The sequence below is a fragment of the Solanum pennellii genome, chromosome 2, assembly GCF_001406875.1.
Source record: "Solanum pennellii chromosome 2, SPENNV200".
Taxonomy (NCBI): domain Eukaryota; kingdom Viridiplantae; phylum Streptophyta; class Magnoliopsida; order Solanales; family Solanaceae; genus Solanum; species Solanum pennellii.
In genome coordinates, this window is record NC_028638.1 from 44,346,774 (window position 1) to 44,417,809 (window position 71,036).

A 71,036-nucleotide genomic window follows, 5' to 3' on the forward strand; every position below is an offset into this window, starting at 1 on the left:
ATTTTAAACTCACATCTTCTTTGTGTCTTCTTCTGCAATTCCACAAGTCTACATAATAATGTCCACATATAAGCAGGGGTGGAGCTAGGGTCATGTGAGTTCGTTTGAATTCAGTAACTTTGTTTCAAATCTTATATTTGTCTTTAAAATTCATTGAATATGTACAAATTATTAATTTAGAACTCAATAACTTGAAAAGATTAGAAATTAAGAAATTATAAATTTCAAATTCTGACTCCGCCTCTGTATATAGTTTTGGCAATTCAATTTCAACGCTCTATAGAGAATGTCACAACAACATTTTTTTCTCAATGTGAAGATATGCAACTCTAGGAAAAAGATGTCTTTCATATTTTTATAGCATCCAATTGCACTACTTTTGTTCTTAACTAGTTTGGCGTTTTATTAAGAAGGAGAAAGTCCACCTTTTCTTTTTCTTTTTTAAGGTTTTGCCTATTTGACTTTACAATTAAAGTTTTCCCTCTAAAACTAGAATGATTTGAGTTGGATTTTTGAAAGTGATATATGCATCGATTTCAGAGAAGTCAGAGGTATATACGAGAAATAGAGACGGATCTAGAATTTAAATTTTTAGTGTTGTAATTAGTTATTGTTGCCTATAATTTGTTGCAATTTTTAGGAGATTTTATACATAAATTCATTTCCATCCACCTTTGATATAATGTGAATTTTGATTTTAAAAATTTAGAAACAATAATCTTTTATTATTATTATTATGAAAAGATCATGACATAATTACTAAAGCACATCAGTTTGAAGCTGAATGATATAATAGCTTCTCATATTATTATTTTTTACTAGATCATGACATAATCTTCTTTTATTATCTTATTTGATTTGACACAGCATGTTCTAGTTGAATAGTCAAGGATTCAAGTGATCAATTTTGTTCCATGTAATCCTCATTTATCTTGCATCTCGACTAATTTCATGTACCCACTACCACTTCCAACCAGCACAAATATCAAATAATCGTATCTACCAAGGCTTAAACATATAGCAAGAAATCACCTAATATTTTTACGTCTCCACCGAAAATTGTACTTGTGTAGTATTATAGTTCTCAACCGTCATACTTTGTGCATAAACCAAGACTAACACAAGGGAGAATGCTAACATGAAATTAGGATCCAATGCTTTTTGTCATCTCAAGTCAAGACAGAAGGCTTCACATTGTAATTAACCAAGTACAAGAACCTAGCTAGTCCAGTAATTATTCTTCAAAAAAGTCACTTACATGGTAAACAAACATCACTATAATGTATAATCACTTCACCAACTTATATAGTAATAATGCATTTTATGCTTCCAGAGTTTATGACAAGATCTCTATGAAAATAAGTCAGTCAGATGCACTGTGCACAAAAACCAATTCTGGAAAGAACAATTACCTTGAAGGAAACACACTACCATAAGGGAATTAAAAAGCGAGGCATATGGTTCTTATTAAACAACTAAAAGGAAAGCGTTTACAAGCAAATCCGACGAAACCTAGGACATTTATTCTACTAAAGTTACTACAAGAACATTTCGGTTTATTAATATGCTACTCTTTGCAAGTACAAACATGGTCCATCAGTTGTGAAATGAAGGCACTAGTACTATATCCCTCCCTGTGTCTATTTGCACGTAGATGTGAAGCAGCATCAGCAGTCACCCTAGCCACGGCTTGAAAGCCTACAGAGTTTTAGCATATCAGATGAGCTAAGATCAAAAAGAGCAGATACATAGTTGTAGATAGTACCATCCACGTTTCAATACTTTATTGACAAACCATAAGCTTAACTCAGCAAGCAAGCTCTCAAAAACATTGTAGCGCATTATTAATTTGGTTGGTATCAACAGCTCAGATGTGGTCACATTTGTTCTATGTCAAATACTCAAGTTTAAGGCTGAACTGTATCGTATTACAACACATTGGAGATCTTTCTTTATTCAGAAAACAAATTCTCAAATTAGTCAACCTAGTGTAGCTAGAATGCAGGTTTCTTGAATGTACTTTCATATATCAATATGATCGATATATTGTTTTAACTACAATGATATACTAAATAAGCCCAAGATATTTAATAGTCACGAGGTAATCAGTAACTGAAATGAGTAAAGTATGAATGTACCTCAAAATAGTAGACTTCTACTTGTACAAAGAACAAGCTCAGCAAGATGAATTATAGGCCATATCTTTCAATAGAGACACAACATCAGCTGATGAACCAAGAAGGTATCTGGCAAGAGAGCAGCTTCTACCAACTGCGCAAGAGAAGTAGTTATCAGCTTTGAGGTCAAGAACTGATGACCCTTCATGGACTGTCATTCTATCACGAAACAAGGACCACCAATTTGCATTTTCATTACTGCCAGCTTTCTTGTCTATGGTTGAAGACTGCTGGCCAACTTTGCAACTAGCTGGCCGGTGCCCACTTTTACCAGCTGGATGATTAGCAGTACTTCTATTAAGATGGCTAGCTATCTTGGTTCTCATAGTTGGTGCTTGTACTTGAGAAAGGTCTGGGTCGAAAAATGAATAAATATCTTCATCCTGAGAGACAACAGTTTATTGCAAGCTAAGTGTCCATGAAGAAATTAACTACATAAGAGAGAAGACAAGAACCACCAGTGTACCTAAATGAATGAGTGATATATAACATTTTTTTCATTAGCAACATTCAAAGATGGAGCAAAATGAAGCTACTAGCGGTGAGTTCTGGTGAGGCCCTAGAAAAAGCTTCTAGAGAAGCGGATGGAAATAATAAAAGCTAACCTGCAAAGTTGCCTAGAGTCTCAGGGAGAGGAAGGTTCAGGACTATAAGATGGTGTTATTAAAACCATCACTCCGTCACTTAAATTGATGGGGCAACGCAAAGCAGTGGATTATCGCTTCATGGTGAAGCCGTGGGCTTCATAGAAGTTTGCGCCTCAAACAATGACGCCCAAATGATCCCAACAAGTGTTCGATTCTTTGAATCTCAAATTCAGCAAGACTTGAGCAAGTGACCACCTCTCCCTCTGAAATAGAGGTATGACTTATCTAGTATTAACTGGGCTACTGATGAAACAATGCTTGGAACCTTATACAGAACCAAACTAATGATTTGACCTTTACCAAGTATCACCAATCACCTAACCTTAAGAAAATTGTTTTTTATTTCAATGGAAGTACCAGGTGGCAGTGATGCAGAATTTCCCTTGAAAGAACGCTAAGCCAGAGCTAGGAAAGACCATCAAGGAGGAGCTAAGGGAAGAATATTTTGCCTAATTTTATTGTAGATATCTCCATCTTTGAAACCTCAGATTTGAGAATCTATAATTTTTTCCATCACTAAGATTTTTCTTTTTCCTTTAACTTCCTTCATCTTTCTGTTGCATCAACCAGTAACAGTATTTCCATTTTGGAGCATCACTTCAGCTTTAAGCTTTAGTTTAGCTATCCCTTCTTTTATATTCCTTAATTGTTCAAAAGATCCATCAAGGAAGATATTTAAGAGAAGACTAATTTCATAATAGTGTCTGAGACTTCTACAAACATCCGGACACTGTGATGGTTGTAATGTGAATATGCAAGCAAAAATTTCCTCGGTTATTTGAAGCAGTATTTGAGATGAGCTTCAGAATTTCTTGCAAGTTTGAATACAGCAAAGGACCTCATGAAACTATTGGGAAGCACTAAGCCTTTAGACCAAAACCAGGCCTCAGTAAGAAGGAGCGAGTTTCCTCTACCAAACAACTTGAATAACCAAACTAGTACTCACTCCATCCTATTTTCTACGACCTGCCCTGACTTTTAAGCAGTTTAAGAGAAACATTTGAATGAGAGTTACTACAAGGGAGTTCAGTATATATGTCAAATGCTAATTGGAAGATGTGAGAAGATATCAAGATGTTGCATCAAATACAAAGTAATAGTGAAGTAGAACTATAAAAAGAATACTCAGTATTACTATGGTGGAAGCCAACATTTAAGAGGTTGTATATTTGTTGAATGAGCTAAAATAGAACATAAGTAAAACAAAATAGGATCAAGTAATAATTAAACTGAATAACTACTACAATGTCCAGGTAGCTGTATAGAACTGAAGAAAACACATAAGCATGTTCATATTATTTTCTCGTTCTCAATTAGCAAAGCTCTGACCAAGCCATATAAAAGCAAGCACATTTATGTAAGAACATCTTCTTAAGATGGAATTTGGACATAGTCCAACCATATAAACCATGCCAAATTATATGATGCACAAAATTTTAGGTCAAAGTGGATTTCCTATATTGCAATTTAACAGCTCAAGTATTCAGGCCGCTAAAGCATATGCAGTTGGCCAAAAATTTCATCCATGTGGATGTTCTAACCGTAAATTCAGGATTAGTCCAAGATAAAATGAAAAACACACCTTTGTTAGAAAGTGCCCTATGCATAAAACATAATCAATTGGTGTCTTCACATCATTGTTGTGCACTATTTCTCCCAAAATACGATCAATTGCTGCCCCCTGTACAAAAACAAGCTGCTTAAGAAAATAATAAACATACCGCAAAATGACATTCTAATTTCTAGGAACACCAGAACAGACCTTCGTAACACCAACTGCTCGAACCTCAACAGATCGACTACCCTGGACTACCTCTACTGAAGCATTTGAAATTGGGCCTGTCCACAGATGTTGCAAAAGATCTTTCGATTGAAGTTTTCCAAACTCAATATCTGCATGCTCAGAACCCACCAACAGAATTAGGAAACTGAAACCACAGATAAACATAAGGCTATTTAGTTGCTAATTGAAGATGGACCTAAATTGGGTATGGAATTAATGACCTGTATATTTATAGTTCCAAACAAGTGAGGTCTCACGAAGCTCAAAATGAGAACGGGGTGTCCTCTCAGTGAAATACTCAAATACATGCTGAAACAAAGAAGATAGACTTAGATTTCACAAGACTTTACAAACTTCAGACAATTTTCCAAGCTTAAAAATTCAGTGCTTCACCTTTACGCTGTCAACCCAATCCATACTTAGATTTTCAGGCATCGTAGTCATCCAATTCCCCCCTGTTTGTCGCAAAAACATTCCATGTTCAGCAGCCAACCACATCCTATATTCTCCAAAATTCTGTGGAAGAAGTCAGTAAACGAACAAAAATGCTGATAGAAAGATAGTAACTTATGAAAGTAGAACACCTCATCAAGAACGTTTCGGTCACTTCCACTGAGGACAACTATTGTTGTCTTTGGGTCACTACAAAGTGTTCTTAGAGGTTCTTTTAAATTTGGATGCAACTTAAGCTCCATTTCTTTTAGTTGATCAATCCTTCTTCCCTGGGCATCCACTGGCTCTGTTAATGTGGCATTGAAACCCTAAATTACAGAAAATGACTGTCAAAACTAAGTTTTTCCTATTAGGAAAACTGCAAGTAGCTTATCACCTGTCTGCATTATATAGATATTCAATGTTTTTGGAACTATAACAAGGATATCCAAAGCACACAGTAAATGAGATAAATAGCTTAGACCAAACAAAATACAGTAAGTTGGACATTTGCTTGATTACTCATCTCTGATACAGTCCTCCTCTTTCAACAGGCTCAAATAGACTATCTATAAATTAATAAGGGATATTACACATCACGCTAAAGTAGTGCATTTATTCCACTTTTAAATCGAAGGAACAGTAGAGATTCAGTGGATGCACTGAAGGAAAAATAACTTCTTTACTAAAAAATTCATGGCAAAAGCTGGTAGGTAGAACTTTTCGTGTGTGACGAAGGCCAAAAGCTATTTTTGAAAGCAAAAGTGTCACTTTCAGAAAACAGAAACAACAGTACTACCTTGTACTCAGTTAATTGCATAGGTATGTGAGATATGGTAACAGAGAAAGAAAATATAACATCCTAGTGCAAAAACTCTTCAAATTCATAATTTTATGGAACAGCATCTTGTATACCCTTTCAGGAATAGTTTCCAAAGACCACATAATCATTTTGATATTACAAACATTTGATGAATATATAACAGCATAACAAACATTTGATGGACATAATAACAGTATAATTTTATCAAAAGACATATTTTGACAAAAGCCAGCTCAGCACCTTATGTTAAAATATAGCACACACTCCATTCTCGGTTGGTTGGGATGCCATAGTAGTAAGGAGATATAAGATGAACGTGTGCAACAGTAATGAATAAATGACAGGATACAGAGACATCAGTTTCTAGTTAAAATATCTATCTGTTTAATCGTTCCATTTACTCCTTTGAAATTTATGAACTGAAAGCCAAACAAATGGTGTAAAAATGCAATTGAAATTACATCCAAGCAAAGTGAACCCTAGAAATTGGCAGAGGAGCAGCTACAATAGCTTCAGCATGAGCTGCTGCCCGTATATGGAAATATTTAATGGCAAAACGCATCGTTCTCAACCATTTTCTGATTTTATGAATTTTCTTTCGATAGAATGTAGAATTTAGCAGCAGTGTCATACTGCAAATTTTCCTGGTTGTTAATCCTTTTGAGTTGACACCAAAATACTAAGACCATAATTAAAAAAAACAAAAAGATAATTTAATTACGGTTGAAATTACGATTTTACAGTAGTAAAGTGCAAATATGCATTTTTATAATTTTGGTGAAGGCAAAAAGGATACCAATATAAGCAATCGATTGTTAGATTGCAAGTAGCGCTCAATAGCCACTTCGGAGGGAAGTTGAGGTGGAATATGTCTAGTCCTCAGTTGAGCTTCAACAACTGTATCATTGAGTTCGCTACATGGAAAAAAATAATAGCATAAGATTGCACTAAAATTGAAGTTGGGTAAAAGTAGTTAAAAGAACGTCTGAGCAAACTGTTGTCTTGTGATCGCTTCTTGATATCCTTATTGATTAGACTTCCAAAAAAAAGTGTGTTGAAAAAACATAATTTAGTAAATAAAAGAGAGCTCTCTCAATAGCTTAAGTTTTTAGATGAGATGGAGACACACTTCAACATGGTATCAAAGCAGGCAAATATCTTAGGTTTGAACACCATCTATTATCAAAAAAATTCATGTGCTTGGCTCATAACAAAAGATCAAGCCTACACATTAGGAGGTCGTGTTGATTTAGTAAACAAAAGTGTGCTCCAACTTAAGCTTTTAGATGAGATGGTTACCTGCTTCAACACCGTGATAAGAACATAATATGGAACCTAAACAGGGATCCTTTGTTATCAAGAATATAAAGGTAAGGAGTCTAAATTATAGAAAGACCTACTTCCGTACTTCGATTCATTAAGGACATACCTTACAAAAGTTTCAGCCCATTCCTGGGATGTGTGAGTGGTAACATGCAAGAAGTTATGCTGATGTCGTTTTTCTCTTTCATTTGCAGACATTGTTAGAGCATAACCAATTGAAGACGCAAGTTCAGTAATGTTCCATGGGTTCACCAAAATAGCTCCAGCACCAAGAGACTGTGCTGCACCTGCAAACTGTAATTAAGAAAATATTATGAAAGAATGTGCCGCTCAAATCATTTGCATAGCACGTCTACTGGTCCAGTAACAATCTGATAGTTAGAAAACAATACTTAGAAGGAGAAGAGTTTATCTAAGGAATATGATGCAAGTCCCCTTCCTGAATCAAATTCCAACGGACTTCTGAATTCTAGCATTTAATATAAACTTGCATAAATAAGTTGAAGTAGATATAAAAGCAACAAAATAGACTATCATATTTGCCTTTTAGCATGTTGAGGTATACATATTATCAACACTAGATGGGCCTTTTGCTTACTATCCCGTATCTTCTTAGGCATAACATTAAGATTTCCATTGGAGCTACTTGGCTATTAAGACCATTGTTGGGAAGATGGGCATAGTGACCAACTTAATCCAACACGAGACAAACCTTTTGCTACTATCTCTGTATCTTCTTAGGCATAACATTAAGATTTTCGTTGGAGCTACTTTACTCCTAAGACCATTGTTGGGAAGATGGGCATAGTGACCAACTTAACCCCAAAACAAGCAAAATCAAATAAAGAGACTACACCATCATGCACTTCACCAAAGTGGGATTTTACCAACCACTGTACCTTCCGCTCACTCAAAGCTGGGCATAAATATGCCCTTTAACTTGGCCTCATTTCACATTTTTGCCCTCCAACTTTGTGCCTGCACAAGTAGGCACAAAAATAACATTTGATTTCTCATCATATTCCCTGTGAGATTCGATACTCAACCCCGTTGGGTTTTATATGTGACGATGACCACCTATGCTATTTCAGTTGGTGTAATTTGGGTGTATCAACATGTCTGACCGCAAATTAAGTAACCCAAGATCAAGGATGGGTTTTGCTTAGATTTGTGAGTTGAAAAAATAAACCTAAGACCTAACTTAATTCGAAAAGCTAGCTCAAGTGGTGTAATTAGGTCACATGCTTAACCGATATAGGATTCTGAAAAACGTTACTAGTGAAATCATATTGCAAAGAAGAAGAGAGAATTGTGTACCTCACTTAGAATTAAGACTCCTTTCTTGGATGCTTGGCAGGCCACAAATTCGTAGCTGACAAGATTCATCCCGTCTCTTAAAGATGTAACTAAAGCAACATCTAAAAATTTCCAAAACAAAGAAAAAGTGAGAAAAGGACTGAGAAGTAAATTGAGGAACAAAAAGCAATTAAAACTTACAAATACAATCAAAACATCATAAAATTGGTAGTATTAATTAAAATAGAATTAAAATGTTACAAAAAAAGCAATTATTATGTGCCACACGCAAAAGATATACCAACTTGTCCTTTCTAGTTTATAAAGATAATTCTTCTTGGTGAGCCATGTAGTTTCTCTTTTGTCCTCTACATATGTGTTAGTGCAAGTAGTATCACTCATGGACATAGTTTGTTCAAATTTTGAGAAGGAAAATCCGTGAGGATGTATTGATGTTTTCCTTTTTGCCCTTCTTAGGTCTGCCCTTACTCTATCACTATCAGAAGAGCTCAAATATGTTTTTCACCCTCTAACCATATTAAACTTATTTCCAGTATAATGTATAGGGAGATAAGAGACAATATACTTGTAAAGGAATAAGAATAAGTACCAGTGACGGCATAAAGTGCGCATAGTGCAGGAAAATCAAGAGAACGATCCTGTAAGTATAGAGTTGAAAGGATTAGAATCTTCACAGGGTTACAACAATCACTCGTAAAGCACCACGGGAATGATGAGAATGAGTAACTTAATAGGCAGAAATTAGAACAAGAAACAGCAAACACCACTAGCTGGGATGGAGATGAAGGGATAGGAGAATCTTTGAAGGATTCACAAACTGGTTCTGAAACTCAAAAATTCACCATTCAGTTTATTTTAGTGTAAAGAGGAAGATCCTTGTTTCATAGATAGTTGGCTTGATTCTTGAGGCCATAGCATCACATGTAGTCAATGCTTCAGCAGCCTAACACCATCTTGGTGTACATCAATAAATTTTAGTTTACTTGACCCCAAAAAATATTTTAAAAATAAACAAAATATCCTCTAGAAGAAAACAAAATTTCTCATAGAAATCAACCATTACCCTTTCATTTTCAAAATCGCTTTACTTGTTATCCACCACTTCATCTAAACACCTCATGAGCTAGCATTTGGAGTAGAGTAAGGCCCAAGATCCATCTCTCAAAGGATTCAAGCAACAACAGTGAAATTAAAACTTAATGTTGATATTGTCAGTTGACCCAATTCCCTGACCACCAATCTCAGGCACTAGGCTATTAATTTATACACTTGGAGAAAAGTAATTGACAGACTCCGTCAACACAAAAAAGCTCTCTTAGGAAAATGACGCACTGAAAATCTATTCAGAAGCTTTCTACTTCTAGCAGAATAAATTAAGAAAGACAAACATAGTCCCGGTTCAAGAGCAATATATTTTCTAACTATAGTACTATTGAAACCAAAGAAAACACAGAAGAACCAAACCTTCAGTATAATGGGCAATCATTTTGATTAAGATGTAACGAGTATTGAAAGAAAGCAAATGAGAACGCCATTCAAAGAAGATATGATTGATGGATCCCTTCAGGCAGAATGCTGCAACAGCAAAATAATTCAGCCTACTTTAATCTTTTTGATAAGTAAAGCAATGTCAAATGTGGGGCTTTCCTTTGAATGCAGTAGTAAAAGTTAGGAGTAATATTTTCTTCTTTGTTGCATCCATTTCAGAAATCAAGTAGGCAGTAACAACCTGATGCCTCAATGCAGCGGCTGATCTAGGGTTGCAGAAGGAGGTTCATCTGAACCCCCTTCGCCGGAAAATTACCCAGTATACATAGGATCAAATTTGATTTTCTTTGAGTATATATACCGAAATGACCCCCCTTGATACAACTCAAATGCTTGGCTCAGTGGTCAAGGGGGTTCAAAATTCCCCCAAGGTCGCGGGATCAATTCTCGATCTGCACTATATTTCCCATCTTCTTGGTCACTGTAGTATAGTGATTGCCTACCAATTATTTACTTTTTCTTTTTATTTACTGTAAATTATAATTCAACTCAAAATCATAATATTTACTGCCTATCCTGACCTTAATTCCATTATCAATCAGGCACTATCAACAATGTCAATATGTTACACAAGTTAGATGACATTTGTCACAAAAGGGACATTGTCTTAGAAAGAACCTCTCACTCACATTTAACTTTTGAAAAGGAACATGTAATTCAAATAAATTGATCTGTGAGTTCTAATTTGTTGTTATTATATAGACTACTAATATTATCCTAAAACTGTAATGTCTCTTTTCTTAGCTTCTCACTTACGTAATTAACCAACTTTAAATAGACATCACCTTTCGATTCAGCAAAATACTTTGGACATCCCAAACGTAGATATGAATTTCAAGTATATCACTTCATAACCTGCAGTTAGTTTTAGACTAGGTTTCGAAAGAGAGGACAAAATTGTGAACTTTTTCTTCCTTATTTTGGGCGTTCCGCACAAATTTGACGAACTTTGGGTGAAGGCCATAGATATTGCTATAGATATTTATGGAAAGATCTAAGATTTCTAATGAAAATTTTGTGCTTTCATGCCTATGATAAGAAAATTTCATTTTCTGAAGATGCAATCGTTACTCCCTCCTTTCCTTTTTAAGTGATTTTCTAGCATTTTAAATGTGTTTCAAAATAAGTAATCTTCAAGAAATCAAGGTATTCTTTTATTCCCAAATGTACTCTTGTTTAAAGAACACAAGAAATTTTAAACAGGGTTGATAAAGCAGGACTTAAGTGGGAAGAAATTTTAAAAGAGACATGACAAGGCGAATTAAAATTGGGTGGGTAAAGGTTAGTCTTGTCATTCGCCACCCCGCCCCATTTATCATCCTGCAATCTGTTTTGTATTAGCTTTATGTTTTGAACCCACATGATAAAAATCTTGTCTCCAACACTGCCTCAATGTAGCTAGTATGTGAAGCACGGAAACTATACTTAGAGGATTTGAAAAATGTAGCATTATTGGATAGAGCTTGTGAGTGTATTTATCAAGCAGAAAGCTGTAGCATTACAAGCTTTGCAAAACAAGCTTCTTAACCTTAACATACCAAACATTGGGTGCAATAATTTAGTTTAGTCCAATAAAGATTGCACGCAGAAGAGTTAACCAAGAGTTAAGTCTTAAAGATAAGGAAATTCTTAGTTTTGTCCTTTACTTTATATGCAAATTAACTACTCCTACAATTTAGAAGAAGACAAATGAGTGTACTCGTAGCTACTCCTATATGCCAATAAATCTTTATAAATTATTTATCCTAAACTACTTGAATGACTTATCACGAGTTAAACAGTATCCTTTTGCATCTGCTGCAAGAATGTTTTTATTTTCCATCAGAATGTCAGGTACCCGTTTAGGATCCAACAAATCAGGATTTCATACCAGTGGACTAAGTCACTTTATTCTCATTACTCGAACCCGAAACCTCAGATTAAACATAAAAGAGTATTACCTTTGGTAAAGAATGGGGTCTTTCTAACTGTTAGAGTGGGTTAGAGAGTCCCATATTGGTTGGAGAATCGACGAATGGTCTACTTATATGGACTTAGACAATCCTCTCCTCATGAGCTAACTTTTGGGGTTGAGTTAGACTCAAGTTCCATATCTTTACATAGTATTAGAGTCAGGCCCGTCCCTGTTTGGGCTCCCAGTCCAAGCTCGAGAAAGGGGTGTCAGAGTCCCACATTGGTTGAGAAGGACCAGTGATCTGCTACTATGGACTTGGGCAATCTTTTGATTGAGTTAGGCCCATGTATCATATTTTACACAAACCAACTCAAATATCATGTAGATCGTTTCTTCTAAGTTATATGATTTATGAGTTATAAATGATGAAGATCTTCAGTATGTGTAGCTATATTTCGGTTATTACAATTTCCGCAGAGTAAAATTGTCATGGTGTTTCCCACCTTAACATTCAAAATTCCCATCTCTCATGTCCAACTCTACATTTTTATAACAGTGGCATCCATGTAACTAACCACTGGCTATCAGCTATTTCCACTAACACAAGCACTTGTTAACTTCATCGAGGCTTAAATAATTGCGAAGAAATCACCTAGCGTCTTTTGTCTAGTCACCGTGATTTCCATCCACTTCATTAGCACCCATAGGTGCTGCACGATTGTACATATTACCCTAGACAGACGTAAATATTCATGCTAATTAGGTGAGTATTGATGCCAATAACATCTGGAAAATTCTTATAAGTTTCCGGAATTGTAAGGGTATGGCAGTCCAAATTCACTGTGAGTAACCTGGTGCAGAGAGTAAGTGGCAAGGGATGAAGGAAAGAGATTTGCTTCAAGGAAATCAATCTCCCACTTTAACCTTATTAAGCAAATACTCGACGTTTTTGGCAAGTGACTAGTTTCTCAATTGTATTGTTTCAGGATCACATTGTAAAATTATTAAAATTTGTGGAAAGTACTCAACGTTCTGATAAAATTCTTCTAACTCTATGATGCTCCTTGAAAGACAGTGCATTTGCATCAGAGGATTCAAAATAGGTTCTCCAAGACCTTTATTATTAGATCTTTTATTTTATTTATTTATTTATTTATTTAGCCTTTAGCATTCGATCATTATGATTTAGTGTTAAAATGGGAAAGAGGACTAAACCATTTCTTATAATTATAAAAATATAAACAACAGAGGATTCAAAACAGGAAGCAGATACCCTCGCTAATATTGGCTCTAACAGAGACAACGTCAAATGGTATCAAGCTACATGGAGAGGAATCCTCTCAAACATCTTGATTGCTCCTGTAATATTATGAATTTCCCTAGGATTAAAAATATGGGCATGTCCATATCAACCAAGTTTTTTGAGGAGATTAGGTTTTATGTCCCCCTCCTGAATGTATTCACTTTTTGGATATTAATTTACAAGGTAGGGGTCTTAGCCAACCTTTACAGCTAAAAAGGAGTAATTCTCAAATGCAGAAGAATCATATGAAAAACAAACTAAAACAAGCTGCACCAAGTTATACATATCCATTAATGTTAACAATTTATTCATATTATTATTAAGTAACAAGAGACAGACCAAATGATGGATTGGGACAGCTGTTAGAGTTCCAAATCTTCCATTGATGCGTCCCACAATTTCATGTACTTGACACGTCAGCTTTTGATCTGCCCAACAAGTTAAAATAGGAAACCACTAACAATCAGAGAGAGTAATCACATCATGGATGTCAAAAATTTAACCAATGCCAAGGCTTCAAGGGCAATAATATCTCTTAATACCGATACACTGGTTGTGTGTAGCTTTACAAAGTTAAGCTTAAATATCAGAAGATTGGAATAATCTTTTTCAATGATAATTTGACGATACTTCAATTATAACTTCAGAAACTCTCACTAACAATAAATGATTCAATACAAAAAAAAAATCTTGAAAATTTTATTAACAATTGTGCTTAGAGATATTGATTTTTCTACTTAGATTTTTTTATAAATATTCAGAATTCACTATTTAACTCGGTCCGTGTGAGCTTACTCACAGTGCCGGTCCAAATCCCAGATAAAAGAGGAGGATTGGGGTAGGCTAGCCAGCATAAAACAAGCCAGCTTCATGATGAATCCTCGAAATACAGACAGCATTAGGACATACTCAGCATGAGATGAGTTTAAATGGGGTAACATGATCACTGAGGATTCATATAGTGGATCCCAACTGGTTTGTGACTGAGACATAGTTGTAATTGTAGAAATCCACCATTTCCAACTTCGAAACCTCAGCAAATAATAGGTTAACACCTATCTGTCTCCTCCTACGTACTATACTTGGCTTACCACCACGATTCAAACTCATGATGTATCTTGCCATCAACATTACTCCTGTAAAAACAGATCTTCTCCTTCATTCAGTAAACTCAAATCTATCATGACAGTCTTCAAATATCCAAAAGATATCTCACAGACGTGAACATCAAATTTTGTACTTCATCATTGTTAAACTAAGGCTAATTTACTATAATGCGTATCTTTTTCCACTAGACAAAAGATGTCAGATCAGAAGATCTCTTTGCATGAAATGAAAACAGAAGGTGAAAAGGCTAAGAAGATGTTGTTAGAAGCGGCAGAAGGTTGCAATCTGGATCGAGGAGAAACGGGAGAGTGGAGAGGATAAGAGAGAGAGACTAAGGGGGCATAATCTTAGAGAAGATTAGAAAGATACAACGCTTCTAACAGGACCATCAGGATTCTAAAGAGGAAGAGCTTTTGCCTTAAGAAGTTTTTAAGGATCTTTTGTTGCAGTTGGTAAAGTTCAAATGCACTAAACTGGTCTCAATCTCAGGATTATGTGCTTGCATATCACAATCCAAAAACATCAACATTATTTCCTTTCTCTCTCTTTCCAGATGTTCTTGACAACCAGCAGTATTTTCCTTCACAAAATCTACAAGTCACTAAAATCAGGAACTTAAACCAAGAGCTCAAATTGATCTGTGACATATGTTTCTTGTCCTGGTCAGGGATACATGATCAAATAATAGACAAAAATTATGTGCTTTAATTAAACAACAGAGATAAGTATGATGCCAAGGAACATACACTCGGGGACATCTGTCCTGGTTGGTACTGCAATTTGTAGCAAAACTACCTTGTCACGCCAGTCTGGGTTCTCTTCAAGGAACTTCTCAAATGCCAATATTTTTTGGGGAATTCCCTTTATCATATCCAACCGATCAACGCCCAGCATGACCTGTCGCAATTAATGAATATTTAATCAAAAATTGATAAAGAAGTTAATTTAGGTTGCCATTTTTCTTCTCTTCAATTTTCTTCCTTTATTCTGTCTTCCCATCTATTTTATAGATGTTCATCTAACTTCTGTTTGTTTTAGTTTATACTAGGACACATCATTAAACCAAAGAAATTAGAAAAAGAATTACAGTATTAGTCGCACAAAGATTTAAGTAAAATTAAAGACAACCTTCATCTGCACAATCAAGGTGTAAGGCAGCTCTATTTGTGATAATAACCAAACTAAGACACAATGGGGATAAAATATTTGTTTTGACATTTTTTATATATGTCCTTTTCATATTTTTTTGGAGTTTTCACAAGGAAGCATACATTAAAAGTGTTGCGCTGAGGGTGACAGAAAATTTCAGGGGTGAACTAATTAAGGCATCCCACGTTTCGAGCTACACTGATTGACTGATGCAGATCATTCTGCACCGTGGTTATCTAAAGGGATTTATACTGGAACAAACCTTAAGTGTTGCACTGAGGGTGACAGAAAATTTCAGGGGTGAACTAATTGAGGCATCCTACGTTTCGAGCTACACTGATTGAATGATGCAGATCATTCTGCGTCATGGTTATCTAAAGGGATTTATACTGGAACAAACCTTTCTTCCAGCAAATCTTTCTTGCAGTTCTTTGATATGGTACTTGACCGCAGGAAGTTCAAGAGCTCTAATGAACCGATCAGAATCTATCCCAATAGGAAACTGTTCATCCAAAGGATCCAGTCAATGTGTCTACCATAACCTTTTGCAGAAGAGGAAACTTGACTCAAGTGCAAGTGATGAAAAAAGAAAAAATATAAAAGATTTTAGGCTATTAATAAATGATTCATATACCGCAGCTACACGTGTTAGCTGTCCTTGGTCCTCTACTCCTTCAGGTGTGCCCTCAAGCCCAAGAATGCGAGTGCAAGCACTGACAAAATGTCTTGCATAATCGTAAGTGTGGAAGCTGGAGACAAGATAATAAATACAAAGCCTGAGTCATCTAAACTATTAACATAAGGAAGAACACTCCAAATCCTCTTAAAGCAAGATTATGAAGGACAGAAATCATCATAGTTGACAAAACAGTCATGGATTCTAAATAAGCTGAATTTCGTGCTTCTAATGAAGCACTTATCCACCTACTAAATTTACTGGTAGTATTTGAAAACACAAGACCTTCGTTTCCCTAAGAAATGCTTCTCAGACCCCCATTTATGCATCACTATCACAACGATAAGAATTTTCCATCTTAAGCCTCTCGAGGCAAGAAAACATGAACAGTTTGCTTTTCTTAACAATGCCTTTCATTCTCAACTCATTACTTTGTCACTTATTATTTTACCACAGTATTTGCTCACTATATGATGAACACTCCCCCCAATAATAGGCATTGACTAAAATGGCTGCTTACACTAATCTACACGTTCACCGACAATCTTGTTATGTTCTGCATCCTTAAGACTGCTCATAATCTTTTCCTGAAGACTCATTTAAGGTCTAACATCTCTTGGTAGTTCGTACAACACCACCAAGAACATTCCTTGGTACAAGAGGCAAGCATCACGTGTGCTCTTTCTACGTTGGCTTGTCCACTTCATTACTCCCATCGTCTTCCTTACCATAATTTCAAAGTTATAATTGTTTGCAATATCTCAGAAATTTATGACACGTTAGAAGTATTATGAATTGAGATAAGTGGACTGACCCAACTAAATCAGCAGCAAGTACAGCTCTCAGCAGCTCCGACCGAGATGGCAGTGTCCTGTGAATTTCAGATGAAGGAAAAGGTGTGTGAAGAAACCAACCAACTTTCATTTCACTATTATACTCTTTAAGGCATTTCGGTAGAAACATCAGGTGGTAATCATGGCACCAAACAATATCACCCTCTTGATAATGCTCATTGACGACATCAGCAAACATCTGGTTTGCCTCCTTGTATGCAGCAAACTGAGACTGGAAGCTGCGGGTCGTTGCAAGACGGTCTTCTTGCGGAAGTGGGAGATAATGGAAAAGAGGCCATAGAATGTTATTACAATAACCATTGTAATATTGGTGAACAAGTTCTTGATCAAGAAAAACTGGAATGCACCTCTGCAACCACATCAAAGTTCAACCTTTTATCATAGTAGTTAATAATGATCATAAGTTAGATAGAGCATCTAGGTAAGATCTTTTAGATGAAGTCAAGTGTTTTATTAATGTTGTTGTGATAGATGGTACACGGAAGTAGAGGCTCTAGACATATCACTTTGTTGACAAGTGCTACATCAAGAATTTAAAATGGGGCCTATTTTACAAACCTTTTCAGCCAGAGCTTCAGTAAGTGATCTCTGACCAATTTCATCAGTTACATTCACCCCAGCCCACCCGATCCAATTTGCTTCAAACTCATTGACACCTTTAACAAAATAAGAAGGCATCAATTAGCACACATACCAGAGATAAGAACCCCACTGAAGCTCAAATGTAGTAGATAAGTTAAGAAAATAAGGAAATGAACAATGCTAACATAGAAAAAGAAAATATCAACAGCAAAATTCGCTAGTCATGTTTTTATATATAAAGCATTATATTTTTTGGCTTACCCAACAAAGCACTAACTAGACCTCCTACACTAACTTCTAGATTCCATGAATCCTCGCCTTTCCTAACAGCTGAAACAGGCAACCGATTTGCCACAACCAATAATCTCTGTCTTTGTAACCGCCCATCTTGCCTCTCGAAGCCATTAGCAAGGGATGATCCTGCAAGTCCTTCAATAAGCTCTCCCTCTCGGGCCCTTCTATCTCCATCTGATAGACAGAATTCATTTCCATTTCCAAAAACATTTGAGTCTCTGTTGCCATCTCTTACGCCTTCATTTGCATTTTGAGACTTGCTTGACTTTCTTAGTTCCCTTTCTCTTAAGAGCCTTTCCAATCTAGATGGAACAGTAGAATCATAACTATTCTTCATTCCAGATGTTTGTAGGATCTGTATTTGAATTGAATTAGTACAAAACATGAATCATTGATGCATTTATTTATTCACAAAGCAGGTCATCTTCACAAAAACATCACAACACCTCTGTCAAATGATGCACTTGTGAAAAAAAACAACTTTTTTCTATCACTTAAAAGAATGAACAAATTCCATATTGATCAAACAGGACAATGTGACAAGTTACAGCATAGTAAATTTCTCGAGTTAACAGTGACAGTATGAAACTCATTCAAGTATAAGGAAACTAACTTAAAGTTGTGAGCTTCAATGAATTTACCATTGCTTTGATAGCAAAATAAGGCTGAACTGTCTAATGACTAATCAGACAAATGCACAAGGTAAACTAAGCACCCAAATATCATCCAAAAAGGGGAAAGAATCATTCACACAACAACCGATTGTTCACAAAAATTGAAGTTAAAAAATAACGAAAAATAATTTTTTATATATACAAACCAATTAACCAGAAACACAGATATTAAGTATATACATTTCATGAGAGCAAGTTTATTGCCTGAAATACTTCCGTAGAAAAAAAGAAAAGAACTAATCTTTCCAATAATTTGTTTCCTTTAGTAATGAAATAGTAATTTCCTACAATATTACTAACTCATAGCATGAATGCACAACAACATATCAATCTCAATTCTTCCTAAAAGTGAAGTTCTTGAAAGAAAAAAAACAATATATCCATATTAGACCAAGAATAACATTATACAGTTCATGAAAAGAAAAACTCATACAGAAATCAAGAACACCCCATAAAAAAAACTCAATGCAGAAGAACAAGAATGGGCAATAAAAATAAAAGGGGGATTGGATTTTAAGAGTACCAAATTGTTCTGAGAAATGTGGGTATCTTCAATCGACTCCATCTTCAGCAGCGTCAATCCCAATAATAAGAATAATAATAAAGACCCAAATGAGAAATTGGGATTTAGAAGTGTAAAGCAGGCAGTCCATATAGAGACAGGAGAAGCAAGTTGTCAACAATTTGTACGTATGTAAGGAGGGAGGGAGGGAGGAAAAATGTGAAAAATTACAGAAAAGAAAAATGGAGGAAAGGAACAAAGGGGGTTCGTCAAATTACAGAAAATCCAAACCCTTTGAAGAGAGTGAAAAGATAGAAGAAAGCGTTTGTGAGGAACACGGGTTTCTTCGCCATGCAATGCAAGATGCGCACCTGTTTTTCTCCTTTGTTGGCACCCCAACGCTACTACACAAAAGCTTCTTTTTTAATCACATAACATATAATAGGGACTCAACTCAACTAACCTTTAAAAATAAATCACAAAGATTTTCAGATATAGTAAAATCATATTTTTGAAAAATAATGTAATATAAATTGTGATTATCAAAGTGTTAAATGGTAATGTAAACCTTTTTTCACTCTTGTTAGGAGAGCAATCAGGTTATTAATAAAGTATGATATTGTTTGTTTTGAATAAAGCGTACATGTATTTTGGAAGAAAAAAATTTACAACATTTAGAAATCATGTATCTTAGTGTAATTTCTCAATCTTTTAACTCAATGTGAGATTCTGTCTGTATACACAATAATCACCCCTTTGAACTAAGTTTCACGTGATCCACGATCATGATCCACGAGTTAATTTTTGAAATTCACTATGTGATAAACAATATCAATCGAGTATCTTTTAGCAATAGACGTTTGCAATTAGTTTTTTCGTCAAGTCCTATCGTTTGTCTTCATCATATTCTTCCCATTAAACCTAGATTTTAATATTAGTAATTGTGTTCTTTTAGCTCAAAGATATTCTTAATAATGTATGATATTGTTCAATTTGGGTAAAAATGCACAAATTTTCCCAAGAATCTCATATGCTTGAAAGATTATGTACCTTACAGTTTAGCTTTTCAATCTTTTCATCTGTTATTATGAAAGCTTATTTTCATCTACTCACTTAATATATATAGTAACTTTATTACATTTCATAAATACATGAATAGTTACATTATGCAATCACAATCTAAAATATATAACTTTTATGAAATATAAAGGCATAATGCATAAACATGATGCTTAACTTGACGTCTGTTGACAGTTATGACCTTTAATTTTGGGTGTGCACAAGTAGGCACCTCACTTGTACAAAATTAACAAATGGACACATTCGTCCTACATGGCACCTACATGACAATTTTGTATCGTGCGTGTATTGTGTTATGTAGGATACTTGTATCTACTTCTTCAATTTTATACAAATTTAAGTATTTACTTGTGCACATTCAAAATTGAAAGACATAGTTATTTACTGATGTCAAGTTAAGCATCATGTTTATGTATTATTCAAATATAAACAATACATATTTATATGTATATACATATATATAATAAATATAGTTATATAATTATTGTATATCAATTGTACAATTTTGTAAGATGCTCTTTTCGAGGCCCTTCCAAAGTCTCCGGCCCGCTAAAACTGAGTTGGATTGGACTGGGCCGTCAACGTAAGAGCGCTAAGGAAACTCATAAGTCTACTTCATTTCCTTTTTTGGTCCGGCTAACATCTCGACAGTTCTCAACCGTCCGGCTAGTCGGCGACCGTCACTACCGGCAATGCGGAGAACCGACGTGACTCCCTCAATCTTTCTTCTCTTCCTCTTCTTCCTTCTTCTCTCTAAGCCATCACCTTGTTCCTCCTTTTCTTTCCCATTTTCCAACTACCAAGCCGTCTTCTCTCTTTCTCACTCGATATTCTCCCGCGTCGCTAATCTCCGGCAAGCTCGCGGAGACTACGATGGCGCTGCCCGAGCTCGATCCATTGCTAAAAAACTAGAGAATGGTATGGGTATTGGTTTCTGGAAAGTCATGTGGAACGTGGGTTGGGATTATGCTCGAAATTATGCTTGGAGAGATGCTACGTCATTTGAAATATTCGGTGCTTTCTCTGATCTGAATGAAATTCTGCGTGGTCTTAGCGACTTTTCAAGTGTCAGTTCAGATAGGGAAAGGGTTAACTGGATGAATCGAAATTATGAAAATCTTTTCAGAGTTTCGAAATCTCTCTTCGGTAAATTTCGGAAGGTGTTTCGACAACCAGTAAGTGTCTACTTTTATATTTTTAGGTTAATTAGTTGAACAGTATTGGCATATTTACATTCTACAGAGACATCCTTTCGAGCACACACTAATTGATAGAACTTAAATGTTTCTTGAGAATTGAGCACTATTAAGAAGAAGTTATAGTTGGAAAGATTACTATTTTTTGTCTTGAATTCTTAAAGTGAAACTTATTTTCGGACAATTTGCTTTTCCTAAAGCCAAACTTATTTTGGACTGAGGGAGTAATGAGTATAGTAGAAGCAGCTCTGTATCTAGGTTCCAATGCCACCACTTTGATGTGCTAAATGTTAGGTGAAAGCTTTGCTGGTGTCTGATCAATCTTGGGTACAACTTATGTGTAGCTACGCGTTGTGCAAATTTGATGCCTCTGCTATAAGCCTGTAACTTTAGTTTAGAGATTGAATTCCATGCAATTGATTGAACTATAAATTTACAACAAAATCCTTGAAAACAGTCAAAACTTAAAATGATAATGTTCTTTTACAAACTGAGGAAATAATGGGAGGGTGACCATCATGGACACCAAACTAAGGAAGTTCTGACTTCATTGTATCGAAGTTATGTCTTATCGCACGGGCTTAGTGGTAGCATTTACAAAGTCTTTGATTACTTTATAAATAAAAGTTGCAAATTTGAAAGAAATATTATAGTTAATATTCTGAGACCAATCAAACAAACGACCAATGATTATTGTCAACAAAACAAGAAGCATAGACTATAGACTCAATGGATCAAGTGAGAACTTTGATAGGTATCTTGTCCTAGATATTGAATTGCTCATATAATTGATTGGCGTGAAGACTTACAAACAAAAACCTCAAAAAGGATTAAAATGTAAAAATGACAAAGTTATGCATATTTGGGAAACAAGAAATGGTAACCATAACCAAGGAAGTTCTCTAGGGTGTCGTAATCGGATAGGTAAAGTTATAAATTTGAAAGAGGAGAACATGGCTAACATGTTGGGACTTGGGAATGTGAAACTTAAATTTGACTGTTTTTGAAGATCAAAAGATCATATTAGACAAGAAAGGAGTTTATAGTTAAATTTTGCCCCTTCTTCATTCAGTTGTTCATCAAAAAGTTTTGAGGTTATTGATTATTAGTAGACTGAAGATTGGTGCAATTTATCCCTCTATTTTGATCGAGATTTCTAATACACGGCCTGCCAATTGTTGGGCCTCCAAATTGGATGTTTCAAATTACTATAAGTAAGTCAAACCTGCAATAATAGTTGGTCAAATTTTCCATTCACCTCCAACTTGAATAATGAATACACTCGGGGAACATTCATCTTTAGCTATGTTGTATGCTTGAATTGATGCTCATATTGAGCTCACAGTAAAATGGAACTAGTATGGGACATTATTAGTCTTGTCTTGAGCACACAGGAAACTCGACTAGTACGGGATACTGATGAAATTATCATATAAATGATTTTATGCTTATTTCCCCCTAAATCACCAAAACAGAGAATCATGAATATCTTAATTGGAGGTTAAAAAAAAAGGAAATAGCATGGACCAAAACGCGAGGATGAAAACTGAATGTATGTCGACTCTGTTGTTGTGCACTTGGTCTAAGTTTGTTTTTATTTATTTATTTTGAAGCAGGGTCCGCTGAAGGAAGTCATGGAGACACTTCAGAAGGAAGTATTAGAAGGTGATTTGCTCAAGGACTGCCTTGAATTGGGTTCTACTGATTTGAAGGGCCTGATCACAGTTTTGAAGGATATTTCTTCAAAATATACCTCTACTTTCTCAACGCGAGCAGATCTGTGACTGAGTGAAGTTGAAACCAAGGTATTATGGTTAACTCTGTAACAAGTTTTGTTGCTCTACAGTACAGTACTAACAGAGGTGTAAAAACTCAATGTAGAAGAAGCTGAATTTTTTGTTTCCAGGCTTGTACTTTAAGTGACTTGTTGATCAACGGTCTAAAAATGGACAAGCCTATTAATTAGTTTGACTTTGGAAGGTTATAAATATGTATACCTTGCATGTGCATTATCATAATGAGAGTTTTTGTTTTTTTTTTATGTTGGATCTTGGGTGTACTCTAATTTTGACATTTTTCATGGTTGAAAAATTATTTATTATAAAAGACAATGCATTTATTAAGTTATTAACGCCATGAAAGGATATGTCGATGTCATGCTCATGACTTTTTTTATTAAGTAGGAAGACAACAAATCCCATTTGGACAAGAATTAGTGTGAGAATTTAGGTTATTATTTATCCACATAATTACTCTCTCCGTCCGAAATTATTTGTCATGATTTTTATTTTTAGAGTTAAATTATAAAAATTTTGATTAATATTTTAAGATTATTTTTTCATCGTATTAATATGTAAAAAATTATAATTTATAGTACTTTTCATGTAGTTTTAAAATATCTATTTTTTTCGTTTAAAATATCAAATTAATATGATCTAATTTATCTTTGAAAATTACTCAAAATTGACTTTCGATTAGCGCAACATTTCAAACAATTCCGGACGAAGGGAGTATTGATTGTGCATTTTAAAGAATTCACCTATATGTGTTAACTTGTTTAGTGAAACATCCATTTAATTAAATTGCTTTCTCCTCATCATTTTTACTCGTCCCGTTTTTTGCCTCTTGAAAGGTAAATTTTATAAACTTTGACTAATATTTTATGTGTTTCTTCATCCTATTAATATTAAAACGATTGTAACTTGTAAATCTTTTTATATAGTTTTCATATAAATATTAATTTAATTTAATTTAATTTTAAAAATTAGTCAAATTAATTCTCATCGAACTAGACGTGACAAGTAAAAATTAATGAAAAAGTATACTGGCCTCAAGTTTGAATTCCCTTGCCAAAGTTAAAGGTTTGTCTTCTGAGTCGATCTATCGTACCGGACTTATCTAGTATGTGTTATTTCTCTTGTAAGCTATTGTATGAGTGCCTCCAGTGGAGGCTGTGTGCACGAAAGAATGGCAACAATAAATTTTTCTTATCATAAAAAAAATGAAAATTACTCACAATTTTAAAGGAAGTCAAAAAATAAAATACATATAACTGAGAGGCATATTGAATGAGTTTCAGAAACATTTAATTAGTGTTGACTTCTTCTCGTAGACTTTGCGATCAGAAATGCAATTAAGCAATATAATTATCTATGTTTAACAAGAGATATATAGTTCATTTATAGAACTTGTATGTAGATTAATCCTAAAATCTGTATAAGCCGACTTCCATTTCCCATTCTATGATCCTAGTCCTGAAGAACAAACACGACATAAACTAGGATTTTGATTAATGATTCAATCCCAGAGTTTGCTATGGATATAAAATTGAAGAAATTAAATTTTAAATTAACTTGGATCTTTTATGTTCGATTCGCAATTTCTGGTTCGTTCGAATTTGACTTTTGAGCCTTTAAGATATGTCATATAACTCGTACAATTAACAACCTCAATTCACCTAATAATTTGCTCCGTGTAATTTTCAAACCTTAACAAAGAGTGAGGTTATATACCAGCTACGTACCGTATGGGCAATTTCATTTTGGACTTCATACTACTTGCTAGGATCATAGGATACTAATCTATTGGACGTTCAAAAATTAGACTTGCTAGCATTAGACATACATATGATATGTGTAGATTGAATATAACACATTATTTTATTTTATTTTTGTATAATTAAGTGTCTCAAAATTCGTATTCTTAAAAAAGTAAAATTAAAAATCCAATTCATATTCAAAAACACCATTTTTATTTATTATAAATAATAAGATTGAAATACTATTAGAGTTGATAAGATATGTCGGCATTTTAATTTGATTTATGTTCAAAAACCATGTGAATAAATTGTGCATTAAATTCCTTAGGGTCCCTAATCTATATCTTCATAACTTCCCATAATTAAATTCCAACACCCAAATTTATTTCTCCACTCCCCTCCATATTTGTGTGACCAAGTCTTAACTTGACTTTTTCAACAACAATTCAATGCAACATGCTTCATACACCTTTCTCTTCTAACCCTAATTTGAATTTGAATGTGTAGTTACTACTCATTTACTTTCTCTCCTATAAGCCACGTCGATTAAATCAATCACCTAAGTCTAACTTAGTAAGAGGTCTCGAGTAAATTTAATTAAATTAATAATTTTTGTGCGCATCACATGTAACATGTATTTTGTGCGTTAACAAATGTATAATCAGCCAATTATTTGAATTATCTACGTGATCATATAAGAGCAAATATTAAAATAAAAGTGTATCATATAAATCGAAACAATCGAGGAGTCGAGAATGAAAGAGTGCTAGCCTGGCAGCACTGGATTAATAATTGTGATACGTCCATACCCATATTTTACAATCATTGACAATATAGTAATATGATTTGTTTAGCAGCTATGAGCTACCCATGGAATATAATTAATTCACAGTTCATTTTTACCAAGATTAATTGTTAGTTCAGAAACTAATTCCCATGCACATGTACATCAATTTCAGAGAGACATTGCATTTACTCCTTTCCTTCGTCCATTTTTAGTCGTTCATTATTCTAAAAATAAATGATTACTTTTATTTCTGGACTTCCTCTTTAATATATAAAAACAATAACATATTTTTTTATATTTTACTCTTAACATTAATTATTTATCATTTTCCAAATCATTAACATGAGTACTCCTCTAGTCTGATCCATTTCAAAATGTGATACTGAATACTACGATAAAATACTCATATCAATCATTATTTTTTAAAAGAACATGCGAAATTCAAAATGAACGAATGAATTATATAAATGGAATCTATAACTGCTCACATTATCTCAGCCGCGTGAAAATAAATGCATTCAACTAACTTCTCATCAATGAATTGAAGTCTTCGTCACACTCTCTAAAATCACTAGCTCATTAACCTCAAACACATAATATAGTATACTATATAATTAGACAATTGTTTGAAACTTTTCTCCAAGCTACTCAATTTTCCACTAGTATACTGTACATTTTTTTCCTTCCCCCTTAGCTTCTTTTTGTTTGATGAAATGGGTGCTGGGGAAGTAAAGAGATGGATAGTGGTGTATGTAGTGTTACTTTTAGGATTGAATTTGGGGGTAAATGTAAATGCACAACAAGTGCCTTGTTATTTTATATTTGGTGATTCGTTAGTGGATAATGGGAATAACAACAATATTCAGTCATTGGCTAGGGCTAATTACTTGCCTTATGGTATTGATTATCCTGATGGTCCAACTGGAAGGTTTTCCAATGGCAAAACTACTGTTGATGTCATTGGTAAGTATCTCACTTAAAAGTATTCTAATGTGTATTATACTTTCTCTGTTTCAACTCATGTGACATACACTATCTGATTTGATATAAAATTTAAAAAAGAAAAAAGATTTTTTGAATTTTGTGATCTAAAACCTTAGACATTTGTGTAACATATATACTCCTTCTGTCCTTATTTATTTGTCCACTTTAGAAATGATTCACCTATCAAGACAACAATGATTAGCACAGTGAAGTTACCATTTTACCCTTATTAATTATAATTTCAAAAATAATGAATTAAAACTTTAAAAAAATTATAATAGTTTTTTTTGTCCTTTCTTGATTTGTCAAAATGAACAAGTAAATAGAGACAGCTAAAAGAGAAAATATGAACAAGTAAATAGAGACAAAGAGAATATCATTTTACTAAATATAGCTCCTACTTATAGTAAAATGACATGTTTAAGGGAGGACTAAAAAAGAAAAACATGACACATAAATTGACGGCAAAGGTGTGTATAACATCTTATTACTTTGAGTAGAGTTGATGACAACTTAATGGACTATATATGCAGTTTCCTAAAAAAGAAAGGTATAATTCGATATATCTTTTCATTTTTTTAAAATTAGTAGTAACATAAAGTGATCAAAAATTGTAATTAATTAATGGTGATCAAAACTTAATATAAATATTGATTGTGTTTAAATTTATTAATTTACAGCTGAGCTTTTGGGTTTCGATGATTATATTCCACCCTATGCATCTGCAAGGGGTGAAGACATTCTCAAAGGTGTTAATTTTGCATCTGCTGCTGCTGGAATTAGAGAAGAAACTGGTCAACAATTGGTACTTACCGTGTTCTTTCGTTTCAATTCATTTGTCCTACTTTCCCTTTTAGTCTGTCTTTTAACTTCTAATAACACGTTATATTCACATACTATTGCTAATTTTTTCGTTCACAAAATATTTATAGGGAGCAAGGATTACGTTTGGTGGTCAGGTAAATAATTACAGGAACACAGTGCAACAAGTGGTGCAAATACTTGGAGATGAAAATTCTGCTGCTAATTATTTGAGCAAGTGTATTTACTCAATTGGATTAGGCAGCAATGATTATCTCAATAATTATTTCATGCCTCAATATTACTCCACTAGCAGACAATTTAATCCTGATCAATATGCTGATGTTCTAATTCAACAATACTCTCAACAACTAAAGGTGAGTTTGAATTAGCTGATTAAAAGTAATCGATAAACATATAACGCGTTAAAAGTAAAGTACTTGCGTTTTAATATTAGAGATAATATCGTAAAAGATCTAATTGGGCTTTTACATCAGACTTTGTATGACTATGGAGCAAGGAAGTTTGCCTTAATTGGAGTGGGCCAAATTGGTTGTAGCCCAAATGCTCTAGCCCAAAACAGTCCTGATGGAAGAACCTGTGCAGAAAATATAAATAATGCAAACAAGTTATTCAACAATAGGCTAAAGGGTATTGTGGATGAATTCAATGGCAATACACCAGATGCAAAATTCATCTACATCAATGCTTATGATATCTTCCAAGATTTAATTGACAATCCCTCAGCATTTGGTAAATATTTCTTCGAACGCAAGTCATTTTTTTAAAAAAACAGACTAAAAAAATAGTATTGACTAACATATTTGACTTTTTGACAATGTTCAGGATTTAGAGTAACGAATGCTGGTTGTTGTGGAGTAGGAAGGAATAACGGGCAAATAACATGTCTTCCACTACAAAATCCTTGCCAAAATAGAGATGAATATGTATTTTGGGATGCATTTCATCCAGGTGAAGCTGCGAATATAGTTGTTGGGAGAAGATCATACAGAGCTGAAAGATCATCAGATGCTTATCCTTTTGATATTCAGCGTTTAGCTCAACTATGAAGATAAGAGATGAAGCTAAAAAAATATATATATATTTGTGGAATTTGTATTATTGTTCTATGATGTATTATGAGTTGATAATAATTAATTTTATTATTTGAGAAATGTTATGGTTACTATGACATGTGAGTTCTACAACTTTGCTTCTTTATTTTAATCTAATAAATACAAATTCAACTAAGAACTATTCAACCCAACCTAAAATGGAAATGCAGAAATAAAATTTCAAAAAGGTGAATGAATTTGAAAAATAAAAATTAAATTTTCATCTTTTTGCTTAGTTGACATCAGTCTCAAGTTTTAATTATAAAAATCATAGTAGTATCATTTGTATGTTAATTATGACTTATGAGCTTCAATTTAAATTACCTCTTTCATTTGGTTTATGTTCTTGTGATATATCAAAGAGGAATAAATTTGCAGTAACACTAATTAAGTAACATAATCACCAATCACATAAATGAAGCAGTGGACCCAATGTACTTTAACTAATTAATAAGAGCTAATCACTAAAATTACCATATCATTTAGAATTTTTAGAAGAATTGAGCGATGATTAGGTCTCGAACCATGCTAATATGGATGTAGTAAAATGTTCTGCATTATTAATATCATTAATATTCATGTATTAATAATATACAAAAATATGTATAATATAGATTGAAAAAATATATCAAACAAAATACTAATAATACACAAAACCCTCTAATTAAGTGTGTGTATGTGTGTATATATATAATACACTATATCAAACGATTCCTTAGAGATTATATTCTAGTTTCTGATCAGTCATATATGCCAAATATATAAAGGAATTAAACTTATTCAGCACTTCCGAATTGAATATATATAACTTTTCATTTTTTATGTTATGATTTTAATCATTGTGACATTGATAAATTTTATATAGCTAAAATTACGATATATGTGTCATGATTAGATGATCGAAGTTTGAAATAACTCTTAATATTAGTAAAAATTAATTAAAAAAAAAGCAGAACAGAGTACAAAATACATTGGTTTGAGTTTATAAAAAGGTCTTTAACACCTCTACTTAACTAATTAAGAACTAAACTGATTGGCACTTAATTTGACTATTAACTAAGGACCTTGATCTTTCTACTAAACTTCCAATTGAATTATGATCCACTTTTTGTTTGGTTGGGCTTTCACTATTTTTTTCTTAAAAGTAACCCATCCCTAATTATTATTATTATTTTTAAAAAAATAGAAAATAAATTGTGAAGCCAAATTCAAATTGGCCAACTGCTCAAGGATATAATATTGATCTCATAACTTTATGTATCCTAGCTACTTTCCTTTTTCAAATCCATGTGACCGGCAACACTATCCACTATTTGAATATTCCTTCCGTTTCATATTAATTTTTCACTTTTTCCCTTACACGCCTTTGAAGAAATTATAAATAATATTTTAGAACTTTACAAATTACTGGTATAGACTTTCAAAAGAATTAGAGTAATTATAAAAGTAAAATGAAAGAAAGTATATAATTCTCTCATAATTTTGTAAATTAACAAATAATCTTGATAACTATTTTTAGTAATATGAACCACTAGTATGAAACAAAACGAGTATCTCCATCACATCCTATCACTTCCCCTCATAAATATATAATAAAGTCGGCCATTCTCCTTACCCAATATATGTTCAATTCATAAATTTAATTTGTACACCTTATGACTAAGTCTTCCCAAAATTTTGCACTAATGGCATGTCTATATTCTAGCTAGCTAGCTTAATGCATGAGTACTAGATGATCCTATATATCTTCTGGGCCATTCCTCTTTACTGTTGCTTCATTTTCTTGTGGGGAAAATTAAAGTGCAAACAAAGTCAAACCAAAGATATGAGGCAAGTGATAGTAGTAGACTTCATGGGTTGCTCATGAATCATTGACAACTCATGATTGAGACTTTGTAATATGCACTTTGGGCTTTAATGTGCAAAATCATTTTATGAACTTAATTACCTAGTAGTTGGGAGGTTGTGATGAATTGATCACCTTTCGCATGTCCAGTAGTACTGTTAGACCAATTTCTTTGATTAGGAGTGTGAATATGTAGAGAAAATGGTGTAAAAGTTAATTTATACATGTGCACTCAATTAGGTTATTTACCTAATTTCAATTTACCTAGCCGAGTACGCTTTAGAGCAGGTGTTCGTGGTTCAATTTGAATCGGTTATCGATTAAAATCAAAATCAAATCAATCTAGTCAGTGAGAAAATGGCCAAATGATCCCCAACCTCCGAATTTTCTACTACACACGTATTCTATTGAGGTTAAATTAGTCATTACACATAGCTGTTAGTGTAATTAATTAGTTGTCAAGTTAATTAGTTAGTTTTTAGTTTTCAAAAAGTTAGTTACGTTTTCTGTTTTGGTTGTTATATAACCACTGCACACTTCCAGTTGTGGTTAATGAAAACAGATCACACATTTTCAATGCTCCTTCTTCTTCCTTTTGATCAAGCCTTCATCCATGGAGGTTTAGTAGTTCTTTTCAAACATGACATGGTATCAGAGCAGGAACGTTTCTGATTTTCTTGCTTCTTTCTTCTTCAATCTGTGCATCAGATCCTCTGTAAACTCGGATTTTTCTTTCTCCTTCAATCTGCGCATCAGATCCTCTGTAAACTCGAATTCTCCACTTTGAAACATAAATGGCGAATTCTACATCTACGAGCACTGGATTAGACAGTGCTCCGTCGTCTGGAATTGATGCAGGGAGTCACTTCTACATTCATCCCTCAGATAATCCTGGAGCAGTACTTGTAACAGTTCCTTTCAATGGTACTGGTTTCCATTCATGGCGTCGTAGTGTACTTCGTTCCTTGTCAGTGAAGAACAAGCTAGTGTTCATCAATGGTGAGTGTAAGAGACCAGAGGTGAGTCATTCCAGTTATCGTCAATGGGTGAGATGTGATGATATGGTCACTTCGTGGATTCTCAACTCTCTAGATCGAGACATTGCCGATAGTGTTGAATATGTCAATGATGCTTTGGAATTGTGGACAGAACTGGAGGATCGATATGATCAGACAAATGGAGCAAAATTGTATCAAACTCAGAAGGAAATAAATGACCTTAATCAAGGTATTCTCGATATCACAACATATTACACTCGTATGAAGAAACTTTGGGAGGAATTAAACAGTTTATGTGTTTCAAGTCAGTGTAGTTGTGTGTGTGTGTGTGGAGCTAAAGCTAATGTTCAGAAGGCAGAGCAAGACAGACGTTTGATTCAATTTCTGATGGGCTTGAATGTGGTATATACTACGATTAGGGGAAGCATCTTGATGATGAATCCCTTACCATCCTTGGCACAAGCCTTTGCCTTACTAGTGCAGGAGGAAAAACAACGAGAATTTAAACCAAATAATCAACTGTTTACTGAGAGTAGTTCTCTAGCTGCAGTTTCATCAAGTTCAGGAGGTAAAAGTTTTCAAACAAACTATTCTACCTCCAGCACAACACCAAGAGGAAGACCTTTCTGTGACTATTGTAGAAGACCAGGACATGTTAGAGCAAAGTGTTATAAGTTGCATGGCTATCCATCTAATGACACAAATGGCTCTGCTCGTGATCAGCATAATCCAAGGAACACAGTTCAAAATACATATCCAAATCCAAGGCATAACAATAAAGGAAGAGGTGGATCAGCAAACTCTGTAAGACTATCCTGTGATGGAGATGCTAGTGGGCAAACAAAGGAATCAAGTTCAACCTCTTGTAATGACCCTCAAGGAAATGAGAATATCAGTATCACCAAGGAGCAATATGATCAAGTTTCTCACTTGCTGAATCAGTTTCAAAATGATGGAGTATGTGGATCTGTGAACTTTGCAGGTGGTTTTGCTTGCTCTTTTTCTCTTGATTATGTCAAACTTTCATGTGAATGTTTCAAAACAAAGACTGACCTATGGATTCTGGACTCAGGAGCCTCTCATCACATGACTTTTAACAAAAATAACCTTGTGAATACAGTAAATCTACCTTATCCCATGTTAGTCAGATTACCAAATGGATATAGAGTCAAAATCACAATGGTTGGTAGTGTACATCTTACACCTAAAATCATCCTGTCAGGAGTATTGTATGCCCCCTCATTCAAGTACAATTTAATCTCCATCAACTCTCTTGTAAACCATCTTCAATGCACTGTCTCTTTTTCTAATACTTCTTGTCTGTTGCAGGCCCCTTCACTGAAGAGGCCTCTGGAAATTGGTAAGATGCATGATGGCCTTTACTTCCTTTGCTCAGACTGCTTACAAAAGAATTCACATGCTCAGCATTATTCATCTTCTCTCTACCCTTTATCCAGTAATAAAGTACAATGTACATCTCTTTCATGTAATTCTCATTCAGATGCAATAAACTCTTCTCTTGTTGGTAATAAAGACAATGTTGCTGACAACTCTTTTATTTCTAGTCCCTTTCCTAATGATAGTGTGGATTTGTTGTGGCATTATAGACTTGGACATGTACCCTTTGTGAAGATGAAAAATATATCTTCCATACCAGTAAACTTTTCATCAAAACAACCTTTCTTCTGTCCTATATGTCCCATGGCAAGACAATCCAGATTACCCTTTCCACCAAAAACTCACACCACTACTAGCATTTTTGAACTACTACATGTTGATATCTGGGGTCCATATCAAACAACAACTCATGACAACTTCAAGTATTTCATTACCTTAGTAGATGACTTTAGTAAATCTACCTGGACACATCTTCTAAGCTGTAAAAGCAATGCTTTCCATGTCCTAAAAGCCTTTATACTCATGGTTGAGAACCAGTTCAACACTACTGTTAAAACCATCAGATCAGATAATGGTTTGGAATTCACTAGCAATGAAACCATTTTATTTTTTCAATCCAAAGGGATCATCCATCAGAAATCTTGCCCCTATACTCTTCAACAAAATGGTGTGGTCGAAAGAAAGCACAAATATATTCTTGAAACAGCAAGGGCTCTACTTTTCCAGTCTAAGCTCCCAGTGAAATATTGGGGTGAATGTATACTTGCTTCCACATATCTTATAAATAGATTACCCTCTTTTCCTCTCCACAATAAAACTCCATATGAAATTTTATATAAACACAAACCTGTCTACTCTCACCTAAAGAGTTTTGGATGTTTATGTTATCCTACTAATCCAAAAGCTCACAGAACTAAATTTGATCCCAAAACCATACCACATGTGTTTGTTGGATACCCTTATGCTACAAAGGGTTACAAAGTCTTGAATCTATCCACTCAGAAAATCCATGTCTCAAGGGATGTTATTTTTCATGAAACTATATTTCCTTTTGTCATGTCTAAAGACCCTACTCATTTTCCAAAATTTCCTTTTCATTGTGTGTCTCTTCATGATTATCCAGTATCATATGATGATAAAGATTACTCCAGTAAAGAAACAACCACTGAAGTTTCCTCCACATCTACTACTTCCACATCACCTACTTATATCACACCTGAGAATTCACTATCCATACCACAGCTTAGAAGATCCCAAAGACTACATAAGACCCCTACATATTTGTCTGACTATGTTCACAATGTACCATCCCCAACTGTTTCAAATTCACAACCACCACAATCACCTTCTTTACCTTTGAATGCCCTTTTCACTCTTAAACATCATGTGTCTCCTGATGTCTTTAATTCTGATAGTCAGTCCTTTGTGATGAATGTCTCTCATGACTGTGAACCTAATTCATATGAGGAAGCATCTATGGATCCTGCATGGCAAAAGGCAATGACACAAGAGTTCCTTGCCCTGCATGACAACAATACTTGGACTCTCACAAACCTGCCAAAGGATAAGAAGTCTGTTGGTTGTAGGTGGGTTTACAAGGTTAAACACAAGGCTGATGGAAGTATAGAAAGGTATAAAGCAAGACTTGTAGTAAAGGGATATACTCAACATCATGGCATAGACTATACAGAAACCTTCTCACCTGTGGTCAAGATGACCACTGTGAGAACACTTATTGCTGTTGCTGCAAAGAAACAGTGGAACATACATCAGCTTGATGTGAACAATGCCTTCCTACATGGAGATTTACATGAAGAAGTGTATATGGACATCCCACCAGGTTTGGACACTCCTCACAAGAATTTGGTTTGCAAACTCAACAAGTCATTATATGGTTTAAAGCAGGCTAGTAGGCAGTGGTATGAAAAGCTGACTGAAGCACTACACACAAGAGGATATGAACATTCTCTTCATGACTATTCATTGTTCTACAGGAAAAGAGGTGCATCTAATGTCTTTTTAGGTGTTTATGTGGATGATATTTTACTTACAGGAACAGACACTGATGAAATTAATGAGCTCAAAAGGTTCCTTGACAATCAATTTAAGATCAAAGATCTTGGCAGACTACATTATTTTCTAGCCTAGAAATCTTGTACAAAGATGATGGAATTTTGATTTCTCAGAGAAAGTTTGTGCTGGATCTTCTCAAAGAGTTCAATTGTGATCACATGGCTCCTTTGTCTTCTCCACTAGATCCAAATATCAAACTAAGATCTCATGAAGGGAAAGTTCTGGATGACCCTACTTATTACAGAAAACTAATTGGCAAATTGAATTTCCTTACACATACTAGGCTTGATCTTGCTTATGGTGTACAACTTCTTAGTCAGTACATGCAAGACCCTAGAGAAGCTCATCTACATGCTGCTTTTCACATGTTAAGATACCTCAAGAAAGATCCTACTCTAGGTGTTTTCATGTCATCTGTTGCAAACTTTGAAGTACAAGCATATTGCGATTCTGATTGGGCTGCCTGTCCTGATTCAAGGAAATCTGTTAGTGGTTATATTGTATTATTAGGCGACAGTCCTATTAGCTGGAAGTCCAAGAAACAAGAAACAATTTCACTCTCTTCAGCTGAAGCAGAGTACAGGTCCTTGAGAAAGGTAGTAGGTGAATTAACCTGGTTGCAAAGGTTGTTTGAGGAGTTGAATATATATCAGACTGCACCATTTCCTGTGTTTTGTGATAGCCAAGCAGCCATACATATTGCTAAAAATCCTGTTTTTCATGAACGTACGAAACATATAGAAGTGGATTGCCATTTTGTGAGATCAAAACTCCAAGAAGGGCTTATTACATTGCATCATGTTGATACTACTGATCAGTTGGCAGATGTTCTTACAAAGGCACTTACTGGGATTAAACATTCTACAATTCTGGACAAATTGGTTTCGATCACCTCTGCTCCAATTTGAGGGGGGGTATTGAGGTTAAATTAGTCATTACACATAGCTGTTAGTGTAATTAATTAGTTGTCAAATTAATTAGTTAGTTTTTAGTTTTCAAAAAGTTAGTTACGTTTTCTGTTTTGGTTGTTATATAACCACTGCACACTTCCAGTTGTGGTTAATGAAAACAGATCACACATTTTCAATGCTCCTTCTTCTTCCTTTTGATCAAGCCTTCATCCATGGAGGTTTAGTAGTTCTTTTCAAACATGACATATTCTCCGCGAAAATCTTATTACCTCATGAACTATTTTAATCCATTTGGTTTGAATTGCAATTCAATTTGATTTTCATAACCATGAACAACCTTAGTTACCTCATACATATATGAATAGGTAATCTGTAAAATTAGTTGAATTGCACCATACATGTTGACTGAACTTTACGTTATATATATAACGTAACGTAAAATGATTACGTTATATATATTGAATTGCACCATAACTTTACGTTATATATATATATATATATATATATAACGTAATCATTTTAGTGTATAGCTGTTAATGAGTAATAATATTGACATGGTCCCTATATAATTAATGTACAAAGATCAATCGAGATGATGACATTTTTCGATTTTAATTAGTACCCTTCACTAATTATATACTTTGTTAGATATATATATATATGCATTAACACACATGAACTTTAATTAGTTCATATATGAGGTAATTAAGTAGTACTTAATTATCTCCATGCAAAGAGAGTGATAATTTAGAAAGTCAAAATACACGTAGTAGGAAAATCTACAAGCTCCGCGTAAATTTAATGCTATCTAACTAACTTCTCATCTGTAAAAGTTATACTACCTACATAAATTTATTTTGACAAAATTAAATATATCTATAAGTTTTTTTTTTTTTTTTTTTGTCTCTCTATATATGACTTTCAATATCTATATATAGTCATTCATTTTTCCAATTTTTCTCATCCCACTACTCATTACTTTAACTAACTACTTAGCCTAGCTACTTCTAAAGCTAAGGGTCTCAAAAATGGGTAGTGAGATGAGGAGATGTATATTGGTGGTGCTTTTAGGGTTTATGAGTTTGGGAGATTATTATGAAACAAATGCACAACAAGTGCCTTGTTATTTCATATTTGGTGATTCTTTGGTTGATAATGGGAATAACAACAATATTCAGTCATTGGCTAAGGCTAACTACTTGCCTTATGGTATTGATTTCTCTGGAGGTCCAACTGGGAGATTCTCTAATGGAAAAACTACTGTTGATGTCATTGGTAACACATGATTTCCTTTCTTTCGTTTGTAAGGAGTGGATTCAAAATTTTAAGATAGTGAACAAACCTTTTTTTTTTAAAAAAAAAAAAACTATTTAAAACTTTTACTATAGTATGATTTTGCACGTGCACCTGTTAGTACCTACAAATTTGTGTTTGGGATCTAATGTGTATGAAATTATGTTAATTAGTACTATATCATAAAATTAAATTTAAATCATATCTATTTTTCTTAAATTTGTACACTAATATCGCTTGCTCCTTTTATGATGTATAACAAATTCATCTAAGTATTGGTAATTAGAAATTTCATATATATATACGTTAGAATTCACCAAGCACCTTTGTCCCTAATATTAAAGGTGATCGTATTGATAAAAATTAGAGTTGGAGGTGGAGGGTGCTTATTATTCGAGACTTCTGTTATCTGCTAGAATAAAGTTTGAGATTAATTATGTTACATTTTACAGCGGAACAATTGGGGTTCAATGGTAATATTCCACCCTATGCAACTGCTAGGGGCAGAGATGTTCTCAGAGGTGTCAATTATGCTTCTGCAGCTGCTGGAATTAGAGATGAAACTGGCAGACAATTGGTACTACATTCATTTTTATTCTACTTATTTTTTTTGAATTAATTAAAATTTGTTAATTTTTTATGAAAATTTTAATAGGGAGGAAGAATTAGTTTTTCTGGACAAGTGAATAATTACAAGAACACAGTGCAACAAGTGGTGCAAATATTAGGAAACGAAAATGCAGCTGCTGATTATCTTAAAAAATGCATCTACTCAGTTGGATTAGGCAGCAATGATTATCTCAATAATTATTTTATGCCTCTTTATTATCCCACCAGCAGACAGTTCACTCCTGATCAATATGCTACTGTTCTTATTCAACAATATACTCAACAACTAAAGGTAAGTCGTATACCTCTCCTCTGTTCACTTTTACTTGTCTATTCGCTCTTAAAAAAACAATCACTTTATTAATAATTATATGTTTTCTGGTGATAGATTTTATATAGTAATGGAGCAAGGAAGTTTGCATTGATTGGAGTGGGCCAGATAGGGTGCAGCCCAAATGCATTGGCCCAAAACAGCCCAGATGGGAGAACTTGTGTACAAAGAATCAATGTAGCAAATCAATTATTCAACAATAAACTCAAGGCACTTGTTGATAATTTGAATGGAAATACACCTGATGCAAAATTCATCTACATTGATGCTTATGGAATATTCCAAGACTTGATTGAAAATCCTGCTGCCTTTGGTAATATTTTTCAATATTTCTAATTTTCCCCTTACATTTTCATATGGTTTTTTTAATTATTCGACTCTACTAATTAATTTCAGGATTTAGAGTGACAAATGCTGGATGTTGTGGGGTAGGAAGGAACAACGGACAAATTACGTGTCTTCCGTTCCAAAGGCCATGCAGAAATAGGAATGAATATCTATTTTGGGATGCATTTCATCCAACTGAAGCTGCAAATATAGTTGTCGGGAGGAGATCATACAGAGCTCAAAAATCATCTGATGCATATCCTTATGATATTAGTCGTCTAGCTCAAGCTTGATTAAATATCAAATACTATATATCTACCTTTGTTACAAATATTCATTATTGTGGAATTGACATCTTTAATTACTATAAGATGTAATCACAAGTGTTTAATATGTTTTTAGTGCTTTTTGCTTTGTTTTAATCATAAAATGTTGTATTTTCAGTCCCCACTTTTTAATGAAGAATTTTTTTTATGAGACCTCGTGTTAAAATTGCTAGAGTTTAACTAATTACATAAGTTTGACAAGTGCTTGACAATTGTTATGCATCTATGATTCAAATAAGGCGTTAGCAAGAAAAAATTATCTTTTATCAATCTTGTAACAATATATTCAATTAAAAGTAATCAATAAAACGATAACGTTACTATTATAAACGTAATTTTTAAAAAATATATGAAAAAATAAATTTAGTATCCAGGACAAAATAGATGTCTATGCTTACTATTTTTGTAATTCGGAAACTCTAGAGTCACGTCTATATTTACTATTTTTTTAGTTTGGAATTGTGAAAGTATGACATATTGACGATAACTTTAAAAACTCAATATCTTCATAAAATGACAAATTAGTATAATGGACAAAGGAAACAAATAATAATAATAATAATAATAAGTATAACTTACATAAATTCCATAGTATTAATATGTAATTATAATCTATGCCTTTTTAGTTTGTAATGAAATTACTTTTTTAAAAAGTAACACAAACCAGATACATAATATGTAGGTGAGATACATTAAAGAGTATCTCGAATACATTATAACATAAACCAAATACATAATATGTAGCTCGAATGCATTAAATACGGGCTCGAGTACATTAATGTGTAGCTCGAATACATTACAAATTATAGAAGTTTTTAAAAATAAAAGAGGATATTGAAAATAAGAGAAAAATAAAGCGTATATTCAAGTAATTTTTTCGTTTCGGAAAGCCATTTCAAAAAAACAGAAGCAAGCCAGAGTTTGAAGACAACGGGTGCACCATTAAAGATAATGCGCTTAGTTAAAATATATACCCAATATTGATTTATATAAAACACAAAACTAAGTCAAGTAGGTCAAAACTTTTTTTTAATTAATTTCCTAAATCAAGTAGGTCAAAACTTTTTTTAATTAATTTCGTAAGTCAAGTAGGTCAAAACTTTTTTTTTAGTTAATTTCGTAAGTTAAGTAGGTCAAAAATTTCTTTTTAGTTAATTTCCTAAGTCAAAGTAGGCCAAATTTTTTTTATTAGTTAATTTCCTAAGTCAAAGTAGGTCAAAACTTTTTTTATTTTAATGTCGGTCTCCTGTTTCCTTTAAGTTTTCCGGCCACTTGTGTTTCGCCTGAAATCCATCTTTAGTCTAGGCCTGCTTCTTCATTCTTGTTAACTATGGCGATTTGGTGGTTCAAGAAAAAAAGAATTGTACATCCAATTCAGGAAGATTTCTTCAGTGAAGAGGACTGGAACAGATTCCGAAGAATGATTCTGAGGCGCACCATTGACAACAGAAGACGTACCACGTCGCGCAGAATCAAAATCGAGCCGAAACTCTCCAGATTTTGGCTTGAATCCCGGGGACGATTGCCACCAGTCCAACCTGTGCCCGTTGTTCAGGTACAGACAGAACCTTGCAGGTGTCTTATGCACACTTTACTTCATAAAATAAAGATTCAGTTTGATATTTTTAGGAATCTTTATTAGTGTAGCTGTTGCATTTGACTATGTTTGATATTTTTAGGAACCGTTAATTTTCGTTTCAGGATTTCGTATTGTCCATAGTATACAATGCATAGTATTTGTCTAGGTTGAAAGATAAGTCACATAGGTCTATCTTGAATGATTGAATTAATGGGAGATACTGTGTCAAGCCTTTTTTTTAAAATCCAACTTTGAAAAAATTCTTTTTAATGCCATCTTTTGTTTTTAATTTTTTAAATCTCGGTACAAATTCTATTCAAGTGCAGTGTGTTCAGGCCTGAGCTCCATTTTTTGTGTATGCTATTCATCTATTGGAGGTTAATTGCACACACTCTGCACCTTTTGAACCCCAAGTCCATGTGATGGTTAAGTGCTGCGATTGTCATATTTGTTGACATGGGTGAAGTGGAATCTGCCCTGCTTTATATGCCCGCTACAGTCTGAAGAAGGCTTTTGTTTTAGATTGGAAGTTTGGTGCCTTGTGTGGGATATCTAGTTGATAATATGGATCAAGAAATTGGCGAGGGACAATGAAAGCAATAACAAGGGCAGGTGAAGGCTCCTCTCGCCATTGCTGAGAATGGGTGTATGTGAGTTGGTCCTTTGGACCCTCACTAGACTGAAATAGGGTGAGTCCTTGTTTTAGTCCGAAAGGGATGCATGCTGAAACAGCCATCTGCATGAAACTACGGTCTAACCAAAAACGAATAAGGCAACTTTCTTACATGCATTGCTTACGGGCTAAACTAGGAAAATACACCATGTATTTTTCAGCACCCATAGATTGCAGTTCCCAGGTGCTAGTGGGTGAGCCAGTTAGATTCTCACTGGTATCTCTAATTACTTGAGGACCATATTTCTACTACCAATAACTTGGTTGCTTCTACTGAAGGTCGACGACGGAGCTCTTTGAAAGACTTCTTCAAAATATCCATTCTTCAATCGCAGCTGGGGTAGGTGATACCTAATTCATGTCATATTTTATACTTGAGCAGTGCTCTTTCATTGGACTTGATCCTCTTTTGCCCCTCACACATTCCGAAGATAGAAAACTAGCTACATTTCAGTTGATTAGGTCTGAACCAATGCCCTTCTTTGGAGTATCTGGGATTCTGAAAAGTTTTGAAGGAGCTATCACTGATTCAGTTCGTCTTTTCAAACCAAAATATGAAGGCTTGTTTCAAATTCTTCAATCTTTTATTCAACTCTTTAAGGTGACCTAGTGTGACTTAGTGGTAAGGTGACTTGTCTATGATCAAAAGTGATGACAGGTCATACTGATCCTACCTAGAGAAAGAAAAACATAGTTTTAACTCCGCCTGTGTTTGGATTCTTCCATTTCACAGCCGGTCCCAAGCCCGGAAAAAGGACGAGGGTTAATTGTCTTTCAGTAGTCGGATCTTCATAAATATGAACCATATAAAACCTGTAATAGTTGTGGTTCTCTGTCTCACATTCTCTCTCTCTTGTAGGTAATAGTTGTGATTCTCTGTCTCGCAGACTCTGTCTCTGTCTCTTGTAGGTTTGCTTGCACGTACATATTCCCATTGTGTAGAGTCTTTCTCTTGTCAGTATATGCACTTCTCTCTCTTTTCTGTCAAAATGTCCTTTTATCCTAAAATCTGTTCAAAATGATAACATTTTCTTGGCTTCTGCTTGTGTACAATAATGTTTGCTATATCTGCTCATGACATGTTTTTGATTCCCTTTTCTATTGACTGCATGTGTGATGTTAGGGCTGTTCAATTCTGGAAACAGAAGAAACTTTCAGCTTCAGTAGAGTTTTATGAGTTGTGACTTTGAAGAAACCTTTTATTCTTTTAATTATTGACAAAGTCATTTGATATAGAATATGACATGATGATTCTGTTTCAAATATTAAGTTGTCCACATAAGAAGAAGAATATCCCCCAAACATCATTATGAAAAAACTCAACACACAGCATGTTTCTGTTATACTGGTGAATATTTGGAGCATACTTTATGTAATAAAATATAAATCCTGTACCAAACTGTTTTGGCTGAGAATTTCTTGTGCAGGTATATTTTTCTTCCACCAGCTCCTCTAACTGACTAGTTTTGTATGCAGGAAAATTTTGACTTGGGAGTACCTTAGGAAATGGACATGTCCATATCTTTTCTGAACTTATGCTTCATACTCTTATATATGTCACCGTGGTTTTTGGAAGTAAACTTATAATGTTGCTTAATTGTGCTAAAGATATCCTAGTTGATACCTTCCTTCTTTCCCTCATTACGACAATTTTACTTGGAAACAATCTTGTTCTGCTTGTGTATTGGCTTTCAATTTCATGGCTTGCTTGCGACACTTTTGGTTTCATATTGTTCTTTGAATGAGATCTTTTGAAGTGAAAGTATAAGCAGATTTGTGCTATAACATACTTCTTGAGTAAATTTGAAAGATTTTGAGTGATGGAGAGCCTGAACTAAAAATACAAGTAAAATATCCGCAGCTTTGGAGGGTCAATCTATTTTTGGCTCAAAACCAATCACTTGAACTTGACTGCAACTCGTAGAAATCTTTTCATTCCTTTGCTCTTCTAATTTGTATTCCTTATCGCTAACTGCATGAAGCAGCAAGTATTGATCACTAATTATCGCATTCTGTGTATCAGGAGAAATGAGTTTTTTTGTTTCGGAGATCTCTCTGCTTTCTCAAGGAATCCTCCAATTTTTTTTTTCCAGATTTAGACAGAGTGTCGTTTTTATATTTTTTCTTATCTTCTTTTTGAGTCATGCTAATTTTTCTGGACCTGTTCCTTTCAGTCAGGGATGCAACAACCTGAATCTGAAAAGTTAATCACGTGGCAGTTATATTTTGAATGCAGAGCCTTGAAACAACTAGTTGAAGAAACTGGAATCCACAGCAGCAGAGATGTTAATGCTCAAATAGCAAAACTACAAAAAACACTGATGAGTAAAAACAGTTGAAGATTATAATGTAAATGCTAAAAGATATGGTCTTAATGGAACACTTAAAGATTAATATGAATAAGCTTAAACCTGGTGAAAATCTATGAGTAACCTCTAGTTGTCTTAGCATAGTGTTAAGGGAATAGTAAGAGGATTCATGAGTAAGTCTTTTACATGCATGGACTACATATTGTTTTTTACAGATAACAACATGTTTTCCCTTATATATGCTGGTAAATACTATGGCTACTTCATTATCACTTTTCTAGCATAACTTCTCGCTTTTCTGGAAGTCATATTGGATATCGACACTTCAAGGTATCATTACTTCTTTTATCACTGAATTCTCAAGGTTTCAAGAGAAGTTTACCACACTAAAAAGTAACCTTTTTTGGAATGGAACCACTACTGCCAAAATAGATTCTACAGATTCCAGCAAAAATGATTTTACCTCTCATCTGTTTTTTCGCCCATAGCATGAATGTTTTCCTTGATCCATGGACTAAATAATGCAAGATTAACATAGAATACTACTACCCTTCATTGCCCAAGAAGATTTCTTTACTTCCAACATTATGTCAACTGCCAACCACTCTTGCTTTATCTGAAAGGTTTGGGTAAATCTGACCTTGGAATTTTCTGTTTTGACGTTTCCAGTTACTTTCCTCAATGGGGTAATGCAAGTCATTATCTTGGAGGATGAGTATAGGAGTATTATTTAGTTGCAAAAAAATGCATTCGCATATTCTGTTATTCTATATTTGCACTTGTAGCACACTTACTAGCAAGTTTCTGTCATTTGATGCTTGCTTCAGTTTCAACCTTAATTTTAAGGAGCTCGGTAAGCCTTTGATCTCCTTATGACTAGGATCTTCTAACATTTTTGGCGCTTGATATCAAGAAAAATATATTATCTAGCTAGTTGTCAAAAATAAATAAATAATAGAACCTCTAGCTAAGATAGGATACTAGGATCCCTCTTGTATTGCCAAGTTAGAATCTCCTTTTTATGGCTAAATCAATGACATTAGATGGAATTGCTGTGTGTTCAAATGAATGACATTGCCAGTATGTTGAGTGTTGACAAAGGGGGTCCCTAAAGAAAGGGCATGGGCTTGTTTCTGTGCCTGTTTAGAATTCCAAAGTGCAGAGGTTAAAGTCTTCTTTTTATTTTTTTCTTACTATGTATGCTGCATATACATGCTTTGTGCTGTCTATCTTGAGACATGCTGCTAAACTTGAATTTCTCATATGCAAGTACTAAGCATTTGTGTGTGCGTGTGCATATATAATGGCACTGAAATTCTGATATGCTAGTACTAAGCATTTTGTTCTCTTTTCACATACAAGGCTTGTCTATACTCGGCAATCTGACTAGATATCACTAAAATTTTCATATCCGCTGGAAGAGCATGTGGCTGAAGATCCTTTTTGTTGGAAGATAGATGGGGTAATATTTCAAGAACCTCTTCATGAAGTATGAAAAAGAGGTAAAAATGAGTCTGTGGATTCAATGATACTTGTCATCATTGATCTCAATAAGTTACCTTTGTCATTACAGGACCAAGAAATGAAGGTTGTCCAGGCACAGATAGAAAACAACTAGGACCCTTACATGTTTTGTTTCAGATGGCTTTCATATGATTCTGTTATTGTTCTCATTGCTCGCGAGTCATCGGGAAGTTTTAATCACATACTACTATTCCATTTGTTATTGTAGGGTAGTAATGAAAAGAACAACCAGCACAATCTTGGTGTACTGTGAAGTCTTCCAACTGGCTTAGAATGTTAATTATATTGCCGCTAAAAATACATATTTAACGGCAATCAAGCTATTGCCTCTAAAGATTATTTTTGGTGTAGTGGGTACACTGTACAGGCTGCCACCCATGTGCCTAAATCAAGATTTCTTTCTCCTTCTATAAAATATTTGCTATATAATCCTTAATTTATAATAAGGAAACATCCCAAACACATGGCTTTGATCTATGATTTTGTATTATATCGATATCGATACCATCCAAAAAGAATCAAATAAATTCTATTTGTCTGCGTGTGTTGGCATATCCATATAATCCATGTCAACTCTTTTAATAATTCATTCCTCCACCCCCACCCCCACCCCCTCCCACTATTTTCCTCTTTTTGTTTGAAAATTTTCTATATGATGAGACAAATGATTTGTTTTTTTAATATAGCTTTGAAAATAATAAGTCTATGACATTTATAATAATTGGCTCTTTTTTTTTTGGGTGTGTGTGTGTGTGTGATTGGCATCTTCTTTGAGTAACTTTTAGCAACTTATATTTTACTCCTTGTTTGTTTCTGTATATAGTTTCGTTTCACTTCCCATATAGTCTATCACTTACAAAAATTCTTCCATCGCCATCACACACTCCATATATATATATATATATATANGTGCCAAGATATTTGCCACAATATTTTTTTCTAGTGTTGAACTTAAAAACATTTGTTGAAGGTGCACCACAAGTATCATGTTACTTCGTATTTGGAGAGTCGTATTTGTCAATGGAATATAACAATGATCTTAACACAACGGCAAAGGCTAATTACGTACTTTATGGGGTGGACTTCCCGGATGATCGTCCGACCGGCTGTTTCACCTACGGCCGTAACATGGCTGACGTCCTAGGTCTTAAGTCTTAACTAGTTAATTAGTTTGTTGTGAAACTTAATCTCATTTCTATATATGGATTTCTCTAATTAGTGTTTCTTTACTAGATTGATCTATACTTAATGTTTGAAGAGAAATACATATGGAGTATATTCGTTTGTTAAGTGTTCCACATTTGTACTTGAGGGAATGGACAATGATTCGTAATTAATTATATGATCTTGAACATGTATTCCTCATTCCATAGTGAGCTTTTGAGTTGAGTTAAATCTAAGGTTTATTAACTTAACACGGTGTATATACATCAGAGCCAAATATATATATCTTTGTTATCGTACATTTGAGTCACATGTTATATTGTTCAGATACCAGATCGATGTTCAGTGAGGTTACCATTGATGTCTCACACATTGTGAATGAGGAGAATGTTGTCTCTCCATATAAAGCTAGTCGATCTTGGGCAAACTTACCTAATGACCTAGATTTTCTGGATTGACTTGATTTTTCTCCATGTTTGCAGCTGAACTCCTGGGATTTGATCTCTACATTCCCCCTTTTGCAAAGACAGAAGGTAGTGAGATCTTGGATGGTGTAAATTATGCATCTGGTTCAGCTGGAATTTGCTATAACAGCGGAAGTCATCTTGTAAGTGTAGTTAACTACATATATATGTACATGGCTACCTTCCAAGCTTCCAACGCAAAAATGTCTAGACTCCCTCCATGGAATTCATATTACTATTGGCCCCTGGTTACTTGTCACATCCCTTGAGAAAACTTTAATTATAGGGATATGTTACTAAAGTAAACTTATTTACTCATAGAAGATCTTTTCTAATTATTTTAGTTTCCAGGGTGATCGCATTTACTTGGGTAGGCAGTTGGAGAATCATCAATCAACAGTTTCTCGTATATCTAATTTAGTGGGAAATACAACTTCAGCTGAAAAGCACTTGAATAAGTGCCTATTCATAGTTGCATTAGGGAGCAATGATTACATCAACAATGACTTGTTGCCTGAAATATATCCCTCAAGTCGGTTATATGCACCAAGCCAGTATGCAACTGCCTTGATTGATCAATATTCACGACATCTAAGGTACGTTAGAATTTATTTATTTCCTTTCAGTGCCTCCTTTTTTTTTGTGGCCTAAAAGAGCCATTTTATATCATGAAGATAAGTTCAACAAGATATAATAAAAATAACAAAAGGACCAGCCCAGAAGTGGCCAGCCTAATAGAAAAAGGAGACAAAATTGAACCAAAATAATACACTCTGAAACATCTGAATATAGTGAACAAAACATTTGGCAGATGATACCAAGGGTTCTGTATGCATCTGCAGTCATTCCAAGTCTGATCTTTGCTAGCTGAGCTGATATTTTCCTTTGGCTGATGCCCGAGTCATTGATCCTACCCACTATTGTCTCTCGCTCGAGCTTATATTGTGTTTGTTCTTCAATGTGAACACTGAAATTCCATTCCGCCATGAGGCTGGTGAGTTCATCCTATTGAAGATTGTGTTCATACATATCCTTTAACTGCTTTTCTTCATTTCTTGGCTTCTCGAATTTCTTTTTACAAATCCCAAGAAGAAGAACTATAATTTTGGTAGGGATGTTTCTGCGACTGGGTAATCCGTATCCTTCGATGGTGTTTGAGCATGATGTCTCCAATCTTCTATTGCTGTGTGTTACTTGATGAATAACTCTTCCTCTTTTTCTAATTTGTGACTCCGTGATTCTGTCCTCATGTGTTGACAGAGGATTGATTTTTTGAGCTTTTTTCAAATTTGTTAAATATGTGCAGAGCTTGTAAATATGTGACCTGAATCATGAAATAAACACTGCTTCTTCTTCCCCACACATGATATAAGGCTTAATCTTTTTGGTCCTGATGCGAAGATTAGTAACTTCTTGTTTGTCTAAATTAAGAATCCTCTTCGCTTGACTTGGTAGATCTGAAAAATTATGAATCTCGTACCTGCCAGTAGTGTCAAAAGCCATGTTTGCTAAATAATCTGCAAGCATATTTCCATTCTCTGTAAGTGTGTCTAATTTGAATACGACACAATTGAGATGCATCCTTTATGTCTCCAATAATGACTGAAGTGTTCCAGGGGATCACCCAAACTTTAGTAAGGATCTTTATTAAGATTAAAGAATCTGTTTCCAAACAGACTTGGTTCATCCCAACAGTAATACAATGAGTGATTGCCTCCCTTATAGCTATAGCTTCTGCCTCTAAGTTCGTACTTTCCTGAATCTCTTCACCTTGAGCATAGACTAAGTCTCCTGTACATTCTCTTAAGCAGAAACCATAAGTGCTTCTTCCAAGATTTCCCTTTGATGCACCACCTGCGTTGCATTTCACTAGACATCCTTTTGGAGGTTTCCAGCTGACTGCAATATAATGAACCCTTGGAGTGTGCTTTTCCAGAAAATCTATGATATTAGGCCAAGTTGGAGGAATCTGTAGTCCAGCATAGGTGATTCTCCCATGTCTCCATAAATCTGAATTTACTTTAGAAATCAGACTGTTGTAAGAAGAACTCTTTCCATGCTTCAACCTATTTCTCCTTTTCCAGAGGTTCCATATCACAATAGCTGGGACAACTCTCAATAGTGGCTTTAATTTTGAACAGCAATCTGATGTCCACCATTTATTGCAAACTTGTGAAAGTTGTAAGTCCTCTATTCGAATCCCTGCAAAATTAGCAAACAACCTCCATAGCTTAGTAGCTATGGAGGAGGTTAGAAGGAGATGAGACATAGTCTCAGTTTTAGGCCTAGTGCAACACCAACATTTTGAAGCTATATTGACTCTGATGTGTTGTAAGACATCATCCACTGGACCCCTAAATTTCCAAGCTCTCCATAGGAAAAAAGACTTTCTAAAAGGAAGCTTTTTTCCCACATGAATTCAAAAATGTCTTCTTTCTCCTTCTTTTGTCTAATGTACTCCCATGCACTCCTTAATGTGAATCTTCCACTGTGCTCAAGCATCCATATTGGTTTATCCAAACTATTTGTAGTCTTTGGTGCTGGAATGGTTCTCAGAATGTGCTGGACAATGTCTTCAGTAATATTATCTCTCAATTTTTATATATTCCATCCCTCATCATCTGCAAAATTATTAACTTCAATCTTCTCTTCCTTTGCTTCTGGTATAATATGATATAGAACACACAAAGAAGTCCAGTTGTCAAACCAAAAACTTGCATCTCCCATTCTAATCTGCCATAAGATTTGGTGCTCTATAAGTTCCCTTACTGTAATTAATTTCTTCCAGACTGGAGAAGCACCCCTGCTATGAGCAATTACTAGATGATACTTTTTACTGTATTTATTGATCATAAAAGCACCCCACGGAGAAGGCTTACTTCTCAAATTCCTCCATAGCTCAAAGAAAAAAGCTTTAGAAACATCAAAAATAGATCTAAAACCAATCCCCCCTTCAGACTTTGGTAGACAAAGAGTATCCCATTTCACCTAATGCCTGCTTTTCTTTTCAGTAGTATTATTCCAAAAGAATTTTGCAGAAATACCATGAATCTTCCTTATAACTCCTAAGGGGGGATGAAGAGCTGAAAGTAAGTGAATGCGCATGCCTTGTAACAGATGATTAATATGCACAACTCTCCCTCCATACGATAAAAGTTTTCCTTTCCAACTCTGTACCCTATTCACAATCTTTTTAATCAGTTTTCTTTGAAGATCGAGGAATGTAGTGTCGGACAATTATGCCATTCGAAAGAAGTCTTCTACAGAGGAAAATCCTGTTACGAGTAAGTGGAGAGGAAAGATCTCCAGAGATTCTTATCTCATTCCATTCCAGTGGCTCAACCAGTAACCGATGGCGAAAAGCCGAAAACTCAAACATCCATGGTTCTACCTGGGGTCATGAAAACAAATTTTATTTTTTGATGAAAAAAAAAAAATTTTTATTTCTTCCATACAAAATTGGGCATCCTAAGTAAGTAAAAGGAAAAGTACCTTGCTTGATTTGAGTGACCTTTTTTTATCATGGCCACAATTCCTGGATTCTTTTTCATGAACATAAAAGTCACTCTTACTCAAATTAATCATTTGTCCTGATGCTGACTCATACTTTAATCATAAGCTTCGTGGACTTCTTCTCTGCTGATACAAAAAGTATTGTGTCATCTGCATAAGCTAAATGATTAATAGTTGTACTCCATTTAGGGAGGCCAAAACCCTTAAACGCCTCATGTCTATTCAATGCATTAAGTCCCCTGGAAAGGGCTTCAGCAGCAATCACGAAAAGGGTAGGAGTCAAAGGGTCCCCTTGTTGATTTGGAAAAACCCTGAGCTTGGCCATTCACAAGAACAAATACCAATTGTTGGCTAGTAATCTGTAGATCATGCCAATCAAAATTCTGAGGATCAAAACTTTCTTAAGACCTTTGTTAGGAACAATTATGACAGTCTATCGTAAGCTTTTGTCATATCCAATTTGACTACCAAATTAGCAGATTTGGTCCTAATCCTTATGTCTCTGACGATCTCTTGAGTTAGTAGAATATTCTCCACAATACTCCTACCTTTGATGAAACCGTTTTGATTTGCTGAAATCAACTTGGGCAATAACAAAATCATTCTTCCATGCACAACTCTAGGAATCACTTTGTTAATAAAGTTGCTAAGGCTGATGGGTCTGACATTATTGAAGGTCTAGATGTTATCTTTCTTAGGTATCAGAACAGGTTTTGTATGAGTAACAGATCTGGATGATTCCTGTCCCCCCCATAAAAGCATGCACCACTATGATATCCTCCTTAATAATTTCCCAAGCCGATTGACAAAAAAGACCCATAAAACCATCTGGTTCACTAGAACTTTCTCCACTTGGATCAAAAACTGCTGCTTTAACTTCTGCCTCATCAGGTGATCTATTAATGTTCTCATTCTGTTCTGCATTAATCAACTTTGGAATGTTTTCTAATAGTTCAAAGTCCTCAGGGAAACTATCCTCGGTGAATTGATTTTGAAAAAACTTTACTGCTTCATTGGCCACCTCTGTCTGTTCTTCCACCCATACTCTGTCTGAATTTTGGATCCTGTACAGCTGCAATCTCTTTCTTCTTCCATTCACATAAGCATGAAAGAACTTGGAATTTCTTTCCCCTTATTCAAACCACTTCATGCCTGCTTTCTATCTCCAAAATTCCTCCTCCAAATGCAAGTATCTAGCTAAGTCAGCTTGGATTTATGAAGGCTTTCTCTGTTCTGCTGAGATGGATTTAATTCAAGCTGCCTCTCTTAAATCTGAATAATCTCTTCCAAAGTAGTAAACTTTTTGAAAGATATTTCCATAAGTTTTTTTACTCCATTTAGATAAAGCTCCTTTCAATTTTTTCAGCTTATGATGCCAATATCTGGAAAGAATTCCCTTCAAAATCAGCCACCGAATTTTTCCTTACCACTTCCAAAAATTCATCATGTTTAACCCAGAAGTTCAAAAACTTGAAGGGTTTTTGAATCACTTCAGTACTTTGAGGACATTGAACCTCCAAAGGAGAATGATCAGAACCCTTTTAATGAGATGTTTCACTTGAATGTTGGGGTACTCATCCTTTAATTCTTGATTACTTAAAACTCTGTCCAGCCTTTTGAAAATGCATGCTTTATCTGTCCTACAATTCCACCAGGTGAAGGTGCCACCATTATAACCCATGTCATAGAAATCACATTCATTGAGACAATTAGAAAAGTCTTCTGTTTCTTGATATAAAACTGGTAGACCCCCCAGCTTTTTTTCTCTAGATAAAATTGTATTAAAATCTCCTCCTACTAGCCAGGGAAGTGGATGATGTTCAGCAATATCTGCTAAAGAGGGCCCAAAGATCCCTACTCATGCTAATGTTGCAAGCAGCATAAACTAAATAATCGAGATCTCTTTCCTCCAATTCTAATGATTAACTTGACTAGTAAGATGTTGGGTTGAATCCACTAGAATATCAACATGCAATTCTTCTCTAGCAAACAACCATATCTTTCCTGTACAATTTGCAAGAGAAGTGTTATGCCCCAGAATCCTTCTGGAGTTTTCGATGTTTGATGAATCTTGAAAAGGTTCCATCAAGCCTATAAGCCAATACTTGTTTTCTTCTACAAAGATTACTCAATCTATCAAAGCATGTTGAGTATTTGACTGATCTAATATTCCAAAACAACATTTTAGTCATCATATATATTGAACTTCTTTAAGGCAGCAAGTCTCTGAGATAATGGTCTGATAGGAGCTGTTTGTTCCTTTACTCCTTTCCATCCTTTCTGATTGGTACTACTTCCTTTAATAGATTAACTTGTTTTGGAGATAGATCAGCAGCCCTTGGCCCTTGCTATCTGTTTTATATTATTGGTGATTGCCTCCATAGAAACTTCACCTCCTTGCTATCCTTCTGAATGTTCTTTCCAAATGATGATTCTATCCACTCTTTGCAAGATATCGATGGTACAAACTCTGGATCTTTCTCCTTGGGTTCCTCTATTTGTTTATTCAAAACCTCAAAAAGAATTTGTAGTTTGAGTGGCTATTTCCTTTTCTACTTGATCCCTTCTTCCTTTGTTTGGGATGAACACTCGCATGTCCTTCATTGCATTTTTTATACCTGTCTTGATTGATTTAACTGGTGTCTTCCTTTCCCTTTAATGAATTCTTTTTTCTTTGCTTCATTGTTATAATTATTTTCTTGATTCTGGTTTTGAGGCCCCACTACCTTACCACTCAATAATGTTTTTGATTCTTTTTGCTAATGATTTTGAATGTTGTGTTGTATCTCTTCCGTGCATTCCTCATCCTCAATTACTTGTTCTAACTCAGGGTGAAGAACATAACATTCTGTCTCTTTATGCCCTTGGAGTTTGCAGGATTTGCAGTATTTTTGCATATAGTCGTATCTTATGATAATTCACTTTGAAACTGCTTCTCCAGTGTTGGCTTTTTTTATTCCAACATTGATTCGTTTGGGCAATTCTCTTAAGTAAATCTACTTCCACCTTCACCTTGGCACAACTAGGTCTAGAATCTAGATTTGTTCTTAGTAGCCATATCCACATGTAATGGCTTACCCACTGCTTTGCCATCGTGAAGAGAGATTCTGCCACAAAAAAATTGGGGGATAATGCAGGAAAAGACACCCATGCTAGTGCAGTGGTTGTTTCTGCCTCTGGATTTAATCATGGCTTCCATATAATGCTCTCATCTGATAATATCGATCTTTTGCCCTTAGAAAGTAAGCAGGTTTTGACATAAGGTGCACATAATCTTCCAAGGTAGTGAGGCGAATTAGCTCATGCCTTTCCCTCAAGAAACCTATTTCACAATCTGCTTTGATCTCACATTGAATAGGCAAAATTCTACGAATTTCCTCCAACTCCGGCCAACCATAAGCAAACTTTCCTATCACTGCATATTGTAAATCTTCTTGAATGATCATATTATCCATATTTTCTTCCCATAACAGTGTAGGTTCTCCGTGAACATATATTAGGTCTCTAATGGGGATAGGGTTAGAAGGTTTTGCGACTTCACAGGTTAAGGATTTTAAATATGAATGTTGTAAGGATTGTATAGCATTGGAGGAGGCTCTCCACCAGGAAGGGGTGGCTAGCCATTGTTGGCAGAGGCCATAACACCGTCCGGTGAAATTAGGCAGTATTAATGTTCGGCTTCCAGAGAGAATTTTTGTTAAAATTAAAGCAGAACTGGTCTTTCTGTGCCTCATTATATTCGTAACATAAATTTAAATTTTTTCTTGCGAAAATTTTGGAATCATGCATGAAGTTCACCATTTCTCACAAAAAAAATCTGATTGTTATCATATTACTAGACTTTATATGAAGAAGATGGAGCAAGGAAAGTTGCCTTATTTGGACTAGGGCCAGCAGCATTCCAGCAGAGCTACAAGTAGATGTGTGAGTTCAACAAATAATGCAATTCAACTATTCAACAGCAAGCTATATCTATTATAAGTATCCAAATGCGTAAGCAAGTATGTTAGTACTATTATAAGATTAAATTCAAATCATATCTATTTTTCTTAAATTTGTACACTAATATCGCTTGCTCCTTTTATGATATATAACAAATTCATCTAAGTATTGGTAATTAGAAATTTCATATATATGTTTGAATTCACCAAGCACCTTTGTCCCTATTATCAAAGGTGATCCTATTGATAAAAATTAGAGTCGGAGGTGGAGGATGCTTATTATCCGAGACTCCTGTTATCTGCTAGAAAAAGTTTTGAGATTAATTATGTTACAATTTACAGCGGAACAATTGGGGTTTAATGGTAATATTCCACCCTATGCATCTACTAGGGGCAGAGATATCCTGAGAGGTGTCAATTATGCTTCTGCGGCTGGTGGAATTAGAGATGAAACTGGTAGACAATTGGTACTACATTCATTTTTATTCTACTTAATTACTTATGTCTTTTTAATTTTTTGATTTTATTAAAATTTGTTATATTTTTTATGAAATTTTTATAGGGAGGAAGGACTAGTTTTCCTGGACAAGTGAATAATTACAGAAACACAGTGCGACAAGTTGTGCAAATTTTAGGAAATGAAAATGCAGCTGCTGATTACAAATATTAATTATTGTGGAATTGACATCTAATTACTATAAGATGTAATCACAAGTGTTTAATATATATTTTTAGTGCTTTTTTGTTTTGTTTTAATCATAAAATATTGTACTTTTCGGTCTCCATCTTCAAATGAAGAACTTTTTTATGAGATCTTTGTGTTGAAATTGCTAGAGTTTTGATTAATCTATAAACGCGAAATATAAGTTTGACAAGTGCTTGACAATAGTTATGCATTGATTATTCAAATGAGACGTTAGCAAGAAAAAATTATCTTTAATCAATTTTGTAATGATAAATTCAATTAAAAGTAATCAATAAAATGATAACATTACTATGATAAATATAATATTTTAAAAAATATATGAAAAATAAATAATATTTAGTGTTCAGAACAAAATAGATGACTATGCCTACTATTAATGTAGTTCGAGAATTCTAGAGTCACATCTATTTTTACTATTTTTTTTAGTTTGGGAATTCTAAAAGAAAGACAATGACATATTAGCTCTTAGTATGTCAAACATGATATTTATTTTTAGGATGATGAATAATCTAAAAATGGACAAAGGAAACAAATATTTAGTAAGTCCTTGAACTTTTAATAAAGAAATTATTGACTTAATTTCGTAAGTCAAGTAGGTCAATTTTTTTTAAAAAAATTAATATCCTAAATCAAGTAGGTCAAAACTTTTTTTTAGTTAATTTCGTAAGTTAAGTAGGTCAAATTTTTTTTTTAGTTAATTTCGTAAGTTAAGTAGGTCAATTTTTTTTTATTAGTTAATTTCCTAAGTCAAAGTAGGTCAAAACTTTTTTTATTAGTTAATTTCCTAAGTCACGTAGGTCAAAAACTATATATATTTTTTAATGTCTGTCTCCTGTTTCCTTTAAGTTTTCCGGCCACTTGTGTTTCGCCTGAAATCCATCTTTAGTCTAGGCCTGCTTCTTCATTCTTGTTAACTATGGCGATTTGGTGGTTCAAGAAAAAAAGAATTGTACATCCAATTCAGGAAGATTTCTTCAGTGAAGAGGACTGGAACAGATTCCGAAGAATGATTCTGAGGCGCACCATTGACAACAGAAGACGTACCACGTCGCGCAGAATCAAAATCGAGCCGAAACTCTCCAGATTTTGGCTTGAATCCCGGGGACGATTGCCACCAGTCCAACCTGTGCCCGTTGTTCAGGTACAGACAGAACCTTGCAGGTGTCTTATGCACACTTTACTTCATAAAATAAAGATTCAGTTTGATATTTTTAGGAATCTTTATTAGTGTAGCTGTTGCATTTGACTATGTTTGATATTTTTAGGAACCGTTAATTTTCGTTTCAGGATTTCGTATTGTCCATAGTATACAATGCATAGTATTTGTCTAGGTTGAAAGATAAGTCACATAGGTCTATCTTGAATGATTGAATTAATGGGAGATACTGTGTCAAGCCTTTTTTTTAAAATCCAACTTTGAAAAAATTCTTTTTAATGCCATCTTTTGTTTTTAATTTTTTAAATCTCGGTACAAATTCTATTCAAGTGCAGTGTGTTCAGGCCTGAGCTCCATTTTTTGTGTATGCTATTCATCTATTGGAGGTTAATTGCACACACTCTGCACCTTTTGAACCCCAAGTCCATGTGATGGTTAAGTGCTGCGATTGTCATATTTGTTGACATGGGTGAAGTGGAATCTGCCCTGCTTTATATGCCCGCTACAGTCTGAAGAAGGCTTTTGTTTTAGATTGGAAGTTTGGTGCCTTGTGTGGGATATCTAGTTGATAATATGGATCAAGAAATTGGCGAGGGACAATGAAAGCAATAACAAGGGCAGGTGAAGGCTCCTCTCGCCATTGCTGAGAATGGGTGTATGTGAGTTGGTCCTTTGGACCCTCACTAGACTGAAATAGGGTGAGTCCTTGTTTTAGTCCGAAAGGGATGCATGCTGAAACAGCCATCTGCATGAAACTACGGTCTAACCAAAAACGAATAAGGCAACTTTCTTACATGCATTGCTTACGGGCTAAACTAGGAAAATACACCATGTATTTTTCAGCACCCATAGATTGCAGTTCCCAGGTGCTAGTGGGTGAGCCAGTTAGATTCTCACTGGTATCTCTAATTACTTGAGGACCATATTTCTACTACCAATAACTTGGTTGCTTCTACTGAAGGTCGACGACGGAGCTCTTTGAAAGACTTCTTCAAAATATCCATTCTTCAATCGCAGCTGGGGTAGGTGATACCTAATTCATGTCATATTTTATACTTGAGCAGTGCTCTTTCATTGGACTTGATCCTCTTTTGCCCCTCACACATTCCGAAGATAGAAAACTAGCTACATTTCAGTTGATTAGGTCTGAACCAATGCCCTTCTTTGGAGTATCTGGGATTCTGAAAAGTTTTGAAGGAGCTATCACTGATTCAGTTCGTCTTTTCAAACCAAAATATGAAGGCTTGTTTCAAATTCTTCAATCTTTTATTCAACTCTTTAAGGTGACCTAGTGTGACTTAGTGGTAAGGTGACTTGTCTATGATCAAAAGTGATGACAGGTCATACTGATCCTACCTAGAGAAAGAAAAACATAGTTTTAACTCCGCCTGTGTTTGGATTCTTCCATTTCACAGCCGGTCCCAAGCCCGGAAAAAGGACGAGGGTTAATTGTCTTTCAGTAGTCGGATCTTCATAAATATGAACCATATAAAACCTGTAATAGTTGTGGTTCTCTGTCTCACATTCTCTCTCTCTTGTAGGTAATAGTTGTGATTCTCTGTCTCGCAGACTCTGTCTCTGTCTCTTGTAGGTTTGCTTGCACGTACATATTCCCATTGTGTAGAGTCTTTCTCTTGTCAGTATATGCACTTCTCTCTCTTTTCTGTCAAAATGTCCTTTTATCCTAAAATCTGTTCAAAATGATAACATTTTCTTGGCTTCTGCTTGTGTACAATAATGTTTGCTATATCTGCTCATGACATGTTTTTGATTCCCTTTTCTATTGACTGCATGTGTGATGTTAGGGCTGTTCAATTCTGGAAACAGAAGAAACTTTCAGCTTCAGTAGAGTTTTATGAGTTGTGACTTTGAAGAAACCTTTTATTCTTTTAATTATTGACAAAGTCATTTGATATAGAATATGACATGATGATTCTGTTTCAAATATTAAGTTGTCCACATAAGAAGAAGAATATCCCCCAAACATCATTATGAAAAAACTCAACACACAGCATGTTTCTGTTATACTGGTGAATATTTGGAGCATACTTTATGTAATAAAATATAAATCCTGTACCAAACTGTTTTGGCTGAGAATTTCTTGTGCAGGTATATTTTTCTTCCACCAGCTCCTCTAACTGACTAGTTTTGTATGCAGGAAAATTTTGACTTGGGAGTACCTTAGGAAATGGACATGTCCATATCTTTTCTGAACTTATGCTTCATACTCTTATATATGTCACCGTGGTTTTTGGAAGTAAACTTATAATGTTGCTTAATTGTGCTAAAGATATCCTAGTTGATACCTTCCTTCTTTCCCTCATTACGACAATTTTACTTGGAAACAATCTTGTTCTGCTTGTGTATTGGCTTTCAATTTCATGGCTTGCTTGCGACACTTTTGGTTTCATATTGTTCTTTGAATGAGATCTTTTGAAGTGAAAGTATAAGCAGATTTGTGCTATAACATACTTCTTGAGTAAATTTGAAAGATTTTGAGTGATGGAGAGCCTGAACTAAAAATACAAGTAAAATATCCGCAGCTTTGGAGGGTCAATCTATTTTTGGCTCAAAACCAATCACTTGAACTTGACTGCAACTCGTAGAAATCTTTTCATTCCTTTGCTCTTCTAATTTGTATTCCTTATCGCTAACTGCATGAAGCAGCAAGTATTGATCACTAATTATCGCATTCTGTGTATCAGGAGAAATGAGTTTTTTTGTTTCGGAGATCTCTCTGCTTTCTCAAGGAATCCTCCAATTTTTTTTTTCCAGATTTAGACAGAGTGTCGTTTTTATATTTTTTCTTATCTTCTTTTTGAGTCATGCTAATTTTTCTGGACCTGTTCCTTTCAGTCAGGGATGCAACAACCTGAATCTGAAAAGTTAATCACGTGGCAGTTATATTTTGAATGCAGAGCCTTGAAACAACTAGTTGAAGAAACTGGAATCCACAGCAGCAGAGATGTTAATGCTCAAATAGCAAAACTACAAAAAACACTGATGAGTAAAAACAGTTGAAGATTATAATGTAAATGCTAAAAGATATGGTCTTAATGGAACACTTAAAGATTAATATGAATAAGCTTAAACCTGGTGAAAATCTATGAGTAACCTCTAGTTGTCTTAGCATAGTGTTAAGGGAATAGTAAGAGGATTCATGAGTAAGTCTTTTACATGCATGGACTACATATTGTTTTTTACAGATAACAACATGTTTTCCCTTATATATGCTGGTAAATACTATGGCTACTTCATTATCACTTTTCTAGCATAACTTCTCGCTTTTCTGGAAGTCATATTGGATATCGACACTTCAAGGTATCATTACTTCTTTTATCACTAAAGCATCGGTTCTGCAAATGGAGAATTCTCAAGGCTTCAAGAGAAGTTTACCACACTAAAAAGTAACCTTTTTTGGAATGGAACTACTACTGCCAAAATAGATTCTACAGATTCCAGCAAAAATGATTTTACCTCTCATCTGTTTTTTCGCCCATAGTATGAACGCTTTCCTTAATCCATGGACTAAATAATGCAAGATTAACATAGAATACTACCACTACCCTTCATTGCACAAGAAGATTTCTTTACTTCCAACATTATGTCAACTGCCAACAACTCTTGCTTTATCTGAAAGGTTTGGGTAAATCTGACCTTGGAATTTTCTGTTTTGACGTTTCCAGTTACTTTCCTCAATGGGGTACTGCAAGTCATTATCTTGGAGGATGAGTATAGGAGTACTATTCAGTTGCAAAAAAATGCATTCGCCTATTCTGTTATTCTATATTTTGCACTTGTAGCAATACTAGCAAGTTTCTGTCATTTGATGCTTGCTTCAGTTTCAACCTTTAGTTTTAAGGAGCTCGGTAAGCCTTTGATCTCCTTATGACTAGGATCTTCTGACAATTTTGGCGCTTGATATCAAGAAAAATATATTATCTAGCTAGTTGTCAAAAATAAATAAATAATAGAACCTCTAGCTAAGGTAGGATATTAGGATCCCTCTTGTATTGCCAAGTTAGAATCTCCTTTGTATGGCCAAATCAATGACATTAGATGGAATTGCTGTGTGTTCAAATGAATGACATTGCCAGTATGTTGAGTGTTGACAAAGGGGGTCCCTAAAGAAAGGGCATGGGCTTGTTTCTGTGCCTGTTTAGAATTCCAAAGTGCAGAGGTTAAAGTCTTCTTTTTATTTTTTTCTTACTATGTATGCTGCATATACATGCTTTGTGCTGTCTATCTTGAGACATGCTGCTAAACTTGAATTTCTCATATGCAAGTACTAAGCATTTGTGTGTGCGTGTGCATATATAATGGCACTGAAATTCTGATATGCTAGTACTAAGCATTTTGTTCTCTTTTCACATACAAGGCTTGTCTATACTCGGCAATCTGACTAGATATCACTAAAATTTTCATATCCGCTGGAAGAGCAGTTGGCTGAAGATCCTTTTTGTCGGAAGATAGATGGGGTAATGATTTCAAGAACCTCTTCATGAAGTATGAAAAAGAGGTAAAAATGAGTCTGTGGATTCAATGATACTTGTCATCATTGATCTCAATAAGTTACCTTTGTCATTACAGGACCAAGAAATGAAGGTTGTCCAGGCACAGATAGAAAACAACTAGGACCCTTACATGTTTTGTTTCAGATGGCTTTCATATGATTCTGTTATTGTTCTCATTGCTCGCGAGTCATCGGGAAGTTTTAATCACATACTACTATTCCATTTGTTATTGTAGGGTAGTAATGAAAAGAACAACCAGCACAATCTTGTTGTACTGTGAAGTCTTCCAACTGGCTTAGATCCAAAGTTGCTATAGGTTAGTGACATTACAAAGAATGTTAATTATATTGCCGCTAAAAATACATATTTAACGGCAATCAAGCTATTGCCTCTAAATATTATTTTTGGTGTAGTGGGTACACTGTACAGGCTGCCACCCATGTGCCTAAATCAAGATTTCTTTTTCCTTCTATAAAATATTTGCTATATAATCCTTAATTTATAATAAGGGAACATCCCAAACACATGGCTTTGATCTATGATTTTGTATTATATCGATATCGGTACCATCCAAAAAGAATCAAATAAATTCTATTTGTCTGCGTGTGTTGGCATATCCATATAATCCATGTCAACTCTTTTAATAATTCATTCCCCCACCCCCACCCCACCCCCTCCCACTATTTTCCTTTTTTTGTTTGAAAATTTTCTATATGATGAGACGAATGATTTGTTTTTTAAATATAGCTTTGAAAAATATAAGTCTATGACATATATAATAATTGAAGTATTCAAACAATTTGCTCTTCTTTTTTTTTTTTTTGTGTGTGTGTGTGATTGGCATCTTCTTTGAGTAACTTTTAGCAACTTATATTTTACTCCTTGTTTGTTTCTGTATATAGTTTCGTTTCACTTCCCATATAGTCTATCACTTGCAAAAATTCTTCCATCGCCATCACACACACTCTCTCTCTCTCTCTCTCTCTCTATATATATATATATATATATATATATAACAATGACCTTAACACAACGGCAAAGGCTAATTACGTACCTTATGGGGTGGACTTCCCGGATGGCCGGCCGACCGGCTGTTTCACCTATGGTCGTAACATGGCTAACGTCCTAGGTCTTAAGTATTAACTACTTAATTAACTTGTTTGTGAAACTTAATTCTCATTTCTATATATGGATTTCTCTAATTAGTGTTTCTTTACTAGACTGATCTATACTTAATGTTTGAAGAGAAACACATATGGAGTATATTCGTTTGTTAAGTGTTCCACATTTGTACTTGAGGGAATGGACAATGATTCGTAATTAATTATATGATCTTGAACATGTATTCCTCATTCCATAGTGAGCTTTTGAGTTGAGTTAAATCTAAGGTTTATTAACTTAACACGGTGTATATACATCAGAGCCAAATATATATATCTTTGTTATCGTACATTTGAGTCACATGTTATATTGTTCAGATACCAGATCGATGTTCAGTGAGGTTACCATTGATGTATCACACATTGTGAATGAGGAGAACGTTGTCTCTTCATATAAAGTTAGTCAATCTTGGGCATACTTACCTAATGACCTAGATTTTCTGGATTGACTTGATTTTTCTCCATGTTTGCAGCGGAACTCCTGGGATTTGATCTCTACATTCCCCCTTTTGCAAAGACAGAAGGTAGTGAGATCTTGGATGGTGTAAATTATGCATCTGGTTCAGCTGGAATTTGCTATAACTGCGGAAGTCATCTTGTAAGTGTAGTTAACTACATATATATGTACATGGCTACCTTCCAAGCTTCCAATGCAAAAATTTCTAGACTCCGTCCGTGGAATTCATATTACTATTGGCCCCTGGTTACTTGTCACATCCCTTAAGAAAACTTTAATTATAGGGATATTTTACTAAAGTAACCTTATTTACTCATAGAAGATCTTTTCTAATTATTTTAGTTTCCAGGGTGATCGCATTTACTTGGGTAGGCAGTTGGAGAATCATCAATCAACAGTTTCTCGTATATCTAATTTAGTGGGAAATACAACTTCAGCTGAAAGCACTTGAATAAGTGCCCATTCATAGTTGGATTAGGGAGCAATGGTTACATCAACAATTACTTGTTACCTGAAATATATCCCTCAAGTCAGTTATATGCACCAAGCCAGTATGCAACTGCCTTGATTGATCAATATTCACGACATCTAAGGTATGTTAGAATTTATTTATTTCCTTTCAGTGCCTCCTTTTTTTTTGTGGCCTAAAAGAGCCATTTTATATCATGAAGATAAGTTCAACAAGATATAATAAAAATAACAAAAGGACCAGCCTAATAGAAAAAGGAGACAAAATAGAACCAAAATAATACACTCTGAAACATGTGAATATAGTGAACAAAACATTTGGTAGATGATACCAAGGGTTCTGTATGCATCTGCAGTCATTCCAAGTCTGATCTTTGCTTGCTGAGCTGATATTTTCCTTTGGCTGATGCCCGAGTCATTGATCCTACCCACTATTGTCTCTCTTTCGAGCTTATATTGTGTTTGTTATTCAATGTGAACACTGAAATTCCATTCCGCGATGAGGCTGGTGAGTTCATCCTATTGAAGATGTTTTGTTCATACATATCCTTGAACTGCTTTTCTTCATTTCTTAGCTTCTCGAATTTCTTTTTACAAATCCCAAGGAGAAGAACTATAATTTTGGTAGGGATGTTTCTGCGACTGGGTAATCCGTATCCTTTGATGGTGTTTGAGCATGATGTCTCCAATCTTCTATTGCTGTATGTTACTTGAGAAATAACTCTTCCTCTTTTTCTAATTGGTGACTCCGTGATTCTGTCCTCATGTGTTGACAGAGGATTGATTTTTTGAGCTTTTTTCAAATTTGTTAAATATGTGCAGAGCTTGTAAATATGTGACCTGAATCATGAAATAAACACTGCTTCTTCTTCCCCACACATGATATAAGGCTTAATCTTTTTGGTCCTGATGCGAAGATTAGTAACTTCTTGTTTGTCTAAATTAAGAATCCTCTTCGCTTGACTTGGTAGATCTGAAAAATTATGAATCTCATACCTGCCAGTAGTGTCAAAAGCCATGTTGGCTAAATAATCTGCAAGCATATTTCCATTCTCTGTAAGTGTGTCTAATTTGAATACGACACAATTGAGATGCATCCATTATGTCTCCAATAATGACCGAACTGTTCCAGGGGATCACCCAAACTTTAGTAAGGATCTTTATTAAGATTAAAGAATCTGTTTCCAAACAGACTTGGTTCATCCCAACAGTAATACAATGAGTGATTGCCTCCCTTATAGCTATAGCTTCTGCCCCTATGTTCGTACTTTCCTGAATCTCTTCACTTTGAGCATAGACTAAGTCTCCTGTACATTCTCTTAAACAGAAACCATAAATGCTTCTTCCCGGATTTCCCCTTGCTGCACCATCGGTGTTGCATTTCACTAGACGTCCTTTTGGAGGTTTCCACCTGACTGCAATATAATGAACCCTTGTAGTGTGTTTTTCCAGAAAATCTATGATATTAGGCCAAGTTGGAGGAATCTGTAGTCCAGCATAGGTGGTTCTCCCGTGTCTCCGTAAATCTGAATTTACTTTAGAAACCAGACTGTTGTAAAAATAACTCTTTCCATGCTTCAACCTATTTCTCCTCTTCCAGAGGTTCCATATCACAATGGCTGGGACAACTCTCAAAAGTGGCTTTAATTTTTAACAGCAATCTGATGTCCACCATTTATTGCAAACTTGTGAATGTTGTAGCCCCTCTATTTGAATCCCTGCAAAATTAGCTAACAACCTCCATAGCTTAGTAGCTATGGAGGAGGTTAGAAAGAGATGAGACATAGTCTCAGTTGTAGGCTTAGTGCAACACCAACATTGTGAAGCTATATTGACTCCGATGTGTTGTTGGACATCATCCACTGGAACCCTAAATTTCCAAGCTCTCCATAGGAAAAAAGATATTTTAAAGGAAGTCTTTTTTCCACATGAATTCAAAAATGTCTTCTTTCTCCTTCTTTTGTCTAATGTACTCCCATGCACTCCTTACTGTGAATCTTCCACTGTGCTCAAGCATCCATATTGGTTTGTCCAAACTCTTTGTAGTCTTTGGTGCTGGAATGGTTCTCAGAATGTGCTGGACAATGTCTTCAGTAATATTATCTCTCAATCTTTATATATTCCATCCCTCATTGTCTGCAAAATTATTAACTTCAATCTCCTCTTCCTTTGCTTCTGGTATAATATGATATGAAACACCCTAAGAAGTCCAGTTGTAAAACCAAAAACTTGCAGCTCCCATTCTAAGAAGTTCCTATTCACAATCTTTATAAGCAGTTTTCTTTGAAGATCGAGGAATGTAGTGTCGGACAATTATGCCATTCGGAAGAAGTCTTTTACAGAAGAAAAGCCTGTTACGAGTAAGTGGGGAGGAAAGGTCTCCAGAGATTCTTCTCATTCCATTCCAGTGGCTCAACCAGTAACCAATGGCGAAAAGCCGAAAACTCAAAAATCCATGGTTCTACCTGGGGTCATGAAAACAAATTTTATTTTTTGATGAAGAAAAAAACAAATTTTATTTCTTCCATAAATAATTGGGCATCCTAAGTAAGTAAAAGGAAAAGTATCTTGCTTGATTTGAGTAACCTTTTTTTTTATCATGGCCACAATTACTGGATTCACTTTTTCATTTACATAAAAGGCACTCTTACTCAAATTAATCATTTGTCCTGATGCTGACTCATACTTATTCAGTACTTTAATCATAAGCTTTATGGACTTCTTCTCTGCTGATACAAAAAGAATTGTGTCATCTGCATAAGCTAAATGATTAATAGTTATACTCCATTTAGGGAGGCCAAAACCCTTAAACTCCTCATGTCTATTCAATGCATTAAGTCCCCTGGAAAGGGCTTCAGCAGCAATTACGAAAAGGGTAGGAGACAAAGGGTCCCCTTGTTGATTTGGAAAAACCCTGAGCTTGGCCATTTACAAGAACAGAATGCCAATTGTTGGCTAGTAATCTGTAGATCATGCCAATCAAAATTCTGAGGATCAAAACTTTCTTAAGACCTTTGTTAGGAACAACCATAACAGTCTATCGTAAGCTTTTGTCATATCCAATTTGACTACCACATTAGCAGATTTGGTCCTAATCCTTATGTCTATGACGATCTCTTGAGTTAGTAGAATATTCTCCCCAATACTCCTACCTTTGATGAAACCGTTTTGATTTGCTGAAATCAACTCAGGCAATAACAAAATCATTCTTCCATGCACAACTCTAGAAATCACTTTGTTAATGAAGTTGCTAAGGCTGATGGGTCTGACATGATGTTATCTTTCTTAGGTATCAGAACCGGATTTGTATGAGTAACAACTAACAAATCTGGGTGATTCCTGTCCCCCCATAAAAGCATGCACAACTATGATATCCTCCTTAATAATTTCCCAAGCCGATTGACAAAAAAGACCCGTAAAACCATCTGGTTCACTAGAACTTTCTCCACTTGGATCAAAAACTGCTGCTTTAACTTCTGCCTCATCAGGTGCTCTATTCATGTTCTCATTCTGTTCTGCATTGATCAACTTTGGAATGTTTTCTGATAGTTCAAAGTCCTCAGCGAAACTATCCTCGGTGAATTGATTTTGAAAAAACTTTACTGCTTCATTGGCCACCTCTGTCTGTTCTTCCACCCATACTCTGTCTGAATTTTGGATCCTGTACAGCTGCAATCTCTTTCTTCTTCCATTCACATAAGCATGAAAGAACTTGGAATTTCTATGTCAGCTTGGGATTTATGAAGGCTTTCTCTGTTCTGCTGAGATGGATTTAATTCAAACTGCCTCTCTTAAATCTGAATAATCTCTTCCAAAGTAGTATTTTTGAAAGATATTTCCATAAGTTTCCTTACTCCATGAGAAAGAAATCTTAGGTGTCATGAGAATATTACTAACAATATGCAGAAAGTTAAAGAAAATTGCATTAACATGTTGTCTTTTTGGTGTAAAGAAGAGGGTATAGAAGTAGCAGAACAGTTGGTAGATTTCCTAGGATCAATGTAATTATGGTTTTAGCTTGTAACTTTTTGGAGGTAGCCAGCATACCCTTGATGCTGAAGAATACAACTTTAACTTTGTCAAAAAAAAAAAAGTTTCCTTACTCCATTTAGATAAAGCTCCTTTCAATTTTTTCAGTTTATGATGCCAATATCTGGAAAGCATTCCCTTCAAAATCAGCCACCCAGTTGTTCCTTACCACTTCCAGAAACTCATCATGTTTAACCCAGAAGTTCAAAAACTTGAAGGGTTTTTGAATCACTTCAGTACTTTGAGAACATTGAACCTCCAAAGGAGAATGATCAGAACCCTTTTTTATGAGATGTTTCACTTGAATGTTGGGGTACTCATCCATTATTTCTTGATTACTTAAAACTGTGTCTAGCCTTTTGAAAATGCATGCTTCATTTGTCCTACCATTCCACCAGGTGAAGGTGCTACCATTATAACCCATATCATACAAATCACATTCATTGAGACAATTAGAAAAGTCTTTTGTTTCTTGATATAAAACTGATAGACCAGCTTTTCTTCTCTAGATAAAATTGTATTAACATCTCCTTCTACTAGCCAGGGAAGTGGATGATGTTCAGCAATATCTGCTAAAGAGGCCCAAAGATCCCTACTCGTGCTAATGTTGCAAGCAGCGTAAACTAAAGTAGTCGAAATCTCTTTCCTCCAATTCTAATGATTAACTCGACTAGTAAGATGTTGGGTTGAATCCACTAGAATATCAACCTGCAATTCTTCTCTAGCAAACAACCATATCTTTCCTGTACGATTTGCAAGAGAAGTGTGATGCCCCAGAATCCTTCTGGAGTTTTCGATGTTTGATGAATCTTGAAAAGGTTCCATCAAGCCTATAAGCCAATACTTGTTCTTCTATTAAGATTAGTCAATCTATAAAAAGCACATTGAGTATTGACTGATCTAATATTCCAAAACAACATATTAGTCATCATATTTATTGAACTTCTTTGAGGCAGCAAGTCTCTGAGATAATGGTCTGATAGGAGCTGTTTGTTCCGTTACTCCTTTCCATCCTTTCTGATTGGTACTACTTCCTTTAATAGAATTAACTTGTTTTGGAGATAGATCGGCAGCCCTTGCTTATGTTGCTCGGACTCTTCAAATATGCCAACGGGTGCGTGTCGGATTCTCCAAAAGTAGTGTATTTTTGAAGAATCCGAGACGGGTGCGGCATCAAAAGTGAAGAGTTCGCGCAACTAAGGCCCTTGCTATCTGATTTATATTATTGGTGATTGCCTCCATTGAAACTTCACCTCCTGTCTCAATTTTTAGTATTCATTCTCAATTTAGAATTTTCAATGTTCACCTGAAGAGTATTAATTCCCTCCATAGAGCTGGTTTGCTCCATCAAATCTACAGATTCTTGTACCATTCAACTTCAACTTCCTCCTTTCTATCATTGTTACCTATAACCATTAGGTTTGAATTTTCCTTCCCATTTGATGTTGCACTTGCCTGACCATGTGAAATATATGACTGATTCTTATTTATCCTCCTCAACTGACTCATTCTTTTTTTGTGAGCTCAGACTCACAGGAGGAGTTTTGGGATCTCTTCTCATGTCTTCTTGTTCTTTGTTTATAACATCTCTCTCCATTTGTTTCTCTACAACATTTTCTTTGTCGACAATACTTGATCCTTTTTCCTTATTTATGATGCATGTATCCTCAGCAATGACATTGTTGTTCCCTCCTGATGAAGAGTTATGGCCTATTGGTCTTTGTTCCTTCAATTAAATTCATCATGTTTTTCTCAATTATATCTGCTATATCCTTAGCCAGTAATTTGCTACTCACTATTTGCGCATTATTATCTTGCTCCACCAATGATGCCTATGTTGTAGTTGCATGCTCCTTGCTATCCTTCTGAATATTCTTTCCAAATGATGATTCTATCCACTCTTTGCAAGATATCGATGGTACAAACTCTGGATCTTTCTCCTTGGGTTCCTCTATTTGTTTATTCAAAACCTCAAAAAGGATTTGTAGTTTGAGTGGCTATTTCCTTTTCTACTTGATCCCTTCTTCCTTTGTTTGGGATGAACACTCGCATGTCCTTCCTTCCATTCCATACCTGTCTTGATTGATTTCACTGATGTGTTCCTTTCCCTTTAATGAACTCTATTTTCTTTGCTTCATTGTTATAATTATTTTCTTGATTCTGATTTTGAGGCCCCACTACCTTACCACTCAATAATGTTTTTGAACCTTCCTCTAATGATTTTGAATGTTGTGTTGTATCTCTTCCGTGCATTCCTCATCCTCAATTACTTGTTCTAACTCAGGGTGAAGAACATAACATTCTGTCTCTTTATGCCCTTGGAGTTTGCAGGATTTGCAGTATTTTTGCATATAGTCGTATCTTATGATAATTCACTTTGAAACTGCTTCTCCAGTGTTGGCTTTTTCTATTCCAACATTGATTCGTTTGGGCAATTCTCTAAGTAAATCTACTTCCACCTTCACCTTGGCACAACTAGTTCTAGAATCTAGATTTGTTCTTAGTAGCCATATCCACATGTAATTTGTTTACCCACTGCGTCTGCCATTGTGAAGAGAGATTCTTTCACAAAAGAATTGGGGGATAGTGCAGGAGAAGACACCCATGCTAGTGCAGTGGTTGTTTCTGCCCCTGGATTGAACCATGGCTTCCATTTTAATGGTCTCGTCTGATAATATCCATCTTTTTCCCTTTGAAAGTAAGCAGGTTTTGACATGAGGTGCACATAATCTTCCAAGGTAGCGAGGCGAATTAGCACATGCCTTTCCCTCAAGAAACCTATTTTGCCATCTGCTTTTATCTCACATTGAATAGGAAAAATTCTACGAATTTTCTCCAACTCCGGCCAACCATAAGCAAACTTTCCCATCACTGCATATTGTAAATCTTCTTGAATGATCATATTATCCACTTCTTCTTCTTCCCACAACACTGTAGGTTCTCCGTGAACATATATTAGGTCTTTAATGGGGATAGGGTTAGAAGGTTTTGCAACTTCAGAGGTTAAGGATTTTAAATATGAATGTTGTAAGGGTTGTATAGGGTATTGGAGGGGGCTCTCCACCAGGAAGGGGTGGCCAGCCGTTGTAGGCAGAGACCAGAATACCGGCCGGGGAAATTAGGCAGCAAAGGGTTCGGCTTCCAGAGAGAATTTGAATTAAAATTAAAGCAGAACTGGTCTTTCTGTGCCTCATTATATTCATAACATAAATTTAAATTTTTTTCTTGCGAAAATTTTGGAATCACGCATGAAGTTCACCATTTCTCACAAAAAAATTCTGATTGTTATCTTATTACTAGACTTAATATGAAGATGGAGCAAGGAAAGTTGCCTTATTTGGACTGGGGCCAAATAGGCTGCATTCCAACAGAGCTACAAGTAGATGTGTGAGCAACAAATAATGCAATTCAACTATTCAACAGCAAGCTATATTCTCTTGTTGATGATCTTAGTACCAACTTTCCAGATGCAAACTTCACATTTATAAGCATATACATCATTTCATCATTCCTCGGTATGTACTCAAACATCATTCTTTGACTTCTAACATAATTGGATTGGCTATTTTTGTTCGTCTTATTTCAGAGTCCATTAGTGTGTTGAATCGTCCATGCTGTAATGTTTTGGAAACGATGTCTGAAGGACAATGTGTTCCTGGAGAAACACCATGCTTGCCCAGGAGGATTTATCCTACGGATATCCATCATTTGGTCAATAAGTTTTACTTGTGATCTTCTCATTTAGCAAGTTTTCGGATTTTGTTTCTTAGATTGATTTATTAATTGTACACCTATAACATATATAGCTCTTAATCTTGGAACAATATATTCAATGAGGGAATTATAGTCTCTACATTTTACACTTCCTAAGCCATGAATGACTCAGACTGCTCGAGCCTGATGACAACAACTTTACCAATAATACTCTCCTTCTTAAGCTAGAGTCAAAAGGATTAAAAGGTACCATTGTTTTGTTAAAAGGGTCATGAGTATTGTAAGAAAAAATTGTTTCTCTCATCCTCTTCATCATTGTGTGATTTCAGTGATTATAATACATATATCATTGTGGTGTTGATAATTTGAGTTTTTACATGTTTTTTCTTGAAAAATTGTAGCCAATTAATTTTTCATTTTCCAACTCTAATGTACCAGCAAGAGCACTTGAAAATATGTACAAATATTTATATATATATATATATATATATAAAGGGCTATCTTTTAATGGGTTGCAACTTGCAAGGAGTTGGTGGTGTCTAAATCAAAGATTCCTTTCCCCTGTTATAAAATATTTAGTAAATATTCCTTGATTTCAAATAAAGAAAAATCCCAAACACATGGCTTTGACCAATGATTTTATATTATATGGATATCAATACCATCCAAAAAGAATTAAATAAATTCTATTTGTACGTCAAGTCTTGTTGGTGCTAAAAAATAAATAAATTATTATAGACGACTTCTTTTTAACCCTTCAAAGTTATCTCTTATCGTTTATTTTTATTTATTTAGATGTAATTTGATAATATATCCCTTAAAAAAATGTAATTAATAAATGAGAAGTTTATTATAATATTTTGGAAAATGAATATTATTTAATAATAAATATAAAATATATATAAAATGATAAATTATTTCTATGTATTTCAAACTGGACCTATATTTTTAGTATAATGAACATTAG

General features: G+C 34.8%; 6 protein-coding genes and 1 pseudogene across 10 annotated transcripts; 6 read left to right on the forward strand and 1 right to left on the reverse strand.

Moving 5' to 3' along the window:
* Positions 1 to 1,433: 1,433 nt before the first annotated feature.
* On the reverse strand, positions 1,434 to 19,475 carry LOC107009051 (alpha,alpha-trehalose-phosphate synthase [UDP-forming] 1-like). The gene is made up of 20 exons (XM_027915098.1): positions 19,457 to 19,475; positions 19,107 to 19,148; positions 17,877 to 18,264; positions 17,592 to 17,689; positions 16,994 to 17,382; positions 16,138 to 16,252; positions 15,904 to 16,005; positions 15,101 to 15,251; positions 13,587 to 13,675; positions 9,092 to 9,140; positions 8,503 to 8,603; positions 7,292 to 7,479; positions 6,659 to 6,776; positions 5,192 to 5,368; positions 5,001 to 5,123; positions 4,829 to 4,916; positions 4,587 to 4,717; positions 4,407 to 4,505; positions 2,139 to 2,560; positions 1,434 to 1,698 (listed from the first exon to the last, which is right to left on the reverse strand). Exons 2-19 carry the CDS (start codon positions 19,146 to 19,148, stop codon positions 2,177 to 2,179), a joined length of 2,832 nt encoding a protein of 943 aa, XP_027770899.1. The 5' UTR covers positions 19,457 to 19,475; the 3' UTR covers positions 1,434 to 1,698; positions 2,139 to 2,176.
* Positions 19,476 to 20,704: 1,229 nt separating this feature from the next.
* Positions 20,705 to 23,402, forward strand: LOC107009343. 2 transcript variants are annotated; one of them, XM_015208658.2, is made up of 2 exons: positions 20,705 to 21,340; positions 22,975 to 23,402. In XM_015208658.2, the coding sequence occupies exons 1-2, from the start codon at positions 20,858 to 20,860 to the stop codon at positions 23,143 to 23,145; spliced, it is 654 nt and encodes a 217-aa protein (XP_015064144.1). In that variant the 5' UTR covers positions 20,705 to 20,857; the 3' UTR covers positions 23,146 to 23,402. The 2 variants fall into 2 exon arrangements, with proteins under 2 accessions (XP_015064144.1, XP_015064145.1); XM_015208659.2 differs by having other exon boundaries at positions 20,709 to 21,340; positions 22,978 to 23,402.
* Positions 23,403 to 26,187: 2,785 nt separating this feature from the next.
* On the forward strand, positions 26,188 to 28,663 carry LOC107011157 (GDSL esterase/lipase At5g45670-like). The gene is made up of 5 exons (XM_015210535.2): positions 26,188 to 26,649; positions 27,351 to 27,475; positions 27,603 to 27,848; positions 27,969 to 28,224; positions 28,318 to 28,663. The coding sequence occupies exons 1-5, from the start codon at positions 26,400 to 26,402 to the stop codon at positions 28,539 to 28,541; spliced, it is 1,101 nt and encodes a 366-aa protein (XP_015066021.1). The 5' UTR covers positions 26,188 to 26,399; the 3' UTR covers positions 28,542 to 28,663.
* Positions 28,664 to 31,226: 2,563 nt separating this feature from the next.
* LOC107010052 lies at positions 31,227 to 32,914 on the forward strand. Its single transcript, XM_015209323.2, has 2 exons — positions 31,227 to 32,412; positions 32,760 to 32,914. Exons 1-2 carry the CDS (start codon positions 31,227 to 31,229, stop codon positions 32,792 to 32,794), a joined length of 1,221 nt encoding a protein of 406 aa, XP_015064809.1. The 3' UTR covers positions 32,795 to 32,914.
* A 3,772-nt stretch (positions 32,915 to 36,686) lies between these two features.
* On the forward strand, positions 36,687 to 38,849 carry LOC107011158 (GDSL esterase/lipase At1g29670-like). The gene is made up of 5 exons (XM_015210536.2): positions 36,687 to 37,087; positions 37,558 to 37,682; positions 37,761 to 38,006; positions 38,103 to 38,358; positions 38,442 to 38,849. Exons 1-5 carry the CDS (start codon positions 36,841 to 36,843, stop codon positions 38,663 to 38,665), a joined length of 1,098 nt encoding a protein of 365 aa, XP_015066022.1. The 5' UTR covers positions 36,687 to 36,840; the 3' UTR covers positions 38,666 to 38,849.
* Positions 38,850 to 45,747: 6,898 nt separating this feature from the next.
* On the forward strand, positions 45,748 to 54,637 carry LOC107011159 (GDSL esterase/lipase At1g29670-like). 4 transcript variants are annotated; one of them, XM_015210537.2, is made up of 5 exons: positions 45,748 to 46,554; positions 46,763 to 47,007; positions 53,764 to 53,848; positions 54,208 to 54,332; positions 54,428 to 54,637. In XM_015210537.2, the coding sequence occupies exons 1-3, from the start codon at positions 46,420 to 46,422 to the stop codon at positions 53,810 to 53,812; spliced, it is 429 nt and encodes a 142-aa protein (XP_015066023.1). In that variant the 5' UTR covers positions 45,748 to 46,419; the 3' UTR covers positions 53,813 to 53,848; positions 54,208 to 54,332; positions 54,428 to 54,637. The 4 variants fall into 4 exon arrangements, with proteins under 4 accessions (XP_015066023.1, XP_027770159.1, XP_027770160.1 ...); XM_027914358.1 differs by having other exon boundaries at positions 45,749 to 46,554; positions 53,764 to 53,925; XM_027914359.1 differs by having other exon boundaries at positions 45,749 to 46,554; positions 53,764 to 53,925; positions 54,208 to 54,321.
* A 7,227-nt stretch (positions 54,638 to 61,864) lies between these two features.
* LOC107010053 lies at positions 61,865 to 70,091 on the forward strand (annotated as a pseudogene).
* The last annotated feature ends 945 nt before the right edge of the window (positions 70,092 to 71,036 follow it).

Excerpts from the sequence above, each read along its gene's own strand:
- LOC107011157 (XM_015210535.2), top strand. The coding sequence starts at position 26,400 with ATGGGTGCTGGGGAAGTAAAGAGATGGATAGTGGTGTATGTAGTGTTA. Across the intron at positions 27,849-27,968 it reads AATACTCTCAACAACTAAAG|ACTTTGTATGACTATGGAGC; the intron begins GTGAGTTTGAAT and ends CTTTTACATCAG. Across the intron at positions 28,225-28,317 it reads TGACAATCCCTCAGCATTTG|GATTTAGAGTAACGAATGCT; the intron begins GTAAATATTTCT and ends GACAATGTTCAG.
- LOC107011158 (XM_015210536.2), top strand. The coding sequence starts at position 36,841 with ATGGGTAGTGAGATGAGGAGATGTATATTGGTGGTGCTTTTAGGGTTT. Across the intron at positions 37,088-37,557 it reads AACTACTGTTGATGTCATTG|CGGAACAATTGGGGTTCAAT; the intron begins GTAACACATGAT and ends TACATTTTACAG. Across the intron at positions 37,683-37,760 it reads ATGAAACTGGCAGACAATTG|GGAGGAAGAATTAGTTTTTC; the intron begins GTACTACATTCA and ends AAATTTTAATAG.
- LOC107009343 (XM_015208658.2), top strand. The coding sequence starts at position 20,858 with ATGCGGAGAACCGACGTGACTCCCTCAATCTTTCTTCTCTTCCTCTTC. Across the intron at positions 21,341-22,974 it reads GGAAGGTGTTTCGACAACCA|CAGGGTCCGCTGAAGGAAGT; the intron begins GTAAGTGTCTAC and ends TTTATTTTGAAG.
- LOC107009051 (XM_027915098.1), bottom strand. The coding sequence starts at position 19,148 with ATGGAGTCGATTGAAGATACCCACATTTCTCAGAACAATTTG. Across the intron at positions 16,253-16,993 it reads CTTGCTGCTGATTTAGTTGG|CTTCCACACTTACGATTATG; the intron begins GTCAGTCCACTT and ends TCTTGTCTCCAG. Across the intron at positions 4,917-5,000 it reads ATTGGGTTGACAGCGTAAAG|CATGTATTTGAGTATTTCAC; the intron begins GTGAAGCACTGA and ends TCTTTGTTTCAG.
- LOC107010052 (XM_015209323.2), top strand. The coding sequence starts at position 31,227 with ATGGCGAATTCTACATCTACGAGCACTGGATTAGACAGTGCTCCGTCG. Across the intron at positions 32,413-32,759 it reads TGGATCTGTGAACTTTGCAG|GCCCCTTCACTGAAGAGGCC; the intron begins GTGGTTTTGCTT and ends TGTCTGTTGCAG.
- LOC107011159 (XM_015210537.2), top strand. The coding sequence starts at position 46,420 with ATGTTTGCAGCTGAACTCCTGGGATTTGATCTCTACATTCCCCCTTTT. Across the intron at positions 46,555-46,762 it reads ATAACAGCGGAAGTCATCTT|GGTGATCGCATTTACTTGGG; the intron begins GTAAGTGTAGTT and ends TTTAGTTTCCAG. Across the intron at positions 47,008-53,763 it reads CAATATTCACGACATCTAAG|ACTTTATATGAAGAAGATGG; the intron begins GTACGTTAGAAT and ends TCATATTACTAG.